This window comes from Phalacrocorax aristotelis, chromosome 4, assembly GCF_949628215.1.
Source record: "Phalacrocorax aristotelis chromosome 4, bGulAri2.1, whole genome shotgun sequence".
Taxonomy (NCBI): domain Eukaryota; kingdom Metazoa; phylum Chordata; class Aves; order Suliformes; family Phalacrocoracidae; genus Phalacrocorax; species Phalacrocorax aristotelis.
The window spans coordinates 43,331,979-43,404,067 of NC_134279.1; positions in this window are offsets into that span (position 1 = coordinate 43,331,979).

The following is a 72,089-nucleotide window of genomic DNA, read 5'->3' on the forward strand; positions in this document are numbered from 1 at the left end:
CACTTGTAACAGGATCTATGATTATTGGTGCTAGGGAAAATATAAACATAATCCTGTTTAATTAGGACTAACTGAATCACTTCATTCACGGAAGCGATGTTGAAAAAGCTCAGAACAAAAGATTCTAAATGATAAAATAATAAATTCCCTTCCCTTCCCTTCCCTTTCCCCTTTCCCCTTCTCTTTCCCCTTTCCTTTCCCCTTTCCTTTCCCCTTTCCTTTCCCCTTTCCTTTCCCCTTTCCTTTCCTCTTTTCTTTTCTCTTTTCTTTTCTCTTTTCTCTTTTCTTTGCCATGGAGTGTTTTTAAAGTACAAGGAAGAGTTTATTCAATAGACATTTTTAGTATAAGGCATTGAATGTGTGGAAACCACATTCAACAAAATCTTCCAACCTATAATTTAGCATCTAATTTTGATTAATCTTTCATTTTGAATTCTAAGGTATTCATGAAGTGCATTAATGTCAGAAAACCTTAGGTAGGAAAGCCACCAACACTTCCCCTCTGTGTGAAATCCTGTCTCTTTAGAAGCCTGTAGTAATAAGTCTTCTGGTGCTTCATCTTCACAGTAGTTTACTCATAACCTCTCTAACTTGGTTTCTATAAAGTAAAGCATTCAAGTCTGCTTAATACATCATTATTTTAAAATTACCTTGCTGTATATTAGTTGTCCTGCTCAGATTATTGTTGCTGTCTGCAAAGAGGTTTACAAGTCAAAATATTTTTAGAAGTAATACATATAAATACTGGAGGGACCTAATTTGTCACTAAAAGTCTGACTAATAAAACCTGAGATTTGAATGCACAAGAAATGCAGAATTATTTAACAGCTGAGACCTTATAAAGTAATGATATTTTCTTTGATATCTGTTTTTGGAATAACGAAACATAAAAGATGTCTCACATTAGTTTATAGGCCTTTTTCACAATCACAGTGATAGCCACTAGTATTATCCTTTAAGCGTTTCAGCTATTTGCAGGGCTTTTATGAAGTTTTAAAAATAGTATCTTGTGGTTGTTCACAACTGAACAGCAAACTGCATGTGCGATAGTCATCTGTGTTACCAAAGATAAAACTGCGAAGTTATTAGGCTACGTTTATCTAAACAGCCCAAGGAAGATGACATAGATTTAAAGTTACAGCTCAAGATCAAAGAACACAATAAATGATGCAGGAAACAACAATTCTAAAAGGAAAATTTCTGTGAAGCAAAAACTCATTTGTTAATATGAAGGCTGGTTTTAAGGTGGGGAGAGACATTATTTGTAATTGGGCTTCTTTATTTTAATTTTTTTTCTGTAAAGGATGTTCTAAATTAGACTTGTATTTTTATATAAGGAGGATTCTGTTTGTCCAAAACAGAATAATACAAAGTGTCATAGCGCTTCGCTTTAATTTCTCAGGCATTTTGAGCCTGCTCCAACAGCCACTGACAGCCAGAAGGTGATATGCACCAAGCACTTTGAATGGGGTCCCCTGGAAATTCAAGGTTGGTTTCCCTCTGCTTTGCAAAAAGCTGGGGAGCTGCCCTGCTTTTCTGCTGTCCTGGCTACTGGTTCCTCAGGTGGGGAGCACACGAACAAGACAGAGGGCATCTGAAAGCTTAGTAGTGCCAGAATAACCAGCATCTTTCTGATGGAAAAACAACAGCATCCAGGGAGGAATAAAAGGCATCCAGGTCTATGGTATACTACAGGATTAGTCTATTCCTGGGCAAGCTGACCTACCATCCCTTCGCTGAAAGAGAAATGAACTCTGCTTAGATTATAAAGGGGAATTCTTTCCTTCAAAATACTTCAAGATCTTGGAGAACCTGCATGGTCTTTTTCAGGTGGTCTGATGAAAAAGCCTTCTCTTCTTCAGCTTTTAGAAATGTGATGTGTTTGTACCTATACAGATTTCCCATTTTTGTCATGTATAGATGGTATTCTAGGTATGTGTTGAGAGCTGAGTACACAAGGACAGATAAAAATGCATATGTTTACTTCTCCTAGGCTACTTAGGGACGTGACTGCTTTCCTCTCTCCTTTACCTCTTGTGCACCCAATGATGAAGATCCAATGCCAGCATACCAACAACTAGAAACATTGGTTATTTAATTTTCCTGAGCTTTAATCATGGTCTGAATTTCCCTGGTTTGTTATAGATGCTGCTGAGGTCCTTAAGGTACTCAAAGGAATTTCTTCTTGGTCTGTTTTCCAGCGTTAATCTTAGCTCAGGATTTGCTAATCTGTTGCTCAATCTGTTGCCACTTCTGTGTCTTTCATTATGCTGTCATCTGGCCTGGGTAATTTTCTTTTCTTCTTCCCCAGCAAAATATACTTCTCCACTTCTCTGCAGTTGGAACAGTCTGGGACATTAACTGCTTTTCTTCATACATCTGTGAAATGCAATGTAAATTTGGTACTGGCTGTAATAAGTGTATGATGAGCAGTTCTACTCACAAGAGATGGGATGATTTTACTGGAACCGTTATTCTTATATTGCAGGTCAAAGGTACCAAGGTTCTTTGATGTCTTTGAACCTGCCATTCTGATGGATATCAGTACTAATTGGGAACTCTTTGCATTAATATTTGTTTAACATTTCACTGACAGAGGCTTACAGTGTTTTAATATTAGAAGACAGTAAAATGTTTGCAGAAATAAATAGGCAATTCTGTTGAAATCTAGATGGTGCATCAGGCCAGCTGGATGAAGGCATGGCAGCTTGGTAGAAAGTGGCACAGGCAGGGCTGCTGTACACAGTAGTGTCCTTTAATGTCTGACCAAGAATCAATTTATACATGTAATACCTGGAAGGGGCCTTCTGCAGAAGTTTGGAGAGGGACCTTGGTATATGCCTCAGGATCCACTGAGAGATTCATTAAGAACAAGAATATATGTTTAAATCAAGAACATACGTAGGGTAATGGGCACAGGAAAAGAAATGAAAAACTAAAAGTTTACCTTAAATGTGGATACAAATTATGATTCTGTGTCTAAAAGAAAGATACTGAAGCTCCCAGTTGTTTGTCAGAGAAGGCAGCATACTCGCGTTTTGCGACAGTAATCTCCCAGCTCTTACTGTGACTTATTGGAGTCTCACCTGCTTAGGAGTTAACAGTGTGGAATTGCTACTGCTGTAACTTTCTGGTCTATAATCAGTTAAATCTGCCAGTTCATTTCAGTATTAGCCTAAACATTGCTGGGCTTTATTTTTTTTGCAGTTATCAGAAGAACTATGTAAAATTAGATACAATAGAAGTCCCATTCTGCTCATAATTCTTTTATTCTTTTGTAGAATGACCTTATTTTTTAGTCTAATGTAGATATCATTTGCAGTTCATTTCCCCCAACAGTTTAATATGTAGCCTAAATTTTTATTGCAAATACAAAACCTCATTTTGAAATACAAGTACGCAACTCCCCATCCCAAAAAATATATTCCCTCCTTTGACTTTAACAGTCCATTTCATCTGTTTTTCTTCAAAGTTATTTTGCTTTACACATTCTGTAGGTAAGCTTTCATTTGCATTATTTAAAAGCTGTTTGTAGTAGCTCCAATTGCTTTAGCACATGGGTATATTATACCACTTCAAGCAGAAAATGGTTTTGTCTTCCTCCAGACTACAGAAGTTAATAATGCATCCCCATTTTCTGTTTGGAAATAATGGCTTAATAAGGGTCGATAAAAGGCCTGATAAAACAGATGGTCTTGGATGAGGTCCTAAGTTTGTCAAATCTGAGCTCTGTTTGACTGTAAGGAGTACGACGTACAGTCATAAGGAATCCACTGAGAGGGGTTAGTGGGAGGAACAGGGGTCTTGGATATTTAATATCAATAAAAACAAAAGTACTTGTGTATGGCAAGTTTTTTTTAACTACAGTCACTTCATACATGATTACAAGGGAAGAGTAAAGGACTTAAGGCAGGATTGATGGCGGTTGGTAAGGGCTACAAGGGGAATTGGGGGTATACTTGTGAGCATAAGTAAACAACTACACTCAAGTTACGTTCTCAGTGAAGAATCAAGAATCTTCATACACATAAATAGGGATGACCGTTGAATGCAGCAACTGAAACAAACGCAATTACAGATTAAGAGGAAGGAACTATTTGTGCAATATGGAAAAGACTAATTTAGGACAAAAAGAAGTTAAGAAATAAGACAAATATGCCTTCAATTAAATGTTTGTTTCCAGATCGGAAGCAAGCTTTTCTAGGTCTAGTTCAATGAAATTCTGAGCAATACAAAATGTTTTACAACTATTTCACAAGTCTGTCACTACAGAATACATACTCAGGCTTCTCATACAATTTTTACAGCTCCATTGGATGAAAGTTACTGAGATGTAGGTAGCAATGTCTGGATTTATTTGTCATCCAATCTCACTGGTAGAAACACGAAATTTAGTGCACCTAAACAAACACATTTATAGTGTTTCTATGACTTTTACTGAATATGAGATATCAGATTTATTTGTTTGCTTTATATTAAACATGACAGAACCACATTTACCAGGAAATGGAAACAAACTTTGTTGAAATAGATTTTACAAAATCTAAAAACAAGTAAAACAAGTAAAACAAAGTAAAAACAAGTAAAACAAGACCTTTTCAATGAAAATATTATTGCAGCACTAAGCCAACTGCAAGTATCAGTGGAAAATTAGTGGAGTGTCTCAGAGGAAAGGTAATGGCTGTAGCCCCCAAAATATTTTCCTCTAGCACTGTCCTAAGGAAAATTAGTAACATCCTCCACCAACCTTATTTGGGAGTCATGCTGATTGTAAGGGAAATGCACAGGAACACAATTTTCCTAAAGACATTTGGTGCAAGGTATCTTTAAAACACCTGATATTACACCTCTTGCATATGAAGGAAAGAGCTGAAGTGAACTGCTTGTAAGCAATGAGATACACTCTAAGAGCTATCCACTGTTATGTCTATACAACTTATGAAGTTTTGCTGTATTAAATGACTAACCAGTATATTTCTTGCTGCCTTGATAATAGGGAAATAATTTGTCTCTTCCTTTCAAAAAATGCTGTCTTTTTGTCCCCCTCCACAACAAATCTGGAAGAGATAGTTAAAGCATCAACACCTATTAGAGAAAATGGAAAGAATACATCACTGGAAATCTTGGAAACTTTTCAGCAGTGTGTTTGTTTCAGAATAAATGAAGGCCTCTGAACTAATCCTCAGATGAAAAGAGGTTCATATACGTCTTTAATTAGATCATGCTATTGGAACACAATATTGTGATAAAGAAGATTTAATAAAGCATTTTGTCCTTTTATTACTTTTGTTTCATGCAACATATCTTCTTATCCAAGCAAGATGTTTGACTTCAAAGGAAGTGCTATCCACCCTCCCTTTGCTCAATAAATAACTCCCAGAGGAGTAAAAACAATATATGTTTGTAGCTTTGCCGACGCTGCTGAGTGGTGAGAAGATCAATCATTGTCATTCTTTTCTGTAGCTTTGGTCTAAGATGAATCTCTTTCTTAAAGAAATTTCTGTATAATTTGGTGCGTGTCATTAACCCCTCACCTTCGGAAGAGAGCACCTTAATAATAAAATGAAACCAAGTGACTTCCCTTGCTGGAGAACATTCATCTGAGCAGGGGCTGACCCTGTGCAGAAGGCCTGGTCAAAATTCAGACTAATAAAGGGACTAAAAGGTAGCTGAAGAAGTCTGCTGGATGGAAGGTGACATAATCAGAAAATGATCATTAACTTATTTTTCTTCAGTCTGAATATGCTGACTAGGCTGTTGACATGACAAAATGGCCCTTCTCTTCTATTTTCAAATAAACAAAGCCACAGTGTTTGCAGAAAGAAAGATTAGACTCCAAGGCTGTCAATATTAAATTCAATTTGTCGAGATATCTCATCTTACACTGTAAAGACTAAAAGAAGCCGGAGGAAACAAATGGCTGGGTGGTGTCTGAAGGAGCATATATTTCGCCTTTTGCTGCAAGGTGTGATTATCTGTCAAGAACAGCATACCTGGCAGAGGTCTGTATTTTCACAGATTTCCAGAGAAGATTCCTTTCTTCTCCAGGTGATTTATTTCAGTATTTCTTTCTTATTGACAAAAGTTGTTCCAGAACCTTCGCTGAGTCTTCTGCCACTGCTACTGAACCTTGTTGCATCTTCTAGTTACCATCAGTATGGAGAGTGGTTTATTCTTTTCTTCTTTATAGATGACTTCTACATATTTGATTAGCACATTCATCTTTGACTTTATTTTCTCTGCACCAGAAAACTGTTTTACATTTTTTTTTTTTATATGACACTTCTTAAATATATAATGTGTTTTGCTGGTTCTTTAATTCAGCTGTACCTTTCTTGAAATTGTGTGGCTAAGACTGGACATAGCAGGACAACTAGACCTCTCCTGTGTTGAGTGGAATTGAAGGTTTACCTCACTTATCTGTATGTCTGTTAATATCTGCTACTAGCTGTTTGCTTTTTTTAATGGCAATTAATCCTTCCCTAAAGAATTATCCCATCTGGGATCTCTCTATCTTATTATGCAGTTAATTACTCCAGAAAGTGTAATAACTTTCTATTTTTCCGCAACCACTTCTCCATTTTATCAAAATAATTTTGAATTCCAGTCTTGCCCTTCCATCTACATGGAGTTTTTGCCAGCTTGACGTCATCTTTTATGTATGAAATATATGTATATTCTGTAGTTTATAATTTGGTTCATTCATGAAGGCATTGACAAGAATCAGTCACAGAATCATAGAATGGTTTGGGTTGGAAAGGACCTTTAGAGGTCATCTAGTCCAACCCCCCTGCAATGAGCAGGGACATCTTCACCTAGATCAGGTTGCTCAGAGCCCCGTCCAACCTGACCTTGAATGTTTCCAGGGATGGGGCATCGACCACCTCTCTGGGCAACCCATTCCAGTGTTTCACCAGCCTCGTTGTAAAAATTTTTTCCTTATACCCAGTCTAAATCTACCCTCCTTTAGTTTAAAACCATTGCCCCTTGTCCTGTCGCAACAGGCCTTGCTAAAAAGATTGTCCCCATCTTTCCCATAGTCCCCCTTTAACTCCTGAAAGTTCCTGAACATCTCTTCAGAACTCCTCTTGATCCACCTTTCTGTTTGCAAAACAAACCATGATAACAGTTCTGTGGATACCATTATCCAACCACTGGAAATCTGAAAGTCAGACACATATGGAAATGAACATCCAGCTACCATGTGATTAATGAAATCTTCCAGATACAGTGGTTTGAAAACGAGCTGCACAGAAAGCTCAAACTGAAGAAGGTTTTTTTACGCTCAGTTTTTGTTCCTCAACACCTGCAGTTCCCCAAGACTTGTGTGGAACTTAGGAATGTACAGCTTTAAAGATCTGGCTAATTATTTGTACATAACATCATCTGAGGAATGGAAAAAAATGTTGAAGGAATAAAACCATGGTTACCACTGAAGATTTTTCAGTCTAAATTAGGCACAAGATTGCATCTGAGAGAGAAGCATGATGTCAGACAAGAGTGAGGGAAGGTAATGAGCTAGTTGTTTTGAGATTGTGCTTTTCCATTCTTTCTCTTAAAGTTTACTTTTAAGTGAGGTAGAATTTGGCAGGCTTATGAGGGAGTGTGTGCTTTGGCAGCAGATTTCAAGGAGGAAACAGGATGGAAGAATGAAATTACCATTTACAATTTCACTAGAATTAAAGGAAGAAGGGGTAAATTCTGCTTTCAGTTGCACTACAGGAATTTCAGACCTTGTATGTATGTGCAACAAGCTTTTATTTTACACTACTGTGTCACTTCATACTGCTTAAATTAAAGCTTCCATTGAATTTTAATTTACCTGTAATCCTCAGAATCTATTGCAATAAGGTCAGCCATTTTAAAGGCATCCGTGTGTGTTATTTTTCCTCGTTTATTCAGCTTGGTTTAATATTGTTTGCTTTTCACTTTGTATTTTAACAAGCTTGCTCTTCAGTTTTAGAGTAATTTGTGATCACCCACAAATGGAAGTTTATTTTATTTTAGTGTTTCTTTCACAACTAATTTGAACTTACATCTGGCTTTAAAGAAATATTTACATAGAAATAAGACGAAATCGCATGGTGTAAATGTAGTGCCATTCAACTATGTAAATAGCAGCAAAGATGTTTAATTGAATATAAAACACTGGTAAAATGTAAACGTTGCTTGTTTTTGTTCCACATGTTTTATCCTTGAACTTTGATGATACAAATGAAAATAACTAATTGATAAGGGAATTTGCAGTTTGAATTGTATTCTCACAACTTTGCACGTAGAAATCTTTTCTGCAAATGCTAGTTCCCCTGGTGCCACTCACTGTGCCTCTAAAATGCTTCCACTGCCTTCAAGATATTCAGTCCTCAATTTATAACTACAGTCACCACAGTGCAAAGTCATGCTCTACTGTACATTAAAACAGGTAGAGGCCCCTACCCATAGCTTGCAAGGCTGTGTGCTGAAATAACAAAAGCTGCAAGATGCAGATGGATCTGGGACCATTTCTAAAACAATCTCTTATTTGCATCTACCAAATTTAAGGAAGGATAAACTCCCAGGATTATGACTGAATGGGAATTTGGCCAAACAAAAGCAATAATACCTGGGCTTCTGGTAGGGGGTGAAGACTCTGTCACCTTCTGCTGGGGTCACTTTAGGCACCAAAGTCTGGAAGGCAGAGGGGCCAGTACTGTGAGAGATGATTACTTCCCTAAGCACTGTGATCCAGAGGGCTATCTCTGCTTTTAATTGAAGGTTTCACCCATTAGTTTTACCTTGCTGAAAAGCGTACCCAGCTCTTTGACCTGGGAGAGCCTTTTGTTGCACAGGACTGGCAGCCTGACTTCTTGTTCTGTCTGTCTGCACTCATGTCTCATCGCTGCTGTGATTCATGGCATGATTTTCACAGCTTCAAAGGAAAGTTTGGAGACATCTGAAGGCAGTGAAGCGAGGAGCTGTCAGGTCAGGCAGTTCCATCATGAGAGAGGAAGAAAAAAAATGGGGGAAGAAGGAGACTGAGGGCAAAGTGTGTTAGTCCATTCTCATTCCCCTTACCCCTCCTGTTCTCAGGTGGGTGCTGCCACTACTTTTCCCAGCCGGCTCTACCAACAACCCTGGCAGGCATGTCAGGGCAGCCTGTTTGCTTTTGATGTAAGTTAAACATGAGGAAGGATCAGCGAACAGAGCTCAGTTACAGCTGGAAAGCTCATGGGGCAGGACAGGACACCCATCCCCACCAGGGTTTAGGGGCCTCCTGCCAAGCCAGCTGCTGGTGAGGCTGTTTATCCCAAGGGCAGGTCCCCAGCAGAGCCTGGTGTAGTTTAGGAGGCATTTACATCCTTTCCTATTTACACTCCAATTTTGTGCCTAAAACCACTCACATTCTTACCTTGTAATCAACTCAGCTTTGGTAATAAATGGTACTTGCTGATAAAAAATATCTCAGAATTATTACTTTGCTTCTAAACCTTTCTTTTTCTTGAATTCACTGTCCCGTTGTCTTCAGCTTCAGACTGCTCTGTCATCTCAATACTGTCATCTTCAATACACATTTAATATATATTCTTTAGTCTTTTGGCTGCTGCCATTCACAGTAAAATGATACAACTCATTGTGGTAGGCACAGAAGTACTGCAGGAATGAAGACACCGCAATGTCTACTGTCCTCCATCCAGCTGATTTAGAGCAGCGGAAAAGATACCACGTAGGGCAGTGCAGCGCAACTATTAGCAAGGTTTAACTATTATTGCAATGTTTTTTTGCCCTGATTATTTGCTTTGGTGTTTGCATGAATGAATATCTAGCCTGTTAATTCTCCTTCAGTTAACTCTGGATGAAAGCCGCAGCTATAGAGACACACAGACTCATTGCAGTCTCCACACTGACCTATAATTTTCCAGTAGATGTTCTAAAAAAGAACAAGAATACTTGCTGAAAGACAGCTTTTTAAAGTGAGACTTATTGAATGTTCACAACATTTTAGATCTGAATGTGAAAATTATGTCAGGATAAACTAAATCTGAAAATCTTAATCACCTTATCAGCACACGTTGTTACTACTTAAAATATAAAACATAGTAGTGCTACTAAGTGAAGCCTTTATTGCAGTATAAAATATGGAACATGCATGTCTGCGCACCACAAGAAAAGTAAAAGACAAGACTTAAGATTTGGTTGCGAATGAGGAGATGGAGAAAAGACAAATAGATGTCTTTAGCAAATAAATAGAATAAGCTAGAAAAAAAAAGATATTATTCTTATGAAATGATATAGCTTGGTCATGAAAATATGATTGGTGCCTAACCACACTAGCTTCCAGTTTTGTCTTTTAAATGCTTTTAAATGTTACGTGTGCTAAGTAATTGGTAAAGAAAACAAGTTATGAATTTTAAGAATAAATTCATTAATTCTGAGCAATGGATATTGTTTAAATAAATCTCATCTTGTTTCGGGGATATATTATAAAGAGAATATTAAATGGAACTGTGTCAAATTGTTTTACCTGTTTCTTATTCTGATCCAGTTAACGTTTACCAGCTATGATATTCTTTCAAAGTAAAAGTTATACAAACACTTAAAAAATTGTTAAAGCTCTAAAAATGCTTACAGATGCTTTCATTCAGAGCCACTATACCCAGTCATTTCTACCCTTGTTTTTCCACAAGGTATTTATTTTCCTTTTTTATTTTTTTTGTCTTTCTAACATTTATACAGCCAGACACCGAGAAAAAAACGTGTTCAGGGAAATGAAAATGTTGTACATATCATTAAGATTATTGACTTTAGGCCAGAGAAGCAAGCGCTTTCAAAATTAAGGCTGCAACTTGATGTTCAATCAATGCGATTGTGCCTTAGTAGAACAGGAACTATAAACAGGAGTGATTTCCCAAGCCGTGTTAGTCTTGCAGGGAATAGAATTCAAACAGGGTAAATTAAGGGCAAAGTTACATATTCCTATTAATTTCTTTCAGCTTTTCTAGTGTTTGTCAATCTTTGCATTGTTTGAATGGTAATTGATTTTATAGATGATTTGAAACCATGTGTTTAAAAACAGTATGTCTGGGGTGATGTTATTAGCTTGGGTAAATGCAGATAATTCTGCATGTCAAAGACAATTAACACGTATCCTGTGGTCTTGATTACCAGGTTCAAGGAAATTCTGACCAGAAGAAATTCTTACTAAAGCCTCATGGAAAGTTAAAGGCCCTTGCCCTACAATTAAAAGGGGAAGGTAATGGACCCCCCACTTTTTTTTTGGTGATTGACTATAAACCTTGGCTCAAGGGACTGTTCTCAGAGGACAGGGTTAAAGCAGTCAAGAAAAAAAAGAGGTTGTTTTAGCTGTGAATGTGTCTACATTCCTCGGTTACTTTTCTTAAAAAAAATAATCTTAAAAATAAAAGTAGGTAATGCCACACTAAGCCTCACGCAGGAAGAACAAGCAAGAGAGGCACCAAATGTAGGTCAGGCATGTTTGCACTTGGACTATGTGAAAAGTCTTTTCTTTCTGTGTGTTCCACATATAGGCAAGCCACTTTATATACCTGTTCCAGAATAAGCAGTCCATTTCTTTTAAGCCCTTGAAAAAAATTTAAATCATTAACTGACATCAAAAGAAAACAATTTAGAATACCTCTTCTGTGGCTAATATTATTTTTTAGCCCATTGGCAATAATTAATCCTTAAGTGTGCAGAGAAGAAATCTTAACAACTGAATCTTAACCTTTTAACTCAAGAGCTGAGGTAGGCTGTTAGCAGGCTTTTTTCTGTTGTCAAGAAACTACTCTAAGCCATGGCAGGATGCTGTCGAATGCAGTTCATCTCCACTCCAGTGCAAGGTTGTGCTCTGCATGCTTTGCCTGATGTTAGAAATCTACCCTAGAAAATGCCATACAGATGACCCTGGCCAACTTAGGAGAGCTGATTACCAGACAGGGTAACCATGATAATTTTCAGTGTGAATTACTGTATACAGTGAAGGGAGATGAGGCCCGCTTTGGAGAAAGCTTTAGGTAGTCACAAGGAAAGATGGAGGGATTGGACCTGAGTTTTGGGCTAGGATTTATCTGAGAAAGCCATATAGAAGCAAGAATACCGGGGATAACAAATAACTGGGAATGTAATGGAATAATCAAGAAAAATAACAAAGCAGAGGGGAGAATGTAGAGATGAAACATATCTACTTTTGTGCACATTCAGTCTCCAGAAGCAAGGCAGGGGTGTCCCCTGGCACCCATGTTAATCTTTTTCCCATGCACCAGTCCTGCCCATGATCAGCTCCTTTTGCCTCTCCAACAGCCACCTAACAGCCTGGCCAACTTCATTCTTTCTGTGTGCACGCAGATGCCTCTTAGCACCCCCTCGGATATCTCTGTGTCTTTGGCAGACTGGGGACTGACCTTGTCATTACTGCAAGCATGTGGGGGTCAGGAGAGAACAGCACAGTCCCAGCAGTGTTACCAAGCCTGAAAGTCCGGGGCAGGACAGGGACATTGGAAAGGGAAGGAGCAGAGTTGCTCAGAGCTATTGGTCCCATTCAGATGTCTCTTCCCCTCCTGTACATATGCTGATAGCTTCTTGAGGGGGGAAAAGGCTGATGCCTGGTTCTTGAGTAGCCCTCACTGATTGCTCTGTCCAGAAGGCCAGGCAGAGGGCAAACAGCCGCTATTAGCTTAGGTTAGGGTGTATTCAAGTGGGGAATCAATGACAGAGGACAAACTCTGTGGTCCACAGTGGAGTTAGTGCTGGCTGAATTTAGGAGCCTCCAGAGTTAGGCTGTGCTGGAGTAGGATTTCTGAATCTCTGGCTTAGATATGAGGAAGCTAAATTCCTTCTCATTCGTGTCCTGAGAACTGAAGGCTATGTTGGTCTGGATACACTCTGAATGTCATCGTGGATTTTTCTTTTTGCAGCAAGAAAGAAAAGAGGAGGAGTTACTTGGCAAAGAGGAAGAAAATTGAAGGAAGCTTTAAGACACTCAAAGGTTTAAGAAGAGTTTGGTCCCACATGTTGAAGGTAGCAGGGATTTCAGTAAAAACGAGTGGGATCTGATGAAGGAAAGGTTGTTAGTCACTTTAATGAGGGCAGTAGAGAGGACAGAAGCTAGATCAACATACTATCAGTGTTAATGCCTAGTGCAAGTTTAATGGCCCTCCAGGAATACATTTCTTCTTTGTAGATTTTTTTGTTTGGACACAGCCCAAAGGTGAGCTCAACTCCTCATGCCATAAAAGGATAAACCCTTCACTGGATGAATAGTTTTACACCCACTCCTCAAACCCCTCCAAAAAAACAAAAAAAAAAAGGAAAGTAAAAAGAAAGAAAATAAGGGAAAGCCTGTGGTTTCAGGGGAATGAATTATATGCTTTAATGGCATTGGAAGTAAAGCAGCAGCCTTTCCATTATACTTAAAATAAATAAGGAAATAAAACAAACAAAAAAAAAAAGGGGGCAATTTCAACCTTCCCTGACGAATAGTACAGGTTAGGTGTTTTCCACTTCTGGTTAATTTTTTCTAAGCTAATTGCGTGTGTTATGCTTACGTACCCAATTTATTGGTGTGAATCTCCCTGTTGAAAAATTCACGACTTGTATGAGTGCAATAGCTGTTTGTACTTCTCAGTTTGGCCCCACAGCACTGTATACACACCGTTGTCCAAGGATCACTTTACAAATCTAGCCTGCTAGCTGCCAGCCAGCTTCTACAGTTTTTCTGCAGTGTCAGTGGCACCTAGTTGTAAAAATTGTTGGAGGGAAAAAAATGGTGCTACCAGCTAGCTGTACCATTCCCAGCAAAACAATGGTAGCAAATGTCATGAGTAAAGGAGTGGGAATATATTTATGGTTTATTTCGGATAGACCCACTTGTTTCTTCAAATGAATGTGCATTGCTGTGAAATCTCTGTGTAGAGGTGTTAGAAGAGTGAACTGAAAGCACAGCAAGTAGGAAATCTGCTGGGCCATGTAGACTCTCTTTCATATACGCTCTTTTTAAGAGTTCTGCTTGCACATACTTCATCATTAGGATTTGTGCTAAGGATGTGTACTCTTTAAAGGCTAGTTGCTCCTGAAAGCATAAAGTTTCTCTTAAAATCTATTAGTTTTGTTTGTGCTGAAAGCATATAGTTGCCATTCAGGTACAATGCTCCATTTGTATAGCTTTCAGCAAATGTGCTGTCACATAGTTAGCATAATGATTAAGGGCACTTTGAGAAGCTTACCACCTTTGCTTGTAGAGAGGGTACCTTGACCCATAAAAACCCCAAGTGGTACACTTAATAAATTTATCATTTTGCTAGGTTCGTCCGTGGATATTTTATTTATAATTCATTGTTATTAGAACATTTCTACAGTGAATGCTTGACTTAACTCTTAGCTCTCTCTACTTTGAAGGGTTCAGTGGTGAAATAGCAGAGAGCACAGCTCAATGAACCTTTCTGTTCCTCTGAGAGGAAAATGTTTGCATGGACAGTGCAATTTTGAAGGACCAGGACTTTAATGTGAGAGGTGCAATATTACATAACCTCAGGTATTTTGAAAAACACTTTCTTCCACCAGAACTGAACAAGAAATGAAGGTCTTGCTCTAAACCTTGCTGTAGATCATAATGGTTAGTCCCACACAAACTATTCCCCATTTCCCATATTTAAGGTGAACACTGGCATATTAATTTCCAACTAAATACAAATATTCTGGCAATAAACAGACCAGAATTTCTGAAGCAGTGATATGTGTGTTCACATTTAGCTATAGAAAAAGATTGTTTAAAAGAAAAAGAAAGAATGTCTTTCAAAGATTTGAAAGCTATGATGCAATAAAGAACTGATGAGCTTGAAATGGTTCACCTTTGCGAGTCAACAAGATTAGGTCAGCTACCAATGAAATACTAAATGTCTTTTGTACCGATCAGAAAATGGCCTCTCCTTGAACACCCAAAGTAGTTGCAGAAGCTTCTGGGATTCAGGCATGGTCAAAACTTAAAGGCTGATTTTCTTCCAATTTTTTTATTATGTGTCAAGCTCTCAAATAGAAGGCAACATGCTACACATGTGATGACAACCAAACAACGCATTTTTCACAGAAATAGATGGTTGGTAGTCTCCATGTGTCTAAATATCAGTCAGAGCAAAGGCAGGTTAAGTAATGGTAGCACTGGTAATGATTGTGGGTGTCCTGTGCATATCTCAAATCAGCAATGACAGAGGCAGTATAAAAACAATTTATGAACCACAGTCCTCTTGGGAACTACATTTCAAGCCATAATTTCATCTAAACTGTTTATCAGCTGCTTTTATTTAATGTATGAAGTGTCAAAAATTTTCTTTGACATTAGGCTTGTTATTGTCTTTTGATTTATGTATTAAAGCAAAGCATAGTAAATACAAAGATCGCTTAGTGGTTTTGTGTTTGAAAAAATATTGGAAACATTTGCTACAGTGGTAAAATCACTCATACAGTAGTTAAAAATTAAGAAATGAGAGTCATGAACTTTTAAAACTTAAATAGCTTAGGACAGAGGAGACATGAACTGTAAAAAGTTTTACTGTCCAAGATCTATTTTGCAAATACAAACGTTTATGCTGTGAGGAGATCCATGACCATATACGTGCAAACAAATAGCTGGGCACAGTTTTCAGAACCAGGAATGCAAAATATTCCTTGTTAAGTGTGTATGAAGGCATAAATCCACATATCCAGGAATGCCTGGGTGGACCTCTGTGTGTTTGGCATTCATTTAGCTCAACCGGTGGCTATCTGCATTCTCTTATCTGTATCTTATCTGTACGGTTTTGATTTTAATAACAACTGAAGTATTCCTGAAATCTTAAACATACTTATGGTGTGAAAAAGGCTTGGGATGACATTTCTTGAAACCACACAGAGATCCATCAGCATGTGCCTGAGCTGCACCCAGCTCCCATCCCAGGAAAGTGGGGACAGCAGAGCCATCGGAGAGGTGTTCCAGTCTTCTCACTGGGAATGGACCAGAGGAAAGCAATCCCCATGTGAACAGAAGATGATTGCATGAAAAGTGCAAGTGGCACCCTTGGATAACAAAGTGTTGTGGGACATGACAGATACATGACAGCTGGGGAGGGAGAGCACTGAACTAGCACAAAAACCCTTTAGAATGAGTTTACTTAAATGGAACATATCAAAACAGCTATAATCCCAACTACAAGCCAAACTCCCATATATGAGATTTCCCATATAACTGCATTTTTCTAGGCATGTACTGTGATTGCCCTTGAAGCCTTGTACATAAAGAAGTGTATAAACAGCTTTAGAATTTGGGAATTGAATATCTGAAATATCAGCTATGGATCTGGGGGGGGGAAACTTTCTCTTTGCCCCTCCCTTTGCAATGCTTAGCAGGAACTGAGGCGCTTTTCCTAGATCAGATGCATTCCTGCGGAGATGGGGGAGACTCATTCTGAGGATATGAAGGAACAAACCTGCTAACAAACAGAGACAAAAGAGCCCAGGACACTTCAGCTTGGGGTGATGGGGGAAGCGTGTGAAAGGAGTTAACTGTTGTCAAGACCATCATCATGTGGTACGGACATTTTGGGCAGCAATTCACCAATAGCTTTCCTGGCACTGGCTGGAGAGCTGCTGCAAATAAAAAGACTCAATGTAGGACAACAGACTCGTATAATATAGAAATGTCAGACTGAAACGGGGGAGGGGAACATGAGGATTCAGGAGCATCTTGTCCTACACGTTCAGCCCATCTTTATTTGAATAGTCAAGCACCTGTTTTCTACGTTTTTTTGGCCAAGCGTTTTTTACCTTGGCATGCTTTTCCTACTGATGTATAACCCACATGTACAAGAAAAGGAGTGTAAAGAACAGCCAAACAATGGACTTGGTTTTAGTACCATCTGTAATCGTTATGAGTAAAGTTCATAAAACACCAGCAGGACTGATATTTAACACTTATGCGAACGGGGATATAAGTGGAAAATTATGGTCAGCCGTCTGATATTAGTGCAGTAACACAGAATTTACCTGTTTTTTATTTGCACTTTCTGGCCACGAAGTGTATCTTGCAGATATCAAGTGGAGCAAACCTGTGCTTAACAGCCTACTTTACTTGTCTTGGTTTTTGAACCTTCCTGCATGTGAAAATAATGCCAGTGTTCATCCAGTGACTGTATACAGTATGCACTTAAAATATATGTAAATGATCCCATTAGGTTCATAGGTTTAAAGTGGACACATATTTTGTCACTTTATACTGTAGGGTTACTGGTCTTCAGCTTATTACATCTGAATATTTGCTCATTAGCATCCTTGAAAACTAGGGTGATTTTGGGCTCAGACTCCCTGTGAGTAGATCTCTGGGAGGACTCATAGAGGGAAGAACTGCTAATCAGTAAGATTAGCAGCTGCAATAGATGGAGAATGCATGAATGTTTTAATTATATTTTATGCTTACCTTGCATGTCTCTCAACTTATCTCTGTTCTTTTTATTTGTGAAGGGAGGCTCTTTGGGCACTGGGAGATATTCACTCGCACCCTGTGAATGAAAGTGGTCTGAAAACTCATAAAGTCTGATGGGTTTGTGCAGCTCCTAAAGCCTTCTACCCTGGAAAAGCACATTTTTAATGAATTTGCTGGATCCAGCAGGTTGCGTTCATTTAGAAGAGGAGAAACCCGCTAAACCACTGTAACACCAACAATTCAATTTCATTTACTTAATAGGAAATGAGAGTTTTGACAAATAGGTGCTGAAAACGTTTCTTTTTTTTTTAAAGGTGCATAAAATCTACCTTTCCACATGGCTTTTAGGGTCTTTCCAAATAATACAGTTCCTTTTCAGAAGCAGGGACTAAATGCAAGAGGCTTATTTGTTTATTTGCAATCCAAAGAGGCTTACAGTGTAAATAATAAAGGTTGTGGCTGTGTTTGCAAAATTTCTCTTTCCCTTTTCTACTGATTCCACAGTTCAATAATGCACTTGCAAGTAGACTTCTCTTGAGACATTCATTACCATTATTGTCTTAACCTGAGCCTGTCAGAAAAAAAAAACCAAACCCCAAAATATTTTGAAAACAGAGGTTTGCCATGTGAAGGGAGAGGTTTCTTTTTCCTCCATGAGGAAAAAGGTGGTTCACACTAAACTTTCTTTGTACTAAATGTTAACACATTAATGTCCTTTACAGGGGGCTCTTGCTGGATGCCTGCGTTGAAGGGATGTAAATCTCTAGGAAATGTATACTAAACCCTAGCTTTTCATGTAGCTTCTCAGGAGAATTTAATTTAACAGACATGATAATGGGTCTAACCCTGGTCTCATCACAGCTGTGTAATACGTTCATACTTGACAATACTGGAGATAACACCTCATCTTTGCCAGAGATGGAGCAGAATTAGGCCCCCATATTTTAAAAAACAATTTGTTAAAATTGATCAACCTACAGAAAATCAGCCTAAACTGAATCAGTACTTCTGGGCCTTAGAAGTCCAATAAAACTGCAGTTGTAAAGTGTTACTGATGAGTGGACACACACATAATTGTAATTGATGCATGTTATGAATGACAGAAGTGAGAAAAACCACTCCTTACTTTTCAGTTTTTAATGAGGTCTGATGTAATGTAGGTTTTTTCCTTTCTGCTGTTAAAAGGTCTGTGAATATCGTCTTTGGCAAGCATGCTACTTCAGGCAGGAGCCTGCAGTATGAACGGGAAAAATATGGCATCAGGCTTTCACCAGCAAATTAAAGACCCAGTATTAAGTGCCTAAGTTGTAAGTACCCATTGTCTTTAATAGGAAGGTATATCACATGGGATATCCTTTCAGTGCATTTAGAAAAAAATACTCTTTCCAGTTGAAGAAATACACATTATAGCATTTTTAAAATCACAGCTATAGAATATAAATTGAAACAATGAGCTCAGAACAGATTGGCAAATACTTTGGGGAAAGTAATCAGAACACCACTAAATATAGGTATTAAGTTATAAACAACTTACAAGTCAAAATTTTTATAGCTGAAAAATTTTCCTTTGCAAAATGCTGACCTCTGAGTTTCACAAGCTTAACAGAAAAATATAGGTTTTACAGACTTTTTGTAAAAACATAGGAAAAAGTTTTATTTTGTAAAAAACCCAAACCTTCAGAAGCTATTTTATTTTATGAAAAACTCCTAGATTCACTTTGGTTTTGTCCTTCTTCAGGTTTTCAAATTCATGCAAAACTATAGGCTAGAAATTCAGTCTGTTGCTAAGTTGAGAATTAATGAAACAGATCCATTAGTTCCTTAATTTTTCTGTGGAGCTTTTATCCCTTTATCAACTACTTTTATTTAGGTAGTCTCTCAAAGCTGTGTCTTTTCCATCTTGTCACTATCAAACCAGCAAAAGGACCAGAAAGCTGAACTGCTGTAGCTCAGTGTGTGATCTTAATGTGTCTGCAAACAACAAGAAGAGAAACACAGTTTTCTCCAGAGTACTATTTGGTGTTGAAATGATTTAGGTCTGGAAAATCAATCTGTTCATCCTTCTGGACAATTTCTGAAACAAATATTTAGCAAGATTTATAGTGTTGTACATATGCAGGCCAAAGGATTCCACTGGAAGGCAGATTTTTGTAATACCATATAATCGACTACTCAATAAGATGTTTTATTGTTTTGGGTTTTTTTCTGAGTAATAAATACAATTCTGCAACACGGTTTAGGGCCATATAACTATAACGAATCATTCAACTTTTTATTTCTTCTGTAACTGGATGATTTTATATTATCCTGTTTATAGAATAGATACAAAAACACTGGAGGCCTTTAGATGAAAGCAAACAAACAAAAACCTAAATGAAACACCTCCCCTTACATGCACTTTAATTACTGAAATTTCATTTTCAACCCATTAAAGGGTAGACTTTTCAGATATGCCTAAATGACATAAGTTCAGCTGAAACTTTAGCGCATAAATATAATGTGAAAACAGGGTTTAAGAACGAAAATCATTAAAGTTGTTTTTAACAAGTTAAGGCTATTTGCTTGTTGTTAGTCATAGTTTTAGTTTACTCCAATCACATAGTCTAGGAATATTGTCACACAGCCATGTCCACTGGCACACTTCCTCTCTGCAAACACAGAACAAAACCATCATCTGCAAACGTTAATGCTTGTGCATGAGATGAGAGAAAACAGATAAATGCAGATCTGTGTAGCCAGGAGAGCCCAAGCAAACATTGCTGGCTAGCATGAGCCACGCTGGTATCAGTGCACCTGTAACCAGAGAGGTGTGAAGTTTTCAATCTCCATTGTGAAGATTGAAAATGCTGTAGCTGGAGACTCTTACAGGGAAATCCTGCCAGGTGTGAGGACCTGCACAAAGAAGGCTTCAAAGCTTTAGTTTTAAAATGCAAATGGTTAATGAAGCTCAGAGCAACCTCAGCGGCTTGGGCAAGCAGGAACCGCAAAGGCCAGCTAGGCATGAGCTTGAACAAATGAGTAAAAAAGGCCCAAGAAGCATATAATCCACCACTGAGGGCAACAAGAGTTTTGATTCTTTTTGGTTTGGCTTATGTTAGTCACTTGCAGTCTCCTCAGGTAATGATTTTAGCTGTTACGAGGTGGAGAAGAGGGAGCAGGCGAGCTTGACTGAACCTGTGTACACCCAGGCATCGTGGGGACGTGCACAGCCCTAAGCAGAGACCTCCCAACCCACTGACGGCACCATCTGAAGCAACAGAAGCAACAGCAAGTCTGTGAGTAAAGCAAGGTAACATCATTTTCAAAGCACAAACCCAGGACACCTTTGCAGCTGCATACTTTGGGGCTGTGAAATACTCAGGTGCTCTGCCTTCAGCTTCTGATCAGCTCTGTGGGGACTGGGGATGTCCCACGCGTGGGAGCTGGTTTTGAAAGCTCTCCCCATCCCTGCTGTGGCCATCCCTGCAAGGACAAGCTGTAGAATGGCACTGACAGGATTCCTCCACCGTCCCTGGCTTTGATGCTAAAGCCTTGCTGCCTCACAAGGCATGGTACATCTCAGGCACAATCTCAGATTAGGCTGAAACATGGGCTTGTAATGTCTAACAGGAATCTGACAGGGGGAGAAAGGAGATCAAATACTCTATATCTGGGCAGTGTTGTGAGCAAATATTTTATTGCTACAAGTAACTTCTTTATTAATTTATAGAAAACTTTTCAAGTAGCTATAAACTGGAACGTACTCAGAATTTCAAAGGTAAAATATGTGGCATTATAATGAATAGAAGAGACAGTCTTGGCAAAATTAAGATGTATCTGTATCCAGACACCAGTTTTCTCCATTCTCTGTATCTTGATAAGAGCAGTGAAGCCAGTCAGGGGCAAAGACACCAATCTTTTGACAACACGCAGAAGCAGCATGAAAATATCTGCTATAGTAATAGCAGCCCAAAAGTTAGTTTTGAAGCCAGATAAAATAACTGCTGCATCTGATCAACTCTTTAAAATGGTTAGAGCAAGCTACATTAAAGCAGGTTTATTCTTCCTGCCCTGACCCTAGTGCTTTAGTTTTAAAAATTAAGATGAAACAGCAAAGAAAAATTAAATGAAAATTTCTTTGAAAAAACAGTGGGCTTTATACATAATAATCCTTGAAACTCTTGTTAACCATAGAAGAGAAGAAATGATTTTTCAGTCTTGCTATATCTTAGAATCGCTCCTCAGTTTAAGTACGAAGTGAATAAAATGTAATCCCTTCCCCAGTTTTGAATTTGTTACTTTTAATTTTCATTGCACCTTCTCTTATTATTATCTTAGATAAGACCAACCCAAAAGGTCTTTTTAGTTAATATTATTGATGTTTTTATCACCATCTTTCTATGATCTTTTAATGACACAATGAATATTGCCAGTTGCTTTTCATATGAGAGTTTTCCTGTAAACAGCAATACTTAGAGTTGCTAATGAATCCATTCTAATTCTTCAGCAGCCTTTAAAAATGTGTGGAACACTGCTGCACAGGTACTTACTGTTGCTGAATACCATAACTGTTAGCTTAGGAAAGTCCATGTTCTCTTCTAACCCATTATGTATCCATCCAAACTGTGTGTTTACTCTTTTGACCACGTTGGCTCAGCTGGAACAATTTTTATGCAATACCATCCTTTCCTGTTTTAATTATGGTGAGCTAATAATCCTAAAAAGTGGAAGAATCAGCTGGATTTTTCACTTCATAATCAATAGACAAGTTTTCTTAGGTGCCGTGTCCTCATCTTTCGGCAATTAATTGCAGAATTAACCAGATGTAGTGAGAAAATACTCCTCTTTGCCTTTAAGCAAGTAAATCCATCTGTTTATGTCTGAATAGGAACATTTTGGAAACTTTCCTTGGTCTATCTCTGTCTTAGAGCACTCAACAGCTATCTCCCTGTAGCTTGTCATATTCCAAGCAATACGTCTTGGTGGTTTTTCTTGATTGTTATGACCAACCACTATTTTTTCTGTAATTACTTCATCAGCAGTACAACTGGAGATGAATAAATTGAGTCTTGATTTTTGATAATGATGGTTATTCTTCTCCAACGTGCATCTAAGACATAAATTTTTCTTCCTTTGTCACCAAGAGAAGCTCTGGAGATTCACTGGAGTAATTTGTCAAACACTTCTGTTAGTTCCTAGTCAACTGCATTTGTTTCTCCTGTCCTACACCCACAAATTGCTCTGGGGAAACCCCTCACCAGCTGAACCTTTCTATGTTTTGAAATACTATGCTCATCCCATACTTTTGTCAACTTATATGTCCCTAGGTGGTGCATGGAGGTGGAACAATCTATTGTTAATTTTTATACCAATTATGTTCTTAAATTTCCTTTGTTTACCTGTCAATTTTAAAAGCAAATTTTTGCCTTTCCATGATGAATTGGTATTTTACTGTTGCGCTGATCTCTGTTCTGCCTCCATTTCAATCTGTGCGGCCTTCTTCTTAATGCAGCTATGGACTGGAGGCATGAAATCAAGTCTACAGGTTTTCCTTTGCCATTCAGTTTCTACAGTTTCTATGAATAATTGTTTGTCAGTTATTTTCTGCTTTCAACATTGCTCGTTTTCAGTTATACACATGTCAGTAGGCTAGACGCTACTGATTGGATAGCTTAACACTGAATAATGTCACTCACTACAGTGGAAATCCTTACTGTCGTCTTTGGTAACACTGATATGGCCATATGCGTGCAGAACTGTTTGTATAAACTTAAGTTACACCAACAGAGGTTCAAATACATTCTGGAGATGAAAAGACAGATGTAAATTCAGGCTCTTTTCCAACTGAATGCATAAGCAGGTGCTTAAGTTTAAGCCAATGGGTTTTAAATGTGTGCTTCTCCTCTAGGAGTATCAAAACCTCAGTAATGTTTTGATAGGGTTAATAGCTAATTTTCAAAGATACTGAACCTCCATTAAACTGGCTGAAGTCAACAGAAGCTGCATATGATCAGAGGGCATTGAGCCAGAAAACTGAGTCCCACCAACTGGGGCTCTGCTCTATTTGCCATGGCCGAGGAGTGCCAGGATTTTGAGAAAACATTTTTTTTTTTATTTAGAACACTCTTTTCTGAAAATGGTATAACTGATTTGTGCTGGCAGTAGACAAGTAACCTGACTTGTAGATGAGCTTCAGTGTCAAACCTACATATTGCTATAGTTATGGATTGTTTTTAAAATGCTCATAGTAGCAGAGCTGAAAAGCAAAATGCACAGAGATTGCAGCCGTTGGTCAGAAAGCAGTCGTGCGGTTGGTAATTTTCCAGGGAGACCTGAAGGGGGCAAGTTGCATTTATGTGATCTAAATCCACTGGTCGCATTCTGGGGGGATTAACATCTGTTAAAAGTATTATGTTTATCATGCAGGTGTTTCAATATTTGTATTTATTACGTGTTGCAGCAGCAGTCTCTGAGAAAACATTCATATAACAATCTGGTTGTTTTATTGTCTGAATCTGTCAGGACAGTCATTTTGTTACTCCAACATTGTGATCCCCTTGCAAGCTGTAAACTATTTAATGAAGTGAGTATATGGAGAAAGATGACAGACTTTCAAACTTTGGAAGACAGTTTTACATCAGAGACATTAGCTTTTGCACTTGGGATTGTTCCTAATACAAGTATGGCAAAAAAGTTGAATTAGATTGAACATTTCCAGAATTCCAGTGTATTCCCCTGTGCAGTTCTATATTTGACATTGCTTTCATTTTGTCAATAAACAATGCAGTTAGATTCCAATATTAACGGAAATAAATATTCCATGAAGTACCTCATAGAAAGTGTAATTATATCTGACTTTGAAGAGCTTTGCTTCATGTGTCTATAATGCTTTTATTGCTCAACAAGTAACTCTGCAGATATAGTGACTCGCAGGAAAGGCTGTTGCCTGTTAAAAAGGAAAAAAAAGATAAAATTTAAAAGCTTGACATCTGCTGATTTGCATTGCAGTGTAATGTGACACTGCCAGTACTACAGACAAAACAACTATGTTAAAAATGTTAAGGTTGAAAAATCAAGTGCTCAAAAGCATGAGGAAATACAACAGTTTAGGTCACCTCTGTGATCTTAATTTGGCCCCCTTGAGTGATTGCATTATGGTGTAGTCTTTATTATATTATCATGGATGTTTTTGTTCACAGGACCTCTTGAATCTGATCCAGCTCATACTGGAGCTAATGGAAATATTTTCATTGACTTCAGTGAGTTTCGGGCTGGGTTCCAAATAGCCATTTTTTTCTTATTTAACCCATATTTCTTGAAATAACATAGGTGTACATAATGACAAAGTTTATCCGGTGAATAAGACATGATCCTTGTCCTGAACAATTTACAAAGGCCCTGTTCATATGATGTACTGGAGGTGATTAGTTCCCTCTGCCTAAATGGACCACTATTTTACTTTGATTAATCCACAAAAATGTAAGTTTATTTTATATGGACTTCATTGCTCTACCAAAAAGAAACAAAAAAAAAGAAAAAAAGGCATTAAACTTCTTGGGTTTTTTAGCAAATAATTTATCTTCAGAACAAAAACAACACAATTCAGCTGCAGAAGGGTGCGTAGTGGTGACTGATTATGGAAAAGGTAGGAAGTAGAGCTGAAAGAAGACTTATTTTTTTCCTTTAGCATTTGTGGACCAATAGATTATACAAATTATAATGATTACTGTAGAAAGATAATTTTCAATAATAAATATCTAGCCAAAAATGGTATTTAGATGGGATATGAATGATCAGCCATGAAATGACAGATTTAGTGCCAAAGATTGAGAGGGATGAGATTTGTACCAGCCATTTCAGTTAGATAAGTTCTCCAATGTACCATTTTGCTTGGATTGAATATCAGCCAACTTGTCCTCATTTTGGTCCTAAACTTGTCCAGGCATTAGCTAGAATTAAATGACTAATCTCAAATGATTAGAATTGCAATTAAAGTACATCTTCCAGGAACAAGCTTCCATTTTCCCCCCTTCATGTATACTGAGAAATAAGATAATTTAATATATCACCATCTCGCCATAACACATCCCCTCTTATACTCTTTCAGATGATTTCCATCCATTTCTATTGTGGCCTTCAGAAAAGCAGTATCACACCCAATTTATTTATTATTTTCCATCAGTAATTTAACTTACTGTATGTCCTCATTCAGTAGTACTCCTTCCTGACCATAGATGTCTTCTAAAAATATCAACAGCAGCAGCATTCGTTGCTTTGACTCTTGCATTTATTGATCCTATGGTCAAAAGAACATGACTGAAATGTTTATATGTATTATGTACATATAATTTTATTCTTTCTTTTGGCCTTCTGAATGAGTAACATCTGTTACCGCTGATGGGAAATATCCTCTGGGCCACAGAGGAATCACAGTCACATGTTGCCGCTGGAACAGCCTGTGTGAATCAGCAGTAAGATAGACTCATCACTCTGCACCTAATAGATATAACACCAAAATGGAGCCAAGACATTCCTGTCCAAAGTGGGAGGTAACAGTCTATCCTCTAGCTTGAAAAGAGAAGCCTCAAACCATTTTCCGAGTGCTTGCAGCCTAACAAGCAGGGCTTACTTAGTCTGATTTGATGTAAGTTTCACATTTTCTTGAGAGCTTTACCTTGCCTTCTTAATATAAGGAATAAAATGATCCAAAACCTAACTATAAGAAGAAGAACAACAAAAAGATTCAGGAGTATAGAATGCACAGCATGAGAGGTCCCTGAGTCCTTGTGTTTTTTGATTCTGAAGGATGGCTTTGGAGTATTTTTCAGCATTGTTCAGTTGTGTCAGGTCTAAAGTTTCAAAGATCTATAGAATATCACACATTACCAGTATATTAGTCATTGCCTGAGGAGGCTGCAGCAAGTAATCAGCAAAATATTGCCCTTCATGATGTTGGTGCAGGAGAAATAGAAAGAAAATTTTCATTTGCAAAGGGGCAAAAATGACCCAGGATTTTTCATATATGGTATCCAGAATTATTGAGTACCAAACAAGTGACACAGTCTTTTATTCAAAGTAGTGATGCTCTAAATGGCATATGTGTTGATCTTGATGCACAGTAGTGACTAAGATCATATTCAGGTGTTTTGTTTTATGTTTGGACAGTGTCTAGCACATGCACAGATGGAGCTTGTGACCAAGTCAGCTACTCAGGTAAGCCATGCATAATCTAAGTCTCTTAGTCAGATAAATAGTAAAGCATAATAAATATTCATTGTTTTGGTTTCAAAAAAAATTTTTAAGAACCCATGGTGAAATGCTCTGTTGAGGGAAGTCTATGGCAGACCAGACCTTTGAGTCTTACATTTATAGTGAAGACAAATTTTTGTGAGACACAGATTTTTTGTGGTCATGTAGATCACAGATAACCAATAAAAGGAAATATACGTGTGTGTGTGTGTGTGTGAGGTTCAATTTATACAGAGTCCCTATTTCAGTGCAAAGCTTTAGGTGCATTATATTAACTTATCAAAATCAGTAAAATATTATGGTCTCCAAACAGACTGATGAATTATTTACCTGGTGTCTTCCAACCCTATATGTGCAGCAACCACGTCTCTGCCATTTGTATGTACTTGTACAAATGGATTTCTTCATTTAACTTGGTATATATAATCATTTTTAGTTAATTCTGTAATTATTTTTTTATATTACCTTTCTTCTCTATATATCTCAAATGCAACTATTCTGAGCAGAGAACCTCCAGGATGTATACAAAAATGCCTTAAAAAAAGTCTGAATTTAGTCAAGACAAACTGATTCACTAAGTGCCATAAACCACATGACATGGTTTTTTGTAATATAATTAATACTGCAGAGAAGGAAAGGCTCCAAGAATATAAAACCCCAGTTCTCAACTCTCTGAGTCAAGGTAGCAAAGCTAGACTGTATCCCTGGTTCTTCACATACTTGTGCACTTGCTGTTATCTCTTGAGCCATATCATATCAACATATTTTGCATGGTAACAAATTATCACAAATGGAGAGATGCAATGTATGGCTAAAAATAATGCCCACATTTTGCACAGCTGTAGAGTTTTAACTGAAAAGCCTAAGCAGCTCTTCAGAAGTCACAATGTCTGATCTGTAAGGTGCTATCTACCTTTGTTTTCAGTGGGAGTTGAGGATGTGCAGTCCTCCAGAGACCTGACACCTATAGAGGATATTATAGAAGTCAAGTAACTGACATGTGATAGTGTGGTTCATCCAATAAGGAACAGATTGTTTAAAACAGACAAAGTGGAGTGAGTAACTAGCTATCAGAGACAGTTTTGACATAGAGCCATAAAGTGGGAAGCGGCATACCGTTTTAGCAGGCATTAATGCAGCAGACAGACCTTCCTAATGATCTATAAATAAAACAGAAAAAATGTCTTCCTGGCTTAAGTGAATTATTGTTGCCATTAAAGATGATAGCACGACATGGGAGGAAAGGTAGTGCTACTTCTTTAAAATGGAGTGTTCCTCCCGCGCACTTGTTATTAACTCCAGCTAGAAACTGGAGTAACACAAACACAACCTTCTTCTGTCCAGGTTTGACATTACATCCACACAAAAGGAAAAGATAGCTTTTTCCTGAAAAAAGCCAGGCAGCCCCTGTAATATTTGCCGTTGTTCTTGCCCCAACACTAGCTGCAAATAGGAAAACTTTCATACCAACATCCGCTTGTATCTTTATCTGCTTTCTAGTAGTAACCGCAGTTCCACTGCATTGGGAGCAGCACAGACAAGAAGCTTTTATAATTTATTAAACTTTAACAACCAAATGGTTGGCTCTTTGCTTTCCTGTCTTGGCTTAAAAATATGTTTTTGAGGTCATCTTATCTCAGCTGAAATAAGGAATTTAATAATGTGATCATAGGTTAAGTCTTTGGGGGTTGCATCATGAGGTACCTAGCGTAATCTCGTGCTGACAGCAGGTCATCCATGAGATCAGACCAGGTTACTCAGGGTTTAGCCAATTGGGTCTTGAAAACCTTCAAGGATGGAGCATGCACAATGTCTCTGGGAAACCTGTTCCAAAATACGACTGCTTATGGCCAGTGGTTTTTTTTTGAGTGTTTTTTGAATATGAGATAGGAGATAGGAATAACCTCTTTGCCTTCCCTGTTGCTAAGCAGTGTTGTCAGGTTGTTATGAACAAATGGCTCTAGGAGACTGAGGATGACGATTTTTTAAAGGCTTGTACATTTACTTGGAATTTTCATCTAGATCTGAACATGTCTTTGTACTGGGCCACACTTATTTCTTTTTATTTGAGAGTGTGGTAGGACTCTCCTACCACAGTTCCTGAGATCTCTAGACCATGTGGGATAACCATGTACAGCACCACCTGTACCCATGTTCTTGAAGCATCCCAGCTTGATCATGCATGGCTGAGAAAAGATTGAGGTGAATTTGCTTTTGCTGACACTCCTTTCTTGACATTGCCTTTAGCCTTCATTCAAACACCATGAAATCTACCAAAAACATTACTTTATCTCGACTCCAACCCTTTCTGCCCTCCCCCTGTTTCTTTTCTGCTTTGTCTTTTCTAAAGAGCATATTTTTAGTTTAGACATAGGGAAGGGTGTGCTTGGTGGGTTTGTGATACATGGATTGTCTATCCAAAATCTCCTTCTCAGGACTTGGATTCAGAAACTTAGATTTGGTTTTCATATTGGCAGTTGTAGGCCAGAAGCACACACAGACAAAAGAATATTTTTTTCCATTTACTGCAGCAATATACCCTTCAGGACTTAAAAAATTTAAGTAATAAGCCTGTCCCTCTGTCTAGAGATGTTCTGAAGGTGACAGTAGATGATGTTCTGGGTGCCAGCCGATGTACCCCTAGGCACCAGCTCATGTCCTCTGCTGGCTCCATTCTCCTGGTTCATTATGTCATGTGGTTGCTGAGTTTTCTACCTGGTATAGGGCAGCTGTTTTACTTGTCTACTTTGAAAAAAATCTGCTTTCCCAGTATTTATGTGTATACATTACTCTTTTAATTTTAATCAAATACAGAAAGCTTGAAGTGCTGTATTTAAATGGATCAAAATTCAAAGCCTTGGATCTGGTTGTTAAAATACCCCAATTGTTTTCTTGTTTGTGCATCTAAAATTTAATTTTATAATTCAAAATGCTATGGATATTCTTAATTTGAAAAATATGGATAAAAAAATCCCTTGTCTTAAGCATGCTTTCTTAACCTAGTGATCAGTCCAGTAAATCATATGAAGTGCCCCATAGCACTTTTCCGACATTTTACAGTGCTTCATTACTGCAGATAAATGTAGTTATAGTTCACATAATACGAACCCAGAATTCTTGTGCAGGTACTTAATTGAAGCGGATAAATTTTTACGCAGCAGTACTTTGTTCCTCCTAAATCTTTAGTAGTCCGTGGGTAATAATATAAGTGGTAGTAGTGTTAGGTAAACTTTTTTAATGAAAAGAAAAAATACTGCAGTTTGTTTTGTGTTTTCAGTTTCTGACAACGAATGAAATGAAGGAGGCTTATATTCCAAGGAATTATAAAGGGTTAAAAAAACATAGATCTCCATAAAGAAACAACATTTGTAAGTTTTATGGTTAAATCAACCATTGCTTTGCTGACCAATAAAATGGAAAATGTGTGCTTTTATAGGTTTATAAAAAAGGCAAACTCTAGTTGCATGAAAAATAACTTTCACCGATTGAGTACAGGTGGCGACTTGTTTAAACTCTGAAGATGTAAAGGCTTAGTATGTATGACTGAAAAAGGGAACATGGCACAATAAAAAGTCTTCCTTTCTTTAGTCATCAATCCTTTGGGTATTCCATGTCAAATAAATGTTACAACAATTTACAGTAAAAGTATACAGTGGAAGTGCCAACGTTAACACTTCTTAGGATTGGACAGGGTCCAAATTTTTCACACCAATATTTAATGTGAAGTAAAATGTCTTTTCCATTGGAAGTGTCAGCTGTAACATGCTTTCCTATATTTGGCAACATGCTCATGTGAAGTATAAAGTCAAATGCACATGATGTTCTTTTTATTTCAACCATGATAAATTGTGTTCATTTGTTTAAGTGCAAGTGGCAGTTTTAGTGTTCCTACTATAAATTTTGGTTAGCTTCTATTGACATGCTGTATTAAACTTAAGAAAAACAAATTACACTTCACCCATTTTAATTGACTAAATGTGTCAAAAACACAATAAGTATAACATGAAGGGTCAGAGTCTCAGACTTCACCATAATGGGTGTCATGGCAAGGATCCAGCTTTTTGTACATTTCATTTTTCATAAAGTTTTAGTACGAGGCATACATTTAACATTCACTTCCACTTCAGATTTGTAGCTTGAAAAAAAAAAAAAATCCCTTGTGTTCTGTTCCCATTGCACTCACTCTAATATTGTTAAAAGTTACTCCTTTTTTTTTTTTCTTTTAAGGTGATAGTACTGATGAATATTGATGATCCGCTATAAACATAAGATTTCAGAATTGACTTTGGGATTTGAAGGAATGAATCCATGATTTATGTGGTACAAATGGATGTGTGTCAAAACCCATGCCTGAGACCATGGTTAGGAATTCCTGAGACCACTTTTCTAAATAGACAAGTGTGGTTGAGTGCCAGATGAAACTTGGCATGATTCATTCTCAGAGGATTTGAATGGAGCCTGTCACTTTTAATACAGGCATTTCACACTAAAGAATTGATGCCTATTTTTATCTTTTGGAAATCTTACCTGTTTTCTGGATTTTTAACAAGTGAAAATTAAGGAAAACCACTAAGAGATGGTATGAGTATTGGCAAAATGCTCTGAAGCATTGAAATACCTTGACGGAGTTCAAGCCATTTGAATGTCTCAGTGTGGATTCATTCTTATGAATTGTGAACAAGGGATCAGCACTTGTTACAAGTGCCAGAATATTTTTTCTTTCTGCTCTTGTTCCTGTGTTAAGCCCAAACCCACTGAAATTCTTTTGCTCTCAGCCTGGTTAAATGTAGCAAGGTGGACTGGTTGGAGAGCAGATGAGATCAAACTGCATGTAGGACTTCCAGCAGGGTTTATGAGCCCTCGTGGGCTTCCAGCAAATCCTTTCAACGATATTCATCTTCCAGTGGGCATCATGAAAAGGATGTAATGTGCTGCCAGATACCAACAGGCCGAAACCACACAGAGAGCACCACCTGCTTGTTTTGTATAGCTGCAGCTTGTGTTGTCCTGTGATGGCTAAGTAGTGGCAGGCAAAGCCTTTGCTTGCTCCTGCTTGCTTTGGTATAAGGACATTCCTCTGACCTGTGCAGTAGCAGAGCATGACTCTAAGGCCGGTGGTAAAGAAGATGGGTCCAGACGTACATTGGCATTATCTGGAAAAAAGAAAGCAAAATTTTCAGCTGCAATGGGCGTGTTTCAGTCTGAAGTGTTTCTGTGGAGAAGTCTACTCATCCAGAATGCTCTGACGCTTCCCCACCTTTGGGAAATTTGATGAGATGTATGAACTCAGTACTTGTTAAGAAAGAGTTGACAGGAGCCAGAGAACCCAGTTAACTCTAATGGGAGCTATTTGGAGGCAGTTCAGTTGATTTCTACTTCCCTTCAGAGAGGGTGGCAGCTGGAAGCAGGTCTCTAACCCTGAGGGTGGTGCTGGTCTCAGCCTCTGTGTGAGAAAAGAATGAGGATGAACACCGGTCTGCCAATGCGACTGCTGCAAGAGTGGCTGCGCAAGTGTGCTCAGGGAGCAAGGGGCTTGAAGAGGAGTCCAGGAGGGACCTGAGCCTTGAGCCTGTGGTAGACATCCAAGTCCAAATCCTGCTGGAAGGATTCCAGTGAGGGCACTGGGCCTTGTCATTCTGAAAGACTGATTGATTCTCATATTTGCAGCCTTCTCCACTTGTGCCGAGCAATATTCATAGTTGTATCCTGTTGTAGGAACTTCCACAACAGACAGGTTAGCTCTTAGCACGCAACACATGGAACATTTCTTTAGTTTTGAATTTTTGATGAAAAAGTTTGCTCATTTATTCAGAGGGACCCTGGTGGTATCCATCTAAATAGAAAGTGTTAATGCAGGCGTCTTCTGTTTCAAGGTAAATTTTATTTGCTTTTGGGGACTTTATGATCCTGTCACAACTTAAGCAACTAGTTTCGTAAAGGTATTTTTAGCTACCAGAGGAGGCTATGCATTCCTCAAGACTGAAAATACATCAGTTGGGATCATATATATACACTATCCCAAAGGGAACTTAAAACTTTCTTCATGATAGACTAAACGACAAAAACGCTCCAAAAGTTATAGCTCAGTAGGTAGAAAACCTAGCTAACTCTGCGCATATTGTCAACAGAACAGGCTGTGCTGTCTGTAGCTCCATTTTCATGCCACTTTCAATGTAAAATCACAGAATATGCTGTTTTCAGTATGAATCCACCAAACTAACTGTGCAGAATTCTTCTTCGTTGCTGTTTTTTTTTTACCTCCAGTAGAGTATTTGCTCTATCAGGAAAAAAAAAAAAGAGAAAAGGTTATTGAGGCTCTCTCCTGTACCCAACCCATACAGCCTTAAAATTTGGAAATGAAAATTATTCCATCTGCTGTTCAGAAAGTGCCTTTTACTGGATCTCTAGTGATATACCTAAACTTGGCCAAACTAAACACATTGAACACTTTCCACCCCAGCAACAGCATCAAAGAAACACTATCTCCTGGGACCCCCCCTTTGAGCTTAGCAGCTAATTTGCTGAGTGTTTTGTTGGAGCTGAGTATGCTCTAGCCCAGAGCTGGCAGGCTGACAGGTTTCCCTGGAACTGCAAATTCTGGCTGTAGTGGGACAACATGATGCTGAGCATGGGGACTGGAAGCAGAGGCTACCTCACTAGTTTTCCTTCCATTCATACTGAGGCAGTATAAAGAAAAAAGAAGACATTTCACTGTAATGAAAAGGAGAACTGATCTGGGATTGTGTACGTAATAGATTGCAAAGTAGAGAGGCCAGGACTGGGAACTGATCCTGTAAAGAAACCTTTTTTTTTTTAACTGTATATTTAAATATTATTTAATAATGCACAAGCCAAAAAAGGGCAAAATAAAGTTTTGTACAGGGCAGTTGAATTCTGGTGATTCCTATCTTCTGGTGATTCACCTTGCTTTAAGTGCTCCTTTAAAGTTTCTTTTCAAAAGCATCAACTGATTGAAACATAATTGTCCTAAATGTTGCTTTGCAGAAAATTTGCTTTATTTCGGCCTCTCAATTTTGGAAATGATTTGTATCCAGTTTTGATAGTAATTATTTTTTATCTTATTGACCTTTGAAAAGCTAGGCCTACCAGTGTAAATGGGATACCTTAATAGTTTTAGAAATCTTAAAATTCCGCTTTTATTTGTTCATTGAATGGATGTTGGGGAAAATTGAAAATACGTACGTAACTATTTGCTTTGAAAAAAGAACTTGCTTTATGATGTTCTTTGTGACAATACTATCCTGCAGAAGCCTATGCCCTTCAGTAAAACACAGTAGTACAAAACAAATGTGTTATCTGACTACAGCAACCAAATGTCAGTGAGGTATACAGATGACACAATCCAACTCCTACAGAGAAACATTAGTGTCTCAAATGCTCAGAAAATTATTTTGACAATTCAGCATAAAAAAACGTGACAAAATTGTCAGTGCCACTGGAGCTTCTCTGACAGTGATAGTACAGGCTTCCACAGCTCTCCTTCACCTCAAGGTTAAAGGCAAAACCCAGCTGGATTTGACTGAAGTCAAAGTCCTGCTGTTTTTAACATAACCACACGACTAACTCACATCTTCCACTATAAAATTCTTGAAAATATTCTGTGTTGTAATCTAGGTGTTTCTAGAGGTCTCTCTCCTGAGTTTGTTTCTAAGAGATACTTTGAGAAACACTCCACCATCCTTCATTGCTGCCTATCATGACTGTGAATCCATATCACATACACCCCATGTCATTCATTTGCATTGCACATTATAGCACAGTGGTTTTCATCGCTGTCTGATATTTAATAAATAATGTCAGTCAACCAGCACTCCATACCAATCCTTACTGCTAAACCTTGTTCATCAAAGTAAGGTATTTGCTGGTTCCTCAGCCAATTGCCAATGGAATTCAGCTGAGTCTTTCTAACCTATAGCATCCTCTAATTTTTCCTTTTCTCCTTACATCCAGTGTAGCAAAGGCTTAACGTGCCTTGACCCACACATGTGCACAAACAAACACTCCTCTGGTTGTAATTTTAACATAGCCTCCTCTTATATATTTCTGTGTGAGCATAGAAATTATTTCTTATCAGATCTGTCTGTTCTTGCCTCTGTTTTGGATCTTGTTGGGCGCAGAACTGATGTTGATGCTAGCTATAAAAATGTACATATTTATTTTCCTGTGAATAACATTCTGTTATGAAGTGGTAGCCCCCAGAAACTAAATAAAGATTTCCATTCATCTAGAAAATATTATTCCAAGTAACTGGTAAGAAATCCAGTAGATTTCTTATAGTCATATGTAGTAATTAATGATCTGTGTTACATTCTTCTGTTAGATCAAGTGTGTATCCCTATTTTAGTACTGATTTTCTTTTGTCCTTTAATACATGGAATAAAAAGGCATATTTACTTTTGATAGTAAACCTTGTATTTAAACACTACATAAACTATACAAAAGAATCAATTTTTCCTCTCTTAATAACTGCATAAAATATTTTAAAAGTTTTACAAAAATTAGTAACTCTCATGGTCTCAGTAGAATATGTACCATGAGAGTGTTAAAAACTAACCAGATGTCAAACTTATCAAAGGTATGTGGAGGAAGAAATATGAAAATTTCTTCACCTACAAGATCTAAAGCTCATAAATGGAGGCTGCATATGGCATCGCTGCACAGCAGAGACAGCTACTTTCTGACCGCTGGAGAGATGCTACCCACATCTCTATTTAAAGTTGCTGATGCCCTAAGGAATTTGTCCTTTGGCTGGGAAAATGCAGGGGTGCTGCTTATGTCCTTGTGGCAGCATGGACTCCAGCCCCTCTGGAGATTTGTCAATGAAATATTATCGTAATGCACCTGCATGGACTTGACTGGATGCATCTGAGATTTAGCAGGGATAGGTAGACAGAAAAAGAATACTCCAAACCCATAAGCCTATTCCAAATTTCCAGGACCCTCTTTTTTTCCAATAAGCTTACGCCACTGAAAACCCAAATACAGGTCAACAGTAATGAATGATCTTCATTCGCTCAAATGGTCATCCTACAGAATGAGCCACTTCAAGATACGTGAGGTATGAGAAGCTTTTACAAGTATTTATATTAAATTACTAATTGGTTTATTACAGAAGAAAACTCAAGTTTCTTCTTCTTATGTGTGTTATTGTTATCAGTTTATAGATTAATTCCAAAGAATTAACTAGAATGAGCCGAAAACATTTTCCTCCTTGAAACATTTGCCACATCAGGGAAATTCATGAAGTTTGGAGTTTTTTCTTGCTGAAAGCAGAACAAGGTGAATTTAACAGGTTTGATAAGATAAAAATATGGGAGAGCCGTAGATATGGTTGGGTTAATACACAGATGTACCTGTGGCAGTGTTCACAGCAGACAGCTCCCATAGGACTGCCTGGAAAGTGCACCTCAGGCCTTGCAGGTTGGAAGCATTCACACAGATGGGGGACATGTTAAGTCTCAGGTATACATTCCACATCCAGGAGCAAATGATAGGTTTTCCAATCCATCCATCTGGGGTTGCTCTGCTCTGGGAAGGGTTATGTAGCTTAATAGGGTGACATATAGAGATAACGAAGCCAGCCTATTTGGGTATGGCTACTAGACATTGTCCTGGGGAGCTGGATGTCCCAAATTTCTATGTGAAAGCCCCGTTGGAAACACGGGTTCATGAGCCATGCAGCTGATCTGCTAACATGTAGTGGTCATTTGTTCACAATTCCCAGATGTTCAACAGCCCAGCTGAGCGATTTCTTTTTTTTTTTGGGGTACCAGATGTCCAGAAAGCACAAACAAACAGCCAAACTCTTCTTCAGTTAAATAATATTTCCAAACTAAAAAGGACGATTTGTCCACAGAATAAAAGTATGATAGCCTAGTTTATGGCAGACGTCTTTATATATGAATACATATGAGATGGAGTAGTGACTTGAACTAGATATTCAGGGCTGCAGGTTCTTTCTCTCACTGAAAGCTAACAAGGACCTGAAAGCTTTTTGACAAAATCTGGCACAATGCCACAAAACTTCAGTTTTGATAAACTGCTGTCTTTCTAGTAAAACACGGTTCCATTGGAAAATTCCTGACTCACTAGATTCATCTAAACAGATGCTGACAATATGGCTCAAACATACGGGATACATAGGAAGACAGAGCAAATTTCAATTTGTATTTGAACTCCAATCCTACACTAAGAAATGTGTAGCTGCACTCCTGAGCACTGGTGAAGCCTTGATGTGGGATTGGGGTCATGGTCATGGTCAGTTATGATTGAAATTCTTCCCAGAAGAAATTTGTAGGGCCTCGGCATAATTCTGCCATCACATTCTCACCTCTGTAGTGTGAGCGAAGGTATTCAGCACGCACCTTTTACCGTATCTGCCCGAGCTGCAGACATGACAGTGTAGCTGGCAAAGTTGCAGGCCAGATGTATGGCTCTTCTGCTTTCCCTTTGGGATATTTGGCAGAGGTTCAGTGATGTAACAGTGTACTGCCTTCTAAACCTTGATGCACATGACAGACCAAGACTAATGGTTTCCTTTAAATCTGGGGCTGAATACCATTGTTGGCTTTGAAAAATTCCAAGAAATGTAATTTCACTTTAGATCACTATAAATTTATAAGCTGTTGTACGGTGAAGGAGTAATCTCCTGGGAAATGAGCATAAACCTATTATATTTTCATTAACAATCTGTTTTCACCATTGACTTAATTCACATTTACTGTTGTGGAATTTGATTATGCTTTATAAAGCACCATAAAACAAAATTAGGTGTGTATCAAAGTATCCATTTTCTTGGTCATGCTGAATTACTCATTTCCTTGGTTTAAAACCTTGGGTCCTTTCTATCTAATTCAAACAAAGCTAGCCTGTGTGTTTACTGTCATCCACCTGAAAAGTAACATAGCAATTTCTTTTGGTTTTTTTCTTGCCATCAATGCCCATTTTCTATAAGAAAAGAAAAGAGAACAGAAAAAAAGGGGAAGGGGGAGAGAAAGGGAAATGGAAAGAAATATTTTAATAAATTTAGTGTATCTATTTGATTTGATTTGAAAGGGTTTTTTTAATGCTCCACACCTATCTTTTTGTTTGTGTGACAGTTAAACATGCAGACTTCCCCCATAGCTCAAGCCTGCAAAACACACCAAAAAGAAATACTAACCCATACAGCGTTACCTACTTCCTTGGGCCTGTTTTAGAGGTGTGATATGATCAGGGTGCAGGGAGAAGTAGTTAGGAAGGCATTTGGCATGTTAGGAAGGCAGTTGGCATGCATGTGGTTTTGTAGTAAAGCCATATTTTAAGTATGATGTGGATTTTTGTGTCACTGTTGTCTGGATGATTATTCTGAAATTTGGAGTTCCTTACTGTCATGCAGTGATAGCTTTGGTGTTTTGTGAATTAGACAAAATAGTCTATAGAAATGTCAGGCTATGTATTAAGTACTGGCTGGGTCAATGAAGGGAGAGCAGTGGATATTGTCTATCTTGACTTCAGTAAGGCATTCGACACTGTCTCCCATAGCATCCTCACAGGCAAGCTAAGGAAGTGTGGGTTGGATGATTGGACAGTGAGGTGGATTGAGAACTGGCTCAACAACAGAACTCAGAGGGTTGTGATCAATGGAGCAGAGTCTGGATGGAGGCCTGTCACTCTTGGTGTTCCCTGGGGGTCTGTGCTGGCTCCAGTCCTGTTCAACATATTCATCAATGACCTGGACAAAGGGACAGAGTGTAACCTCAGCAAGTTCACTGATGACACCAAGCTGGGAGGAGTGGCTGATACACCAGAAGGCTGTGCTGCCATCCAGAGAGACCTGGACAGGCTGGAGAGCTGGGCTGAGGGGAACCTCATGGAATTCAGCAAAGGCAAGTGCAAGGTCCTGCACCTGGGGAGGAACAACCCCATGCACCAGTACAGGCTGGGGGCTGAACTACTGGAAAGAGGCTCTGTTGAGAAGGACCTGGGAGTGCTGGGGGACAACAAGTTGACCATGAGCCAGCTCTGTGCCCTTGTGTCCCAGAAGGCCAAGGGTATCCTGGGATGCATTAAAAGGGGTGTGGCCAGCAGATCGAGAGAGGTTATCCTCCCGCTCTGCTCTGCCCTAGTGAGACCACATTTGGAGTACTGTGTCCAGTTTTGGGACCCCGGTTTGAGAAGGACATGGAAGTGCTTGAACAAGTCCAGTGGAGAGCTATGAAGATGCTCAGGGGACTGGACCATCTCCCGTATGAGTAAAGGCTGAGATACTTGGGTTTATTTAGCCTGGAGAAGAGAAGACTGAGGGGGGATTTCATCAGTACCTATAAATATCTAAAGGGTGGGTGTCAGGATGATGGGACTAGGCTCTTTTCATTAGTGCCCAATGACAGAACAAGGGGCAATGGGAACAAGTTGGAACACAGGAAGGTCCACCTATACATGAGAAAAAACTTTCCTGTGAGGGTGCCAGAGCAGTGGCACAGGCTGCCCAGGGAGGTTGTGGAGTCTCCTTCCCTGGAGACATTCAAAACCTGCCTGGATGCGTTCCTGTGCCCCCTGCTCTAGGTGTGCCTGCTCAAGCAGGGGGGTTGGACAAGATGATCTCCAGAGGTCCCTTCCAACCCCTACCATTCTGTGGTTCTGTGATACTTCATTGCCTAGTGGTCAAATAGGCTTTTCTGCATTTTTAAAATATTACTTCTTTTAAATTATTACTTCTGTTTAATCATTAAAGCAGGAAGTCCGTTATTTGAAAATAAGCTCATTGATTGGTCTTAAGTAAATCAAATATGTTAAATTTCACATAGCCCTCAAAGAGTTGGCTGGTATTTTGTAGCAGCTGCAGTTACAGTGGACTGACAAGGACTTCATTTCAGCATTACAGTTTTGCAAATAACATTTCCAACTCAGTCAGCTGCATCAGTTTTATAGCAAAAATCAGGTGTGATGACGTTAATCACTGTGTTTTAAAATTTGCTGAAGAGCCTGTGAAACATACCATGACATTGGTGTACAGAATATTTTGCATCCACCAATGCACCAGGAGAGAAATTAGAGTTAAAGAGAAGTATATAGCTGCAAGGGAGAGATTTTATGCATGAAAGGCATTGCACTTTCTTTACTCCTGTTCAAAATGGATCTAAAAAGGTAAAAAAAAAGGAAGCAAAAGGAATATCTCTTCATGTTCGCAAGTTTTCTATTTAGCAACTTGCTTTTACCTACTTTGATAATAATACTATGTACAAGCACAGAGGAAAAAGGGGAAAGGTCTTGGAAGTTATATTGATAAACTATGTGTGGATCCCACAGCTGGCATAAAATATCTTGTTTGGGCTGTAAAAATATATTAGTATGTCATGTTATCTTCATAAATTCTTCCAACACATAAGGTGGGTAGTGTCCCCCTGAATCCCAAGGCTCATTACCATTTCTGCTCGCTCTTACCATTCATCAGCCGCTTTGTCATACAGAGCAGGCGCGCGGTTGGGGCTGGAGCATTACGATTCTGGAGGGGTAGATACTGAGTGAGTTATTAGCTGTGGCAGACAGCCCTGTTCCCAAACACTCCTGAGAAGGTTCTTCACTTAGGCAAGCAACAATTACGATGGCATTCCCAACCTGGGGAATGCCAGAAGGTTCTGAATATAGCCTGCAGGTTTTGGTTTTCCCTTTACAATGACTCTGATTAGACATTAATCATGATTTCCAGAGCTTTCCAAAGTTCACCAAAGAAGTTCAAGCATTTAGGACATTCACAAGTATTTGTACTCCACTAAAGCAGTCTGACTTGCATGTTATTCTTGTTTATAAGCAAGCTATATATTCTATTTCTGTGTGAAAAGCTACAGTCTGAAAACTCAAGCAACTGAAAATTTTGGGCTCCAGCATAATGTGAGACAGGAACGAAACCTGTAAATTAACACATGAATTATATCGCTTTTCACAGTTGCATGAGTTTAGAAGTACCAGAACATTTTCCCTTTCACATTTTTTTTGTCTGTGTGTTTCTCAAATTTACACATTTAAAAATAGCTGTATTAAAGAGGATTTATCTGTTGTCTCTAATGATGAACATTTGATTTATTTAAAATAAAAGTATTGCTTTTTTCTTACTATTTGGAGGCAGGGAGATTGGAACACTTTTCCAGAGAGCTACTGCCAGATTTAAAATTAAAGGTATTATTTAAAAGTGACGTTGATTGATTTTGATAGATGAAGCCTGAGTGATCTAGGTATGTGCCTATCTTATTTTCAAGTGACTTAGGAACTAAATCACTTTTAGCAGGAAATTAACTAACCTTGGCCTGTAATAATGTTTAAGATTTAAAACCAACCCTATTTGTTGTTTAGGATTTCACCGAACTGGCATGGCAAAGTGACCTTTGCTTCTAGTCAGATCAGCTTTGCTGTTTGTTTCACTACAGCACTAAATCTCACAGAACTAAAACTGGTGACAACTTTCTGTTTGCCGTTTAATACACTACACATTGTCAACAACAAGATGAGAATTTGGAGCAGAAGCACCCTATAGGAATTTTTAATGAAAATACCTTTGTTTTAATCTTTTCAGAAAAATGTTTAAATTATATATTCATTATTACATTCTGTTCTTATAACTGAAGTTTTTACTTAAACTGCTTAAATCTGTCTGCTTTTTAGATTGTCATTATGGGATATATATAGATGGGAAAATACCCAAGAAATGTTATGATAAAAATAGGAATAGTAGTCTGAAAAGAAAGCATGGGTCAGTTTATGAGATGGTATATTAAAAGACATTGCCTTTGATAGTAAAGGAAATTTCCGCATCCACTTTGATGCGTAACTCTCAGTAGAGTGCATATAAATATTGATCATTTTCAGACCACATCATACATCACAAAACTGCAGTATTCATAACCATTTTTATATATTTCAGTTCTAATTTTACACTCCTTCCACTTCTAAACAAGCAAACAGAAAAACCAAAAACCAAACCACCAAACCTACATTTAAAACTTTCCCACATTTCGTTCCACTGAACTATGAAGGCTAAGAGTAGAAGTGAGTTCAGACGCTCCCAAAAAATATTTTCTGTTGCTCAACAGCTGAGGAAAGTCTCACACTTATGCTTTTCCTTAACATGAAGAAATTTTGCATGAGGGCAGCATGTAATGATCTGCCTGGAAAAAGGCAATCACAGTTTTGTCTCAAAAGTCAATGTGCGTCTTGTAGTTGTGCTCTTCCACTTGGTTTTCTTGCCCTCTCCAGTGAGTGTCATGGGCAGTATGCTGTACTTCACAGAGCCTGCTCTGGCGACAAGCGCTTTTGGAAAGAGGGCAAAGTATCTTGCACAGTCCCACCCATTCGTACTCCTGTCCTGCCAGTGAGGACGTGGAAAGTCACAACACCAGCTTTTCTGCTGATGCTGCAGCCCAAGCTACAGGTAGCTCTCTCCTGAGAATTTTATGTCACTCTCTACATGAAGTGATGATCTAAATCTTTAGTGATAACTGATGTCCTTAGATTCCCTACACTGCAGAGGGAGGATAATATCGGCTTTTGCTTCCTAGGTGATAATTTTTCTATCACAGTAACTCTGTTATCCTTAGCAATTGTTACTTGTTATTTATTTCTTTTTTTCCCCCTTTATTTTTTTCCCACCAAGGTACTTTACCTTGACTTATAAAATATTTGGAAAAGACTCTTCCAAAACTAGACTCTATAATCACATCGGAAGGAAACAAATCTCTCTCACTCTCTTCATATTGGATTATGTCAAAGATTAGCTTCTATTTAAGTAACGTTGTATGAAGTTTTCCAAAGGATTTTCTTTTTAAACTACAACCATATGTTTTACTCCATTGAAACAGCTTACATATTGGGTATACGAGATTGATTGATGACATTTGCTCCAGTTATTTCACTAGTCGTTTATTCATTTAAGTTTAGGTTGAGAATGCTTATTAAATGATTGGTGAAGTAACTCATTGATCATCATTCCATGTTTTTGGCTAGAAGAAATGGCAGAGTAATTATTTTAAACAAAAAATAGTCTAGATTGTTGTAAAGTGAGTACACAGGGATATTCATTATTGTTCTGCAAGTTCTTTGTCATAAATTCTTATAACAAATACATTACAGTTTCCCCTAAAAAAAAGACCCTAAACAAGGCTATAGAATGAACAGTGACCGGTCCAACAGCAGCCTGATCCCATGCCTCCCTCTTTGCTCTGTCTTCCATTCACCAAAATGGGTTGTAGCACACATCATCCTCATTTTCAGTTTTCTTCATTCTATTTAAGACTCCTGAGGAAATGGATCCAAGATGCTGAAGAGGCACCTTACCTCTCAAAGCTGCAGCCTCCTTCCTGATGCTCTTCCTTTCAGTTTCTCAGGAACTGAGCTTTCTCTGTCCTTGGTGATGTTTTCAATAGACTGGAGCTTGGTCTTTCCTGGCAGACTGCCTGAGAGAACAGGATTCCTTTTTCCAGGAAGGAAGAGCAACTTGAGGAGTTGTTATTTTCAGGTCACATGTAGAAACTGCTTTCTTTGATTTTGGCCTTCCACAAAGCAAATGTAGTTGGGGAGAAAAGAAAAGAAAAGAAAAGAAAAGAAAAGAAAAGAGAAGAAAAGAAAATAAAATAAAAGAAAAAGAAAAGGAAAGAAAAATAAAGAAAAATAAAGAAAATAAAGAAAAGAAAAACAAAGAAAAAAGAAAAGGAAGAAAATAAAAGATAAAAAAGAAAAGAAAAAAAGAAAAGAAAAAAGAAAAAAGGAAGAGCTTAAAAATGAAGGGAGACAAAACAGACATACAAATAACTCCTCTAAGGAGGATGGAGACTTTATAACAGCTTCAGCCATCTTACATGAGTGTTCTCTGAGACAGATTTTGGGTGATTCCTGAGTAGGGCTGAGGAAGGCAAAAAGGGGAAGGAGCAGACATACACAGGGAGCATCTGCACGGTTGACTGGTGCAATGTGAGGAGGAAAGACTGGGGTTTCATCACATTGATGGGTTATGGTTCCAGGACTATATGTCCACCTCAACCCTTCATGGGTAGTGAAGCTCACCGCAGTGGCTGGTCCTAGGTCTGCTCACGCTAGCTGTTTTTTAAAAATGAGTCTTTATCGACTTGCAGACCAATCAACCTGATTTCCATTTCCTGAAAATACCAGAATAAATAATGTCTGTAAGCAGAAATAAAAGTACAAGATGATAAGAAAGAACTCATAAGGATTTGTCAAGAATCAGTAATGTCAAGAAATATTCATCAGATTCCTTCTGCTAATGGCCTTGTGAATAGAAAGGAGCAGTAGATATGATACAGTTTGACTGCTGTAAAATTTCTGACATGGTCTCAAGTGGTTTTCTCAGCAGCAAAGCAGTGTAATATGGAGGAACTGAAACAGTTGTCAGGTGGCTGAATAATGGTTGAACTATCCTGTAGGAATAGTTGTCAGACTGGAGTCACTGTCAGACTGGAAGGGTCCATCACCCAGGCACCTGTGGGACTCTATCTGTGGTCCAGGGCTAACATTGCTGAGTGTCTTTGGAGTGAATACATGTCTTGGGTTGTATGGGCCATCAAAAAACTTGGAGAGTCCAGATTAGTATTCGAGGTGATCTCAAAAAACTGGAGAGGTCATCTGGTGTAGCTAGGATATAACTTACAAAGTTCAATATAAAGAAGTACACTGCAGGTAGAATAAATCAATTGTACAACTGCAGGAAGGGAAATAACACAATAATCTGTTCTCCATGGTGGGTCAGAGGACTGTATGGTGAATATAATAATGAACAAAAAAGTGTATGTAAGCAAACCCTATTGTCCACTGAGTTATATACAAAGAAGAGCTGTGAAGACATATCACCATGTGAAGGACTATGTACATGTTGCTTAACACTTTGGACTGGGTTACAGTGACCGTAAAAAGATTTGGAGCAACTGAAGGGTATTGGCAGGACAAAAAGGAACAATGAGAATGATCAGACAATGGTCCAGAAAACATGAATCGGAGGCGAAAGAAGGCATACAATACACAGAATAACAGTACTCCAAGATAGAAAAGTTTTTGCAGAAATTAAGAAAAAATATTCCTCTCCACCAGTAATAGAGCTAAATTAATGGACTTAGTGTGGAATAAGGAAGATTTGGCAAAGAACCACCTTACAAGCTTTCTTTAAGTGTGGTCAAAACACGCTGAATATTGTCATGGGATGGGGACATGGCTTCTTCCAGTCTGCTTTTTTAAAAAGAATTATTTTTGTGGAAGAAAGCAGGCAACACGGCTTCTAATAATTTACACATTTGGGTGTCATTTTCCAGTATACAAGAACTGATATAGTAAGACAATAGCACTCCTACTTTGGCATAATTATGACATCTAGTAATGTAGATGAGCCTAGCAGAACTCCTCATTTCAAATTTAAGTCACCTACCATACTTAACTTCCGCAGCTACATTGTAATTTCCTGAAGAAAAGGACAGTGAAAGAAGACCCTTAGACCCAGCTTGGCCAAGCTGTCTCCAGTTTCTGGCTCCAGAGTGCAATGGGTAATCCTGGAGAAGAAGAGAAAGACAGTTGGAGAGAAACATGCTCAACCACGTTTCACTTGCCTGCATTTTCTACCTGACTCTTCTGAGGAAGGAATGTCAGAAAGGGTTGCCCTGTTGCAGAAGATCCTCTTCTACTAGGAATCAGCTGAGTTGAGATGATGCAAGGATTTATTAATGTGTTTAGCCTAGCAATATGTATGAGAAAAAGATATTTTCTGATCTTCCCACCCTCATTCATGTACAAAGCGGGTAACTTCACAAGAGACCCAGTCCTGGTCTGGCTGAAGAGCTTTAGAGTTGCAGAGTTCTAATGGATGGAGTTTAGAGCCAGGGACCAGCTTTGAAGCCTACCTTGTGCTTTGGATGACTTTAAGATGGTTGTAGGCTGACCTAGGGGAAGAGTTTGGAAAGTTCCATCTTGTTGCTAGAAGGTAATGGCAAAAAAACAGCTTGAGACAGGCCATGCCCCTTGTAAATGTCTGTGGGTTGTGTTTGATAAGCCTGCCAAACAATGTACCTTTACACATATTTCAAGAACTTTTAGAATAAATAGAGTCTTTATATAGTGCTCATGTGGGTATATTTGGAGAAGGTCAAAGATGCCACACAGGCCTGCAAGGTGAGGCCTGAGGGCACTTCAGCAGGAGAGGCGTGTGCTCAGGTGACCATTAGCAGTGTCCATGTGGCTTAAAGCTCAGCCTTTGCAGAGGGCAAGCTATTATATCATGATTTTCATAGAATGAGCCCCAAATATTAAGGAAATAATATTATAATGAGAACTATTCCTTTAATACATGAGTATCTTATCCATATCATAGTAGCAGCTGTGTGAAATGCCATATGAAGTGCATATGCACTCCCTACAAATATAAAGACCAGACTAATTACATCACAGGAATTTTACACTTCTTTTCAGGATAAAAGGGTTTTTATTGTAAATTATACTTGGACTCTAAATTTTTGCATGAAGGGGTTGCTACCATCTGCTAGAAAATAAATTTGAGTGAAAAATTATCTGTGTTTATTCACAATTATTCCATACATGTTTATCCATGTAGCAGCTATACCTGATACACCATGTAAATAATGGTGAAAATAAGGAAAGAACTGTCCAGTGGAGGGCTGCAAAATAGTCAGTCTGTCTGCTCCAAACAAAAAAATTCCAGCTGCAGTATTTGTATACATAACAATGTACATTTTGATGTTTTGAAAAACACATTTACAGTGTTTATAAAACTTGTAATTTTGTCATCAGAAAGAAAGTGAAGGTGTAGCAGCCTCTGGTGCACTGAAGGGAGCATACAAAATTTACATTAGAAGTTACTTCTAATAAGTAGTTTGTTTAGTTTATTGAGGAACATTTAAGGATAGAGGAAATGAATAAGCATGAAGTACAGCTGGTATATTAAAAGGAAACCTACATGACAACTGCCAAATACCCTCAAGCAAAGAGGTTTAATAAAACAAATAGAAAAAGCACCAGGATGCTTTCTTTATTGCAGCATTACCAAAGTGTAATAAAGAAACCAAACATACAACAAACAGTAAACTAAAATACTGATCCTACATTACTGGACTGTTAATAAATCATACTGATGGCCCACTGTTAAATGCAAATGGATTTGTGAGCAGTAAGTAACAAATATGAAAACGCATCTAAAATAGTTGGTGCAGATCCTATTGAAGATAATGCCTTCCAGGAAGTAATCACCGTAAAATGATGGGGGAAAAAATCAAACTAATTTGATGGCCTATTTCATGCAGCTGGTGCAGACTAGAATTTGTGTTTACTACTCTGTGAGGGCTTCACCACCACCAATAAATTGGGTGTGAATTCTGGATGATAGCTTCTAATCAGTCCAGTATTACTCCCTGCATCATTAAGGGCTTGACTCAGGAGAAAGTAACCTCCATGGCTGCCAGTCCACATTAAATTAACAAAGAAAATAAACTCCATGAGCCACTTGGGACCTGCAGCTACAGAAGCATCTTGCGACTCCAAGAGCGATATTTCCCCTGGTGACCACAGAATACAGGATGGAGAATGAACAGTCACCAGCTTGGCTGCAGAGCCTGAATCTGCTCATTTGATTGCTGGACTGTACCTGGAGTGCAGGTTTTTCAGAGTGCTACTATGAGACTACACTGCATGCATTCAGAGAAAGCCGAGACTTTCTGACGTGGTTGCGGCTTGTGCAGTCACACAATAAAGGAGCAGCAGAGCTGAGAATAGAATTCTGTAAGTCCTGCCTCCTAATCCCATTCTTCAGTCAGTAAAATAAAGTAAAAAAACCCCTCTCTCTTTATAGGTACTGGCCAAATCCTTTTGTGTTGTGGTATTACTTTAAGGTCCCATGGTATAAGAAAATCTTATAATCCATGGACACATGGGTAGTTTATAAATTTAAAAATTTGCTTGATATTCCATCCTTTCCAGGATTTTAAATCAAATTGAATGCGTTTCCACAAATGCCTCTGCCTGAGACTTTTACAGAATGCTCACAGCTACAGGTTTGGCTATTAAAGATACATTTCTGTGTTAAACAAAGTTGTCTTCCCTATTAAAATTGACAGCCAGGTCCATATGTTCCATAAAATAATGGAAGGGGTCACTGTGAACAGTGCTGCAATGGATCCCAAAGTTCTCATAATCGTTTGGAGTGTGCTTTTGTAGTAAATTCACGGGAACCTTTCAAAGAACTTTGCAGTTCAGTCTTACCTCTCACTTACACAGAGCAGAAAAACCAGCCAAAACCAAATTCTGACCACATTTGCTAGTACAGGATTCCAAATATGCACAGCAGATTGCTTGCCACTTCAAGAGAAGGAAGAAAACAACTTTTCTGTTGAGATGGTTTAGGAGCTCATATTCAGTCTGCCTCAGTATTTCTTGGGTTTGGTGGTGCATTCACGGTCCCTCGGTGTTCCAGCAGTGCCCAGCAGTGCCAGCACTAGCCCTGCTTTACCCTGCCAGTACCAGATTACCACTGCCACCCTGCCTGTCAGCCTTTGAGCAGTGAGTACAGCGTGCCTCTAGTTGTGCCAGTCTGGCAAGGTCCTAAGGAGCTTGAACGGGCATTTTGGGACACATGCCAGACACAAGCAACTTCTCACAAAAGATAGTTGGAATTGCAGAAGAGTGATAGGCAGGTATGTACCTTGAATATAAAAGGTAGGTTGTCAGAATAAGGGAAACCAACATGCTGAGAGAGTTTTCTCACTGTGAGACTCAAGGTAAGGTGGGCAGGACCATTCTCCACTGTTGGGATTGATGTTGTTGCATTATATGATTGTAGAGAAAATAATGTAAGATGAACAGGTCCTGAGACGAATTAAGAGTGGAGATACGAGGAAGTGTCCACTGGATCTGTTACCTGCAACGGAGGAGAAAATTTCCAATACCTTATATGTCAAGTCACATTAACTGTTGATTGGATAAAACATGTTAGAGTTTTAAAAGAACAGACTGGGACCTGCTTTATTTGTCCAAGTCTCTTTCTTTGCAAAAGAATTTTCTGTACAGTGTAAGTCCCACATAGATGTAACCACTTACATAGAGCCATATGAGGGGTAAGACTCAGCCCTGTCCTTGGAAGAGATTTCTTCTTCCTACATATTGTGGCTCACCCTGGGTTCAGAATTCCACTTTACAGGCCAGGGACCCCAGGTCTTTTTTTGATACCAAATATCTTTAAAAAGATTATTTAATATATTGTGCACTTCTGTGGTAGTCCATTTAGTGTCCTCTGCCTTCTACCTCACTATTTCTTCTTTTCTCAGAAGCTATGCTCTAATTCTCCCTCTTTCTTGTCTAATGTGGAAGGTCATCTAGTGCTGTTATTAGAGGTTTTGGGGAAAGGTTGCAGCATTTTTTATTTGTAAGGGAAACTAACCACCGACAAATCTGTGACATTTGAAGGTCTAGGATGCAATAGGTGGGTGTAGCTGTCACAAGTTATGACAAAAAAAGAGAGGATATTACAAGAAAATACTAATCAGTGATAGTCTCTTGCATTTTTCTGAATATGAGCTATCAATCCTGTAGCCAGTCTAAAGCTGACAGCTCAATAGTTCATCTGAACACGCACACATCTAATAAAATTAAAATATTTAGAACTTTAACATTTTCGATTAGAATATTTTAACTATCTGCACCCACAACTTCATATACTGTGCTCGTATCGGCTCTTGCAGACAAGGTGAAAGCAGGTTCCGGCAGCACTGGGAACTGCAGCTGCTGCAGAAAGTTATGCATTTCCTCCTGTGTCACTTCTAAAGCATGAGCTCCAGGACAATATTAAAAGCAGCATATTCCAATAGCGGTCCCATACTTTATGTGAAAGGACAAACATGTTTTGTCTGAAATGCAAATGGAATTATTTCCATGTTGTCACCTATACCTGGATCTTTTCCTGAGAATTCATAGAGATCTTTCCTATGATTAATGGTATCATTTTACTTAGAGTTTGCCACTAGCCCACCACTCTTTTAAGCCAATTTATTTGTATACAACCTTTCCCCAGGCTTGGCTACCCAGAGAGCTGCTGATTTGCTGGAGAATATCCTCTGTGCTTATTGCTGTTCTAAGCAAAAGCAGTCAGGTGCAGAATAGGGCACTGCCAGCTAGTACTTCCATACTACTAGTTCTCTCATCTACACCACTCTGTTTTTACTTGGAACAGCCCTATGGCCACCTTCTGCTTCTCCAGTTTTTGGGAAGAGAGATAGGGATGATCCTTTTTCTCCCCAATATGGGAAGAATTCAGCATACGTTTGTCCTCATCTTCTGCTATTAAACGCTAACAAGCCCAGACATCCCTTCAGATCGTCTGTCCCAGATCCACTCCTAAGCTGCTGAATTAACTGCTGACCAAAATAAAAAGAAACTCAGTTACCTTTACCATTCACTTATTGTTGCTATACGTGACCAATTTCACATCTTAATTCAGTCTTCCTGCTTTTTGAGTGTGTTCTGTCATTGGTTTTTGAGTGGAGTTTTTCTTTGCTGCTGATACTAAAACTTTTGGGATAATTCTGTTCCCTCCACTGCCAGTGACTAGTTTTCTCCTCTATAACCTCTCAGCTGAGCTTTCCAATATATTTACTTCCCCACAAAAGTAGCTGCTAAATTCCTTGTTCACTTCAGTGGGAAATTATCCTCCACCATCTTAGATAATCACAAGCCTGTTGCAGTCCAGACATATTAAAAGTTAGCGATTTATTGTAGCCAATGCTATGTGATTATAGTATTTTAGCAGCTAGTGCATTTCTTTTGTGCGTAAGCTGTTAAATATAACAAAGGCCTATTGTGTTCAATGTGGGAAAGCAAATAATTTTTAAAATGTGATTAATTGTGTAAGTATGGACCTTTTAAGTACATGTGGTAAGCCCAATGCTATGGGAATGGCACTTACTGCTCTCTCAGCATGAGTCTGACGAAGTAAACAAAAAGTTAAAATACAGCCGATGGTCTCCCTGGCATTCATTAACATAGCATAGAAAGCAGAAACTAGCCGCATTTTATATAAAAAGACTCTAGAAATCTGTGTCTACTTACATTAACATTAGTCAATTGGTGGGTGCCAACTATGCACATAGCATGTTTTATTTATAGGTCTATATAGTAGTCAAAAACATTCTATCACGGAAATGTGTTATTCATTAATTCATATTTTGCTCAGCCTTACTTTAGTTCTTGAACCCATCCAGGTGTTTTTTAAACGATGAGGGTAATTTAATACCAAACAGCATTCACATTCACCCTATTTTTCAATTCCACGTAACTAAATATTCCTCCTGATTTTGTCTATTATTTACCTTTAATTAGCTCACATATATTGCAAACTAGAGTTTGTCTGTGTTTTTATGACAAAATTCCACACAATTGTAAAAAATAGAGGTGGAATAAATAGTCAACTTACTGAATAGAGTATTTAACACAAACTTTTTCCCAAACATCCATTCTTTGTATCAACTGGAATGGTAGAGTGCTGTAGATATATGCTTCTGGTGCTTAATTTGTTTTTAAAGTGTTCGTTTAAAATGTTTAAAATGGTCATTTTAGCCTACTGTTTCAAAGCTCCGTATGAGATCTAGTCACACATTACAGAACATAGATCATATCAAATGACCTCAACAAATCCGGTAACTTGCAATGTATATGTGTTTTCACTAAAGGAGCTTTATAGGTTTCCATGACTTAACCTGTGAGGTTTAAGGGGGTTTAAAGAGGAAAAACAAAACCCTTTTCTTGTTGGTTCTTTTTTATCTTCTATGTGAATGTGAACTCGACATAATCTAATTTTAATCATGAGGAAAAATTAAAACAAAGTTAAACCAGGAACAATATATCAACACTAAAATTCTGCCAATTATTGCTTATTACCATGTTTGTTATGTGAATCAGTCGTATAGGTCATTTATGAATAGCCATAAAGCAACTTCTTGCATTTGCAAGGCACACAAGCTTTGCAATTCAGTGGTGTGTGCAAATACTGGTGTCAAAGCTGCTTCTAAAACACCACCACTGGGGAGAGAGAGGCAGAGAAATCTTACTGCCATTAAGACACACAAACCTTCAACCTTTGAAGAACAATAAAGGTTAAGCCAGTAGCAACTTTTATAATTAGAGTTGATGAAAGAGAAAATGTCAACATTGTAAATGCTTTCTGCTGGGATGCAGAGTATTAAAATGGGGTAGAAGGCTTTTGATGAAAATTCACAAATTTTTGCTAACAGCCTTGAAATACAAAAGTATTTTTAAGCCTTACTTGCAGGACAAGACAATTGTTTCCTGTTAGATGTTTTTCTTTCAATTTATTTTTGAATATAATTTAATTTCATTTAATTATTTATTTTCTTTGTCTTCTACTAATGACCACGCTGTCATGTCTTCTGTATGTTTCAGTTCTCAGATATAGACAGACTGAAAATTTATGTTTTTCCTCCTCTGTGGAAACTATAAATTCTGAACCACTTACAATATCCTTCCTGAGGTTCACAGCCCAAGGTACACTTGCCCTGTTTTGTGCAATAGTACAAGGTTTTAGAAGGGTTTTGGGTATAGCCAAGATTTCTTGATCTTCTCTGCAGTCTTTCCAGAAGGATTTCAGAGGATGCAACTAGGCATTTGAAAGGATAACCAGGACAAGTTCAGTTCTGCAAATTTCTGTTTAAAAACTTGAATATTGTATTTCACAGTTTGACCTTTAGAAGTCTCCAACAGAGGTATCACTTATCTGTCTCATTTCTTGTGTGACTCTTAAGGCAAAGAAAAAAAAATCAGGCTGAGTTCAACTCCTTGTATTTCATTGGGCTGTATGGGACGTAAGGGCTCATCTCTTCAGACTTACCCAGCTATAGCAATATCCATGTTACAGTGATTCTGTTCCTTAGCCCAGGGTTTTTAGATAGGATGATTGCAGCTGCTCATGTATTTGGAAGAGTAAAGACAACATCAGGGTCACATTCTGCAAAATGAGGCTAAGTTAAGTCTGCAGGACCTATCGATCAGACTGAGGGACAGCTGAAGAAAACCAGAGAGTTTAGATGGAAACATTGCCTTGGGTGAAGCTTTCTTATTAGAAACTTTACCCCTGAATTTATCAGCTGCCTGAAGTCCAGAACGAAGGAACCTCTGCTACCCCAGTGAAAAGCAGCCTTTCTTTTACGGTGTTTCCCTATAAATAATAGTGGTCACAGTCATTTGCCAAACACTGACTTTATGAGTCATGAAAAGCATTTGGGTCTAGCACGCAATTTAGGCAGAGATTACATTTCCATGTCCAAAACAAACAACCTTAATCATTACACATCCTACGTTTTGCTATTATTCATGTCTACAAGTATCATAACCTTAGTCAAATTGAGCTTATCTCTAAAACAGTTTAGGACATCTGGAAGTCCCTTGAGGGGCCTGGTGTCTTACACATTGGCAGAGGTATCCCAAAACGCTTTGTCAGCAGCAATGAATTTAGCACAAAGCAGAGCACCAGAGCCACTTTCACTAAATAAAATAATTTTATAAAAGAATAACCCTTCACTGTTTGCTTGATTAGTGACTGCTAGTTACTGATTAAAGCACTTTCCCAGGAAGTGGGAGGCTTGATTTCAGCTCCCTGGCCCAGCCCAAGACATCCAGACTTCCTTCTCTCAGGAGAAAGGGAAAGCCATACTCGCAGTGTTAAAAAGTTGCATAGCCCTGGTGCAGAAGTTGCGCCAAAGAGCCACTGCACAGGAAACAAAACCAAGAAAAAATATATGCCTGTTAGGGCATATTACTGAAGAGGGATCTGCCTGTTGACAGCAGCCCTTGTCTTTAGACAGCATTGCTTCTTGAGACAATTTTTGAAAGGGAAAATATCTCTGCTGCTGAGGCTACTGCTGTTCAAAGACCACTGTGTTTAGTCTAGTCAACACCTAACGCTGAGGATATATCGTGATTTGCATCATTGATTCCTCTTCCAGTAGGAGTATGATCCTAGACATATGTGAAAGGACAAAAAAGTCTTTTTGCACAGAAAGAGCTGAGAAAAATATCTTTCCTAGCTCTGGTTATATGATGTGTATAATTTTGAACCTCATGGACCAAGGCAAACGAGCCTTATATATATATCTCTCCAGTATTTTTCTAACAGGTGTTTAATACAGAGTTACCAAGTGGAAGTCCTTCAAGATACATACATAATCACTCAATATTAGATAAAAGCAGAGACTGTTTTCCCATATTGCCTTGAGATACCCTTTTGTGAAGTCAGCCATATAAAATAAAGATGATAAACAAGTGGATGAAACTTCCAGAAGCCAGTCAAACCCTGTCTTTAACACAGCAGTGGTTCATGTACCTAGCGAGCATCCATATAGGATGGTTACACTGCTCTGTGTTTTGCCTGATGTTCCTTAATAACGTTTACTAACAATGCTGAATCATCTGTAATGTACGTGTAAACAGTTAAAGGGCAGGTGTTTTTCAGGTTCTACCACACTGAGATGCTGAGGACTCCCCCAATTCAGTTTCTGATTGTTTACAATCTCCTGCTGTGCCTGCAATATGCTTGAATTGTACTTAAAACACATAAATCTGCCTTCAAAGGCAGCTTGGGAGGCAGAAGTGTGGCTAGGGAACTTTAAATGGAAGGGACAAGCAATGGCTACAAAGAGCTCAGTTTTTAGTAGTAGGTGTTGCAGTTTGTTCCAATTACAGCACACGCTAGAGTGTGAAATGTTCATGCCAATCTAGTAAAAAGAAAAAGTACACGCAATGCTGAAATTAACACCTTTGTAATTACAGACAAGCTCCTTTACTACTACCCAGCAAGTGCAGCTGAGACAGGTTTGGAGAAATGCAAACATAACAGGTTGTGCAGTAAGAAATGTGACTTTTTTTTCAATCTGACTTGATAATTGGAACCTTCTTTGGCAGCCAGATAAAATAATTTGCATTTCTGAGCAGAAGAATGTAAGAGTGTACTACATTTCTATTTTCCTAATTGAAAACCAGACAAAAAGAGGGTGTTTTTTTTTTTGCAATTACATGACTTGCATTCCCCTTCTTTCCCTCATGCACCGTTAACATCACAAAACTATACATTTGGCATTCTTCAACATAATTTATAGCTCTTTTTGCAAATCAAGCCAGTAACAGGCCATCACAGAGGCAAACGTGCCTCTCATTTGCATTGAGTGAGCTGTCTCAGACTTAGGCAAAATGAATAGCTGGATATCCCCCAATAATCCCAGTCCCTTACTGTTCACACACATTCTCAGTGACTCATCCAGGAAAATATCACTGAGTGTGTCTTTTAATTTTATTCATGTTTCCACTATAACCCTACAGAGGCTTCTTAGTGCTTGTAAGATTATTTTAGTTAGCTTCACTTGCCAAACAGATCTTTCCCCACTTTATTATATCGTCATTATTATTTCTACTATATAGGAAGTGTATTGCCACATATCATATATCAAAACATTACTAATGCCATTAAGACAATGCCAAGACTAGTCACATGATATGCATGAAAAGGCAGTTCACTTCTTCAGAAAGCCTTGAATGTTAGCTGACCACTTTCTGTGCAACTAACATTGTATGTGGATGCCAAAGCCAGAAACAGCCATCCTGCCCAGGACAGAAGAAGGAACTTCTCTCTCGCTTCTCAAATAAAGGCTGAGAAGCAGAGACACCACCTTGTAGCTGAGGACCTGTTGAAAAAATAGCATGCTACATCCAAGTCCTTTTTAAATTTTTTTAATGTCAGGATAGATGATTCTGAGGAAGATATCATCTGACAAGATTTAAAACACTTGCAGCAGAAACCTTTTGACACAGCCATAACTTTTTGTTTGCATAGATGTTTTCTGCATGAAGGGGAGAAAAATTCTGTCATTCAATTATACCTCAAAGGTCAGAAACAGGACCATGGGGAACCTTAATGCTAGAATTTCCGAACTTCTTAAACCTTGCCTCTGCAACCTCATAATTCATTTGACAATGTATCTTCCCAAAATAGAATGAGAAATCCCTTCAGAACACATCTGCTCTCCTTCTAGGTCTCTAAGTCCAGCTATTCCCATCTGCTTGAGCTGGTAACCCAATGCGCTACAGTTCTGATCTTTACTGCTGATTTTTTTTTGGGGGGAGATGAGACCGAAATACTAAAACAATTGGAATGCTTTAATTTTTATCCTTTCTTTTATCTAGTTTAAAGTTTCTCTAATCATAATACACTACATATTAAACAAACAATGGGTGCATAGGTTTTAGTGTTGGCTATCACTATTAGCAGCAGTCTAACTAAAATTAACCTCGGAAGGATTAGTGTTTGGTCTTCCATTACTGCAGTTTGTGTTGCTTTTCATTTGTATATCTTAGCAGAAAATATACTATATCTAGTCACCATAGGAACACATTCCCCATCTGCTGTACTATCACATTTTTTCCCCTTGACTTCTGTAGATTGCAGTACTCTCTACTATGTTGTCAAGATATGTAGGGGCCAATTTCCTCCCCATCTAAAAGGAGTTATGACAGACATGAAAGCGGTCCTGTTTCTTAACTCTTGGAATTCCATGACTTTTCATGTACACAAAATTTTCAACAGCATACCTGCAAGCCAGTTCCTTCTTTTTGAGCCTTTCTAGTAATGTTGCTTTTGAAGAAAGTGGGTTGGGAATTGCATCAAATGCTTTTGAAGGAAAAAAATGCAGTTTCTCTTTGCAAAAGTTTATGTCCCATTATGCATCATGAGTTTCCCTCTGACCAAGCCATATGGCTCATCTTTAGAGTCACATGCTGGGAAATGGGAAAAAGTTTGCCAAGAAACCTAACCCATATGAAAGCATGGGAACCAGGGGGCACTACTCAAATTCCCATGAGACACAATAGGCCAAGGCAGATTAATGTTGAACGGACTTGAAACACAGTGTTTGGGTTCATTTCAAGAAAATAAAACACTTTGATTTAGTAAGTCAAAACTAAACATAGACATTTCCAAATTGAATTATTTTGGAACATTTCATTCCAAGAAATATTGTGATATTTCAACTTTTTGTTCCTTTTCTGAAGGAAAATCATGTTGAAATGCTGTTTTTTCCTGTGGGATATTTTCTGTTCCCAGCAAGGAAAAAATAGTTTATATAAAACAACAAAATTATTCAAAGTTAATAATATCTGTGTATTGTATTCAGTGCTTTTGCTGCCAATTTTTTTTCCAATTTAGAATGTAATGAGAATTAGCATACATGCATAAGGAGAAGGAGCTGGAAACATTTCCAGTTTTCAGAGTTACTGGAAAGTGAAAAAGACTTATGCTCCATACATAAAAGTCATTTAGATAATTTGAATTTAAAAATGAAAAAGTAACAAAATTTTTATACAGAGGCACATCATAACCACAGAACTAAATTCACTTGTTTAGACTTTTGTCTTTGCTTTAGATAAGTTCTGGTGTGCTCCTTCTAAAGGAATTTAAGACAGTTTTAATAGTTCATTAGGTTTAGGAATATGGAAATACTGCCTGAATTTTCTGTGATTTAAAATCAGCCTCTGCTATCACAGGTAATTCTACTGTATATTTCTTTGCATGAATTCATTAGTTTGGATCTTAAAACTATTTAGTTTTGGTCCTACTAATCCTAATTGGACAGTAATCCTTTTCTGCTACAAACCACTTAGCAGAAAGCCACAATTTATTCATGACTAATATTCATCAAATATTATTGTAATGATATTCCTTCTTGAAAATAATTTTCTTTCACTGGTGTTCCCCTTCCTGATGAATGAATAATGTGAATTTTCCAGCACTTGATCTCCCTGAGGTTTTTGACCATCTGCAGTATATTTACTTCTACTTTCGTGTCCTCATTCCTATTCAGATTTCTGCTCTCAGTCCCATGTTCAGCACCACTCTCCATAGCAAAAGCCTGAAGGCGCAGTCAGTCGGTTTTGCACCAGGTCTTCATTACCTTTAATCTCTTTGCTCCATCTTCTTTTTGTGTCCTTTCTTTTTAATGGCTGAACAACATTTTGCTATGTGCTACCTGGCAGCAGTTTCTGGTGAAGTGAGGGACGGTCCCTTCCAGGCTTAGGTTCCTTAAGTGTTCCTCAGTGACCTTCCCAATCCAAGGGGAGGAAGGTCCAAGACTACAGGGCTGCTCTTGAGGCCTGGCTTTACTGACAAGCCTCACGGTAACATAAGCTGAATTAATCTTTAGACTTTCCTCAGGGCTGGCTGCCTCTCAGGTTTATATCTCAGACTCCCCTGAACTTGTGCCAGAGTCTCTCCTATTTATTCCACATCCAGGTGAGATAAAGAGTCGCTTTCACCAGCAAAACACACTTAAGCTTTTCTCAGTTTTAATCATCTTAATATTATTAATCAGATTAACTCCTGGCAGGCTTTTCTTCCAAACACAGTGCATCTCTATGGAAACACAGAACTGCCTGGAAAACTGAATATTGAACACGCACAGTAAAAAATAATTTAAAATGCTACTGAGGCACATTTACTATTCTTATACAGAGAAGTTATTCATTGGTAAATCCATATAACTGACAAAGCTAACACTTGCAAAAACACTCAAAAGACTCAGATAATTACGTTTTCCTAACTTTTAACGGGTTTGAGCAACTTTGGCGCGCTATTCAAAAATGTCTGTCACACAGTTTGGATCAGGAGTGCACTTCTGAAGCAAAACTACGTCCACTCAGGGGCTTCAGTTCACACCATGGAGTGGTCTGGGAGTACACAGAATTAGATCTTGAAACCGAAAACCGGAAGATGTGCCCTAGGAGTGCCCACCACTGACCTTCAGCAGCTAGCAGGGGTTTGGTCCCAAGATCAGGATAATATGAGCCAGAGCAACCTGTCAGTGCATGTTGTGTCCTCAGCGCCAGCCTCCACACCTGCTCCTATCAGGACATACTAGCTGCTAATGAAGACATAGCCTCAGATCCTCACTTGGTACACAGCCCCCAAAACATCAAGATCATAGATATTTAATTTATTCATACATATTTGTTGATATGGTATTTAGTTCCAATCATAACGTTAAGACTTTTTGTATTTTGTGTGCCTGTTAAAATCATAACATAATCATAACCCTTACTTTGGGTAGAGGCTGAGTTAAAAAATCAGAGCAGAAGGGATATGGGCAGGCAAAATTATTTGGTTGTCAAGTGTATTGGATCATCTCGTCTGTCCAAATTTGTGCTTGTTGAAAGGTTTATCCTAAAGCTGCTATTCAGTTTTAACCCTCTGTGAAGTCAATTAAGAGATGAAGTCAGCGGGATCATCGTGCTCAGGCCCTTATTGTTGAGTAGCAGATTCCCTGCTGCCTATGTATATTGCAATTATCCCTGTTTCTATAATTACACTATGCAATCATCAGCTGTCCAGGACAAGGTCCTTATTAGGTTAATAGCAGAACTTAAAGGGGTCAGGGTGCCCTTTTGGCATGTTTCTCATACCCTGCGCTTTTGTGGAAAAACAAAATCACTAAAAAAATTTATACATGGATGATAATTAAACAGCCAACCATGTTCAGTTCATCACCGTAGTCTAGAGATTACTTTTGACCCTGCTTCTTTATTTCTGTGCTTTTTTGCTACTGACAGCAATGTTATTTCTTTCAATCATAATTTGGAATAAGTTATTAAATTTATACTGCAAATGCAACTTTGGGGCAGAAGGTGCCCAAATAATTGGAGCAGCTTATCCAAGTACAGGCTCTTGAACACTTCTGTCTATAACATTTAAATAGTTAAATTAAGCAAACATTAACCCCACTTCAGTTGGTGATAATGGCAGAGACAAACTATGCTTTATACAATGTGAAGACCCTAGTTTTGATTCTGCACCAAATCTTCACAGTTCTTATATCATGTATCTGAGATGATACAAAATTCAGGATATTTTTCATTTTCTAAGCTTAAAATTTCAAGTTTGCACATGCTTTTGTAAAACAGAGCAATCAGAAATATGAGAGCTTGGCAAAAGGGAGTAGGTTTTGATATCCTTTTAGTGAATTACATTATTTTCTCATTTCTGACTTTTTACAATAGATGTGTCAAAAATCGTTAAGTGAAGCTTTTCCTGATGTTTACACAGTGTCTTTCTATCAATGCTATAAATACAAAATCAACAGGGTATTTGCATTCCATATGTAATTTAATCAGTGGAAAAGCATACTATTGTCTGTATTGTTTTCTTAACTGCTTCATTTTCTGCAGGTTTATTTTTGTTTCACACTATTTCTTTCCTTCATTATTCCAAAGGCTCTAGATTGGCATAGTTCAAGAAACAGTGCTATCTGCTATGTTCTTGAGCTTCCAACACTTCTGCCAGGCCCAGGCTTATTCTTGTAATTGCTGAGAGTTTTTGCAGTTAGATTACACTGTGGCGGTATTTCCCTCTGGTTGCCCAGAGCATTAACTGTCCCAGTTGCAACTTTTATCCCCACCACTGCCATTCAGCTGCTGCCAGACCCTTCTTTCTCTGACATAAGTTTTTAGCAGCTCAAGATCAGGTTTGCTTTTCGAGCATTATTGCCTTTCACATGCAAAATCAATACTTTTCCATATGCAGTAATTCATTGAATGGTTATTTGCTAAGGCCAGAAGTAACAAATAATAAAACGAACAAACAAAGAAGGTAACAAATGTGGTTTGAAGAAGCTATAGCCTTAAGCAGGCACTGAGAAATATCTGTAACATACATAATCTCCTTTTATGCTAAAAGCTGTTTGGGAATTTGTTGTCAGAATAACTGGATGGAAGAAAAAGACTTCTGCAAAATGGAGGTTTTTTCCAAAGGAAATCAAGAGTGCCATTAGAAACATTCCTACTTGCAAAATCAAAATTAAATATACCTTTTTGGGTAGATTTCATTCGAAGTAAAATAGTTTGGCGTTCTGGAAAAAATCCCTGTTTCTTTTTTAAAGTCAGTTCTGCATTAAATTTCACTTACCCAAAGCCTATAGTACCTCACAGGACTTGTAGAAATGGAAGCATAGGTTTTTCTGTTCCTTTTCTGTGAAATAGATAGGTGGACCAGAAAAAACACTCTCATGCTCATGGTATTCAAACGTCTTCCCAAAGGCTTCATAAGCCATATTTCTCCTCATTCAGGTAGTGCACATTTACGCTGCCAAACCTGCCTGTATAGGTTTTAAAAAACCCAGACTGTTGCTAGTTTTAACAAAGGATAGTTGGTGAGTATTCTGACATATGGCCTGCTTCTGGCATGGCAGATGTCTCCCTTTTTTGTTTTTGTTTAACACATATGATTCACATCCACGAGCATTGCTTCGACTCAGTGATTCCAGGTGTGTTGCAAGAGGTTGTTAGGATATAATACCAATTATCTGGTGGCAGGCTATGTGCACTCCATTGCTGAATGCCATGTAAGACACATGAACACTGTTTCAAAATATACAAAACTTTGTTTACTTCTGCGGGTTGACGATGACGGAATTTTAAAACTTATTACTTTGGACCAAAACTAGGGAATGCAGAGGAGTCCAAATGTAATGAGAAAACTTGCACATTCAAATATACACATTCAATAGAGAAATGAAGGGAACTCTCTTCATTTATTCTCGGTTCCAGTTTTGTTCCAAAGGACGCTATCTTAATTACATGAACCAATTCCAGTGACATGTGAGTTATACAAAATAATTGTTTCAGTCACCCTTGGAAAAAATTTATTCTGAAAGACATCAGTTCACAGCAAGAACATGTCACTGAAATTTTCAGATGAGATTTCCAGATAACTGGACTTAGCAGGGTTGGTACATTGAATGCCTTTCCTCTTACAAAAATCCAGGAAGTCCCAAATAATTGGAAGCGAACTCTGAACACCGGCCTGACATCTTATCTAAAAACTGGCATCATCATTAGGATGCCTATGGTCTTCCCAGTCCTTCTGGGAAAAAGTCTACCACCAGAAATGTCATCATAATTTATGTGTCTTTTTCCAATTTCTAATAAAAGAACTGTATCAGCTGTTAGACCTGACACTGATACTTACCAGAATACAGGTTAATATTGCCATTTGTTTTGTAAGACACACAAAAATTGTAGGCCATGTGGGTGAAATATAAGTGCAAAAATGATTTGATGTTTTACATTGAAAGTCTCTCACTTGTTCCAGAATGGTTGTCTTAAGCACATATCTTAGGAAAGAAAAGAAAAATCAGAATAAAGTCTGTGATTTTTTTTGAGGTTGCTTAATACAAATGTATTAAATTACGTTTCATAGCAGTGCAACCTCTTGTCCTGAAAGATTAGCTTAATCATTAGCTTTGAATTTAGTTCTAAATGTCTTTGCTTTATTAAATTTGACTCCTAATGACATATTTTAATTAGTACTCAAAAATTAGACTCTCTACTGCCATGAACAAATCAAGAGCCTGACAAGCTCCACAATGCAATACATACAGTCCCATCCAAAGTCTAACATTAAAAATTATGACAAAATATTATGTAGCTGACCATTATATCATAATGTCTCATTTTCCAGCAACTACCAAAATATGCATTCAGTGAGTTATTGAAGTTCACTGTCTGGTCAGCAACAGGATTATTATGAAATTCATTATTAATAATGCATTGTAAATATTATGACTACTAGAAAGGATAGACATATTGTGCTGTCAGACTTGTGGGAGAAGATGTACACTCTTCCTAAAGATATTCTCTGACCCAAAACCAGAATTTACTCAGCCTAGTATCAGTCATAACATGCTCATTCTGGTGTCACATCTAAGTGAAGATTTCTCCCTAGGGAAGTAAGTAAAAAAATCCCAAACAAGATTAAGGAATATGACATAAGATAAATTTTGATCTTAGTGAAAATAAGAAGCTGCACACTAACGTGCTGTACTAACCTAGTGGAAATGTTCATTATTTATCTCGAATCACCTGATTTAGTGGAAGATTTTAAGATGACTTTTAAAAAAAGAATTTTAAACCATACACTGGGTATAGTGATGAGGCTTGGAGCTGTAAGGAGATAAAACCAGGATACTGCCAAGGTCCTCAAAATTGTCTAAAGAAGAAACTCAGTAAAAGTATCTATCTGATACTGATACTTCCTCCCTTGCCTCCTGTAGGTGAAGGTGTTCACTTACATTATCTGCTACTTAAAACCTGCAGATAATTTTAACATACGTGGACTCAGAAATAGTTAAATTTTTATAGCTACAATTTTTACAAAAGCAGTGCTCCATGAATCTCACTGCTTTCAAGCAATTTGGCGTAGTGTGACTGTTTCAATATGTAGGAGTCATGACATGAGCCAGGAAGTTTATTAAAACATTCTCAGTGTTTTGTTTTGCATGGTATAATTCAGGGCATTATAACAGGCTAAGAGAAGTTTTTTTACAGGACTGCTGTGCTCACTGGATGCTGGAGTGATACATCCATGGCGTTTTTTCCCCCCAAGATATGTTTGAAAATATATCTGAGTAATTGCACCATTACTCCAGTAAAGGCATTGCTTCTGGTTACTGGAGTTTAAAATGTAATTCAGTGTTTAAATAAGTATTCTCTTTGGCTGCTATGTGCCATCTGGAAAGATGTGAATTTTTGGAATGGCTCAGCGACAAACCCAGTCTTAGTCAGCAAGGTCTTTTCCTTGGGATCGTTTGTGAAGGTTAGAAAGTTATGTTCACACCCAGAGAACAACATAGTTCAACACACGTAGAAAATAAACAGACCCTCCAGCTTCAGCCCAGTCCCATGACCCCTGCGTACAGAGCTTAACCTTCCAAAAGGCATTCAACTTCGTTGGGTCACTGGAGGAGGGGTGAAGATGTCTTGCTCACTGGAAAATGCCACTGTGACCAAAGGAGTCTTTTGTGAAACAATATCCTGATGTAAGCATTTACCTTTCTGCAATATACCTATGTTTTTTCATGCCAAAGATCAAGAAATAACACTCCCTTTGGGGAAACTATTATCATCCATCAAGTGCTACTTGTTCAATCACTTTTGATAGAGAGTTGTAGTACCATACTTCAGAGATTTAAAGTGGAATGAAGTGTGTCAAGAAGCATACTCAGTGATTTTGAAAAAAAAAAAATGCTACAAGCATTAGTTAGAAATCACAAAACCATTTAAATTGGGAACAGTAAGCACTTTAAACTGTGTAGTTTTTTGTGTGACATGGGACATTAACACGTACCTGAGATGCAGTCGAAGGAACTGCTAGATATGAATGTCATTTTTACCATGGGAGACCTGGGTTGAAATTCCCACTGGGGGATACCTTTATAGATCTCTTTTTAGTATACTGTAGCCATGCCATTATAAAACCATCAAATGTAATTTGGCACAGCATGATACTTAAATGGTGGCCTGAAATTAACACACTGAATTACCCTCTACAGGCAGCCAAGGTTATTTATAAATTGGAATTCAGATAAGTAAGTGAAGTGCCTTACTGAACTCTGTACTTTTATATTCCCAATCTCTGCCTTCCGTGCTTTGAAATAATTTTTGCAGTCGTCCTTTAGTTGAACTTCCAGAATATTTAGGCACTTAAAATGGGAGCAAAACTGAAAGCAGGATGCTGTATTAGGTACTCAGAAGAGATAGTGCTTTTTCATTTGTAAACTATCTTGTAAAAAGTTTTAATTAAAAGAGCTATATCTTGGCATCTGTGCGGTCTAGTGCAATTAGTTGCTTTAAACTCCATTTTCTCCTCCCGCTGCCAATTAAGCAAAACTTGTGTGCAAGAGTAATGGTTGCCTCAGTGACAAAATCAGAACATGCTAAATAATGTGATTAAACTTGTTAAAAGCCAAAATAAACACTTATAATTATCTCAAGGAAACCTGCATAGCACAAGTGAGAGCTCTATAAAGTGAAACTCTGCATCCATAATTTCAGACTTTCCTACACAATAGATCATAGTTAAAGATCTGTTAACAGACCTCTGACTGCTGAACTGGGCAGCTTGTGGTTTTCTTCTAAACCTATTGGCATAATGTGGGTTTATGCAAGAGGTGCAAATTGGAAGTTGTCTGCTATTGGAGCCATTGGCAGAACAGAAATCATACTGTAGGGTTAGCAGCATGAAGTACATTGCTTTGAAATTACACAGCAGGGTTTCTGCTTGTTGCTCCGCTTGCCTTTAAGACCAAGGTCTTATACTGTCTGGCCATGATTAAAATCAAAGTGTAGGCCTCTTTGCTGGGTGCCAGTAAATGAAGGTGAAAAACAGAAACAATCTGGATTCTTAATTATTTTAAAATGCAACATAGGCAAAAAAGTAAGATGAAAGCATTTCTTACTAATCTATCCTAATTATTCCACATAAAATGATTTCCTAAAGAGGCCTATATCTTGAGATAGTCACTTTCTATGACTATGCAAGATCTTTTTTCCCATATAGCATCGTTTATGTAAACCCACACACATATACAAAAACTAAGAACTGACAAGCAGTTTAAATCCAGGTTCAAGTGTACATCAAAACCTGAAATAAACCAAAATAACACAATGAATTTACTGAAAATTAAATGACCATTAGCTTGTACCGTGGTCCACTAGTAAAAAAGTGCACATTTGGAAATGCTCCATTTTACTGCCATGATATGGAGATAGGTAGGTATGTACATACCAGCCAGGAGAACCAGAAAGAACAAAAGGCTGTTACCTTAGAAAATAAAGATATGGTAGAGAGATAGAAGTCCTCAGTGTAAATCCAAGGCGCTCTACTCAGAGACTCTCATTTTGGTTTCAGGCACTGTGGTCGCTTTTCAAGTAAAATCATAGCAAAATAACGGTGTGTGGCAGAAAGTCAATGCTGAAAGTGGGTACTGTGAGAGCTACCTACACTACTGTCAGTTTTACCATAAGTGAACAAGGGGCTTTTTCTTTACTTATGAGCATATTCCAAAGTACTTACTGTCAGGGTATTTTTCCTAATTGTCTCATGAAGGGCTTATTGGTAGACAGACCTCTTGACTGAAATGAAGATGCTTGCAGGGATATCTGGAGATAGCCAAGGACAGTCATTAAAGCTGATGTGCAAAATAATTGCCAACTTTAATTTCTGACTTATTTAACATGTAACCTTTTGATTTAGACTACGATGCTTCAAGTCCGCTTTGTGGCTTCATATGAAAAATGTATCTTATTTTTTTCCTAGTTTAGGCTTCTTGTTTGAGACGCCTTTTCTCTTAGAAGGCAAATGCATGCCTTCCAGGTTTCAGCAAAAGAAATATATTACATATAAAGGAATAAAGGATTCAAACACCACTTTGAAATGTATTGTATTTTGCTTGTTCTTTTAACCTATTTTTAACACATTTTGACTGCTTTTTTCTTAATAATTCAAAGCCCATTTAATGTCAAATAGCTTGTTGAGTTCCAGACAATTACTTACAAACAAAATTTTCCATGGCTTTAAATCTACAGCAGAGAGGGAAACATTTCTTTCATGCATCAGTTCAGAACAGTCCCTGATGTTAAATGTATTTCTAACTCATGGCTACTTGTATGTAACCTTCAGAAGCCAGTTCTATTAACTGGGTTTGTCTCTGGTCCAACTCTGACAAGACAAAATCAGGCAATGTTGATGGGAACTGGAAAAGTGAGCTCCTTACTCACCTCCTCCATGGGAGCAAGTAGGTCGTCTGTACTGCTTGCCCACTCCTGTATTGGAATAAAAAATATATTGAAGACTGCTGTGGTACGAAATTCAGAGCAGAGTTACTGCCTCCAGTATCTACTTCTTCTGACAGAGCCTTGTCATCTTTTCCTATTTTGCCCTTTCCCTTTAAATAATCTCATTACCATTAAGAAACCACATTGTTTGGGTTTTTCCCAGTATCCAAGTATGTTGAGTACATACTGTGGCAAACTTAGCCACATAAAAATCGCTGCTGTGGCTAACTTCTAAAGTGTAAAATGCAATGTGTTCCACTGGAGAGTTTTAAAGTGATTTAAAGAAATACATTCCACACCTTCAAAAGTTGTAAAAATTCCAAATAATTCAATAAAGTGCATTAGAACTATAGGTAGACAAAATCACTATTAATGTTAGTGAAGCTTGTTTTCTGCAAAACACTTTTTTCTTTTACAAGAAAGACACACAGTTTGGGCCCATAATATTCCAGCTCTGGTGCTAACAGTGGAAATTGTAGTGAAAGCAACACCCTGTCCACCACTGCTGCCAGTAGTACAAAAAGCTGATCCAATGCCAGTGCAAACAGGTCGCTGGCAGACACAAGATTTTAATGACTGCATGGTATCGACCACTTTGCTCAGCTTCAGCCATGAGAACAACTGCATGAGGGGGGTAAAAAAGCAAGCCCAAATAGCAGCACCATCAGGAAGAATGTACTCACTTCACATCACAGTCTGTCGGAAAGAAAGCTGAAAGTAAACAGCTGTGAAAAGCAGAGCTATTCTGTGCAAGCTCTGTAAGGACAGTATTGAACACTTCCTTTTGAATTCTTCCTCCATTCCTCTTTTTCTTCACGTCCCTTGTTGGAATCTGTCCTAAGGTAAGGAGAGGTCTGCAAGTTAAGACTTAGGTGTTTCTCCTGCTGTGCCTTCTCTGCAAAATAGTTTGCCTAAGCTTTAACTCTCATTCTTCTCCCTGTGCTTAGGCCATGCTCCCTGTGAGACAGGCACTTGTCTCTTCCTCCTCCTTTTCCAACTTCTCCCACAGCCTGCAGACTACATCCAGTATAATCACTGGTACTTCAATCCCACAGAATCCATTAGGGATTGTTCTTGAAAAGAAACAATAGTTGTAGGCTGTTGACTCCTTGCAATGTTGCCTGAACTTGATGTATCAGGCAAAAAATAGTGGCTTCATAGGTGTATGCATCTCAGAAAGATGTTTATTTGTTTGTGATCTGATAGTTGGACACTCACAACTTTGCAACAAAATGGGGAGTAGAAAACCTGGCATTCCTTCCTTCTTCACAATTTGTGTCTTGGTACACAGTACCTTACTTCAGAAGTAATGCATTCTCACTGAAATTGATGTACCTTCAATGAAATAACCAATTTTAGCCACAGAAAATCAAGGACACAGATAGTGAATTTGGCCTAACACTACTACTGTAACACATTATAGGGCCTCTAAGTCCTGCTATCCTTTGCTTCACAGTCTTGGTATATCACTCAGGCAATTCAGTGAACCTCTCCTCAGCCATAAACCAGGATAAAATACTCATCCTAATGTGGTATGAAGATTGCTAATTTGTTTTAGTTTTAAACTATGATGGGAAAAAGAAAAAAAAAAATATTCCTAGAGGCATGTGGAATATGCAATGTTGGGTGAATGGAAATAAATGTTGCCAATGCATTTATATGCTTTTCAGGAGAATTTAAAATTAATGAAAGAATAGGATACAGTAGCTTAACTTACACTGTCTTAGCTCAAGTACTTAGTAAAGTCTCATGAACCATAATTTGAAAACATAATTCAACCTTTTATGTAAATGGGGCCACAGAGATTAGAAAACAGGATAATGATAAATAGCAAAATATCTAACTGTTGAAGCCAATGGACGGCTCAGTGTAGGAGCTGTTTTTAATTAACATCTTAGTGGTTTGGAAAACGGAATAAAGATCATATTAAATAAATTTGCTGATGATGTTGTACTGAAAGATGTTGCCAAAACTAAAGCCAGAAAAAATACAAAGGACCAGAAAGGTTACAAAAATATGGCAATGAAAGTAAACCCTCAACCTGGAAAAAAATGCAAGCTAAGTATTTGGTAAAAATGTTAAAATATGCATGGGAGAGAAAGCAATGGTAGTAAGCAATTCCTTTGGTTGATGCCAAATTCAAGTTAGATTCATGGTTTTAGCAAGATTGGACATCGAAGGAGTTGTTCTACTTGGGCTTTCTTCGCCATGGCAGGTGCAAAGGAAAGGTATTCTTTCTGTGGCAGTAGTCATGCACCATTAAAAACTCATAGAATATTTGTGATGAATTTCAGTGAAGAAAAGATGAAGCCCTACATAATGCTGCCAACCCCAATTGTTGAATATTTATGATTCGACCTCTCTCCTCATCTTCCTTATTGCAAGTTTTCAACCCAACACATTTTAAAAGTAGGAAGTGCTGTGTTTCTTCTGCTTCTGGAAATGTTAAGGATTACATTTAAGGTTTTCAGTGGAGGAGAGGACTAGTGGAAAAAATTACAATCTTTTTTTATTGTTGTTGCTTCTGTTTCCAGAGACTGAAGAAAAAGCTAAGATTTGCTCTTTCCTTATAATTCCAGGAGCTGTTGCCTTAAAGCAAATAATAAGTACTATTAGATTTACTAACACTTACTATTAGATTCATGACAAAATCATCAGATTTTGCAAGAGTACACAACTGTAACATTCGCTTCTAGACACTATGACTGAAGGATGGTGACTCACCTATGAGAATTTCCAAGAAAGTATCTAAATTAAGATGAAAGGAAATCTTATTCTGAAGGTCTCCTGGTAAAGTGGCTGTTATCGAGCTGTTGCTGTGTAATGATATGGCAGATGCTGACAGAGGTCAGAAACATCTTCTGTGTCTGGCTGCTTAGTTCAAGAATTGCCTAGGGAAGCTGAGTTTTGTGGCTGAATCTTAAAGCAGACTTCATATTTGTACATTAGGTATCCATGTAACAATTCTTTTTTTAGTGTTAGGTTTAATGTGCCTATATTTACACCTGTAAATTATCTGCGCTTAATGTTCTGTAAAATATAATCTAGAACTTTATCGACAAAAGTTGGGGGATCAGGAAAGTGACAATTATGTATAAAACTCTGAGACCATAAATTATGATTCTTTGCCACGCTACCTCTAGTTGCAAAACCATTCCTCATTTGTGCAGCATGCTGCAGCTCAGAAGAGCTCAGGATTTTTGTTTAATCCGCTTGATATCTGGAGGTTATTAAATATTATTATCATTATTTAATTTGATTGGAAAACTGAGTTGGACTGGTATTGATGTCATGAGTGGTAGTAAGGGGATTAGAATGCAAAATGTGTTTAACACTGAAGTTATATGCCCAAGATAATGCTGTTTTTAATTAAGGCTGAGCTTTGACAGGGTGCCATTGAAAATTTAGGACTCTGCCTTGTTTTTCCACAGCTCGCTCACTCTATTTATGCAAATGAGCATCTCCTCTTTGTTTCCAAATAACCTAAATTTCTGATCTGTGCTTCCCTCGACAATCACTGCCACCAATCGAAGCTGAAAATATCTGTGTAAGTAGTTGGTTCTGCCCAGCTTTTCTAAGTATTTGCAAGTCCTTGTGCAAACAACATATTAGATGGTCTTTTGTAAAGTAAAATGCGTCTTGTTCCAACATGAAGCAGAACTGTTAAAAGACATCACATAAAAAACACTTTTGCAAATAAAAACTTCCCCAAACAAAACAGTTTTAGAAATAAATTTAGTTTGTATAAATTGCAATAAAGAAAAAATTTAGACATACTTGTTGGTGATTAACATGCAAAGACTGTTCTGCCTGCTACTTAATGACATGAACTTTGTAAGATATGAGGATATGCAAAGGGTAGAGGCAAAGGTTAAATGTAAATTAAGTTATGTTGAGCTTAACAGAGATGGTGTTGCATGTAATATTCTGATTCTTTATATAATTAAATCAAGCAGAAAAAAACCTGTTCTATAGCTTAATCTCTATTTTTAAAGCATATAAAATAATCTAGGAAAAATTTTACAGTGATTTTAGCAGAATAGTAGCAGAAAAAGTCTATTCACCGCATTTTTTACTTTTGACGAAAATGTGGCAGCATTAAATGACTTGGTAAAAGACAAAAGCACTGAAAAATACATGCTTTTTAGAGTTTTAAAGCAGAATCCAGAATCCTGTTTGGGGTTTTGAACTATATAAAAGCTTTGCATGTGGAAGTAGAAGAAAATGGACTTCAATGCACAAGTTGAATTTCTGTACAGCTTCCCAAAGCACAGCAAGCAGAGGAAGGCTGAGGAGAGATACACAATGTAAGTCCTCAAGCAGCTTCATTCAAGAAGCAGAGTGGCTGCATACCCTGAGGCCTAAACCTTAAAGCTGAGTCAGTTCTGAGAATTGCAGCTCAAGCGTCTTTAGCCTTTTTTGAATAAGGCAGCAAAACACTTATGCTTCTATAATTTCCAGCACTTGTGAGAGATGTACTATGGAAGCAAAACCTCTTCCCTTAACACCTCTTACCACCGTTTTAAAAATTGGATTAATTAAATGATACAAAAATCCATCATTCTGATATGGAATATGTTTAGTTTCAAAATCTTCATGTGCAAGTATTGGCCTGTAATCTCTTTAAAGTAAAACCACAGTCTTAAATGTAAAACCGCATTTAGACAGGCCAAAAATTGTTAAACAACTGTATGAAAGAATGAATGTTAATAATAAAAAAAACTTATTCCAGTGAATCAAAAGAAAAAAGCCTTTCAAAGGGAAGTTGGGAATGTTGGATGATCTTGGTATAAAAGGACCTGTCAAGGAAAAACCGGATCATTGCACAAAGTGAAGAGAATTCCTTGCGCTGGTATTCATTACAGAAAAGACCATACACACACTCAAATCATGCTTTACTGGAGAAGAGTCTGAAGAACTATTTCCAACTGAAACATGAGTAGAAGAGAGGTGTTCTGTAGTGATAAATTAAGGAAGAAAATATTTTCAGGACTTAAATGGTATTTCCAGGAGTGCCAAAGGTGCTCAGATAGGAAAATCCTATACTGGTAATTGGGATGTATTAACTATGGCTTAGGTTGGCTTCGATACTAAGAGAATATGACACAAAACATTGACATCCCATCAGCTACTAATCCAGAATTTTTTTTCTAGACTGTCTTTGTGTAAGCCTAGATAAATTGTTGGAGAACATAATAGAATGTGCTACGTAGATATGATGCTTTGAGGAAGAGTTTGTAAGTTTTGCAGATGCAGGCATGACTTGCAAACCCAATAAGGTTCTTTGAAAAAATCGGTTTATCATGTGAATAGGGGTAAATCCAGGCAGTATGGTGTAGCTGGACTTATCAGTTTCCTTTGCCAGATGTTCTTAAAGAAGCTGTGCCCTTACAGAGTAAGAGGGAAGGGCTTGTCATATAGTGACAACTGAGTGACAACTTCTTAAATGATAAGAAACAAAGGGTAGGAATAAGTGGTCAGTTTTTCCTGGGAGGAATGTTAGGAACATTCTCCCTCAGGGATCTGTATTGATCCCTGTACCAGTAAAGTGCTCAGGAAGATGGCCAGGTACAGGTGTGACTGTTTGCAAGTGATATGGAATTCTTTTAGAAGAACAGTAGACATAGCAGTACTAGCAGAAATAAGACTACCTTGTATTTGCCACAGTTCAAGTGAATATAGGCAAGTAATTTCTGTGATGTGA